General features: G+C 44.4%; 1 protein-coding gene across 2 annotated transcripts; it reads left to right on the top strand.

Annotated features, from left to right (window-relative positions):
• Positions 1 to 20,614: 20,614 nt before the first annotated feature.
• Positions 20,615 to 59,706, top strand: LOC147729905 (galectin-9-like). Of its 2 annotated transcripts, XM_086954817.1 has the most exons (10): positions 20,748 to 20,935; positions 25,426 to 25,606; positions 25,945 to 26,033; positions 34,632 to 34,839; positions 38,516 to 38,635; positions 42,550 to 42,603; positions 52,579 to 52,620; positions 55,313 to 55,401; positions 56,164 to 56,320; positions 58,220 to 59,706. In XM_086954817.1, the coding sequence occupies exons 2-10, from the start codon at positions 25,583 to 25,585 to the stop codon at positions 58,364 to 58,366; spliced, it is 930 nt and encodes a 309-aa protein (XP_086810943.1). In that variant the 5' UTR covers positions 20,748 to 20,935; positions 25,426 to 25,582; the 3' UTR covers positions 58,367 to 59,706. The 2 variants fall into 2 exon arrangements, with proteins under 2 accessions (XP_086810942.1, XP_086810943.1); XM_086954816.1 differs by lacking the exon at positions 25,426 to 25,606 and having other exon boundaries at positions 20,615 to 20,935.
• Positions 59,707 to 72,089: the final 12,383 nt, after the last annotated feature.

The raw sequence follows: 72,089 nt of genomic DNA, 5'->3' as shown, positions 1-72,089 counted from the left end.
GCCTTCAGGTCCCTATGCATGTGTTGAAGCAAACTCCTGACAAACAAACCAAGTAATTCTCACCCAGATGGATCAGGAGCATGTCCAGGCAGCCCCTCTGTGGGACCAGTTTCGTCAGCCATGGTAACAGATTACCCAAAAGCATTCCCACTTTACCCCACAAAAGAACCTTATGATGGCTGCTCCTCAGGCCCAGAATCCGTCCATACACCTGTTGATCTGCAAACTTCGCTGCCCAGTACACAAAGGAATGTCTGACAATCCAGGTTACCATCTTATTCCCTGAGTCGCTCACACATCCTGCAGAAGAAAAAAGGTGATTAGCTCAGAAACCTTATTCCACCCCCACCTCCCCTTAAAAACCCGCACTTATTTCCTCACATAACTCTTGAGGAACCGCGACCTCCACCTGCCAATCTGAATAATCCGTTCCCCAAGACCACACCAAATGTGCTGCAGCCGTTGCTGCGCCAATCCTGAAAGAATGTGTGCCAAAGCCAGCCAGGTCCCTACAAAGTCTGTGTAAGGCCATGCGCAACACCAACAACACTGGAAAGCAGTGACCCTATTGCCATCAGCATAACAAAAAATCCATGATTGTCCTCGACCAGGCCAATCCTGATAACCTCTCCATTCCAGCAATGGACAAACCGTCGACTACCTTCATCGAATTTCCATACCCATTTACCTCTGCCTGTCTGATCCGTCTTGGATTGACACAGCTAGGTGCCCATCCATTCCTGTTCCAAGCGCACCTCCTTATACAACACCCCCCCAGTTCGAGTGGTACCCAAAAGCTCTGAGACCTAAAAAAACATCCAGCCCATACATAGGCGAAACACCACAACCTCGAAATGATCATAACAACAAAAAGGCAAAACAGCCAACAAATCCTGTAACCGCTTAAATGTAATAGTGTCCTGCAATGCCACCCTCCTCACACTTATTTCCCTGCCCCACTCTTTCCACACCCAGCCCAGAATCTCATCCTTGGCAGATTCAAACCCCCAATACAGCTTGCCATAAAATGAGATCCCTGTCAACTTCTCCTCAATTGTCGTGGACGACAGACTTCTGTCAATAAAAGAAAAAACAAAATACAACACTCACTTTTCAGTTTCCTGTTGCTCCAGCATCATCACCTCCAATGAACGGCCGGTAAGCTCCCTAAACTCGTTCCATACCAGTTGATAACTTCTGCTGATGGACTCAGCCAGCAATCTTTTGACCAGCCCTACAACTCTCAATCCCCCATGCCCAGATGTTGGCGGACACCTGCGTCTTGAACTCCTCTGCTTCTGGCACCAATTGGCGAAAGCGCTGCCACTGCAAACGATACAATGAATCATCTACTCAACTTCCACCTGGAGAACAACAACGACCGCAACACCAGCACCCTGCTCGACAACCTCGCCAATCTTGGACTCAAGCAGCTGGTGTCCACCCCCACCCACCTCGCCGGACACACACTCGACGCAGTCTTCTCTTCCTGCACAGACATCGACTTCAGCCACGCCACAGAGCTTCAATGGACGGACCACAGCTGCATCCACTTCACCTTCAAGAGAGCAACGACCCACCACCACCAGCAACAGGCCGCCCGCAGAAGCTGGAACAAAATCACAGCAGACCAGCTCGCCACCTCCCTGAGCCAGCACCCTCCTGCCAGCTCAGCAAACCCCAGCCAGGCCGCCGACAACCTCACGAAGTGGATCAGCATCTGCACGGACGAGCTCGCCCCGCTGAGGACCCTGCCCAGCAGACCCGGCAGCAAGAAAGCCCCGTGGTTCACCGACGAACTCAAGAGCTCCAAGAAGACCTGCCGAGCCCTCGAGAAAGTCTGGAGAAGGGAACCTACACCGGACAACAGGACCACCTTCAAGCTGGCCACCCGGAAGCACCACCAGCTGATCCGCGCCGCCAAGAAAACTGCATTCAAGGACCGGCTGGACAACAACGCACACAACTGCAAGGAACTCTTCAACATCGTGAAAGAGCTATCCAACCCCAGCGCAGGAAACAACGACATCACCCCATCGCAAGACCTCTGCAACTCCCTCGCTTCATACTTCCACAACAAGATTGCGGACATTCACAACAGCTTCAACAACCAACCAACGCACACCAACACCGAACAACCACCACCACCCTCCACGCCTGGACCCCGATCAGCACCGAAGACACCATCCGCACGATGAACTCCATCCACTCCGGATCACCGACCGACCCCTGCCCTCACCACGTCTTCAACAAGGCCGACGCTGTCATCGCACCCCACCTGCGAGACATCATCAACACATCCTTCGACACCGCCACCTTCCCTGAGAGCTGGAAGCACGCCGAACTCAGAGCTCTACTCAAGAAACCCACAGCGGACCCTACCGAACTCAAGAATTACCGCCCCATCTCGCTCCTCCCGTTTCCAGCCAAAGTCATCGAGAAGACCGTCAACAAGCAGATGGCCGCCTTCCTCAAGACGAATGGATCCCTCGACCCCTCACAGTCCGGCTTCCGAGCCAATCACAGCACCGAGACCGCCCTCATCGCCGCCACCGATGACATCCGAGCCCTGATGGACAACGGAGAAACAGCGGCCCTCATCCTCCTAGACCTCTCCGCGGCATTCGACGCGGTCTGCCACCGCACCCTAGTACAGCGCCTCAGCAACGTCGGAATCCTGGACAAGGCGCTGGAATGGATCATCTCCTTCCTCGACGGAAGAACACAGAGAGTCCGCCTACCACCGTACAAGTCAGAAGCCACCGAAGTCATCTGCGGCGTCCCTCAAGGATCCTCACTGAGCCCCACCCTCTTCAACGTCTACATGAGCCCCCTCGCGGCCATCGCACGCCAACACAACCTCAACATAATCTCCTACGCCGAAGACACCCAGCTGATCCTCTCCCTGACCAACGACCCCACCGCCGCCAGAGCTAACCTGCACGAAGGGATGAAAGAGGTAGCCGAGTGGATGACGACCAGCTGCCTGAAACTGAACTCGGACAAGACGGAGGTCCTCATCCTGGGCTCTTCACCCTCCGCATGGGACGACTCCTGGTGGCCTCCCGCCCTGGGCACCGCACCCAAACCGACAGACCATGCACGCAACCTGGGCTTCATCCTGGACTCCTCCCTCTCGATGACCAGGCAAGTCAACAACGTCTCCTCGGCATGCTTCAACATCCTACGCATGCTACGGAAGATCTTCTGGTGGATCCCCACCGAGACCAGGAAGACCGTCACCCAGGCCCTCGTCACTAGCCGACTGGACTACGGCAACGCCCTCTACGCCGGTACCACCGCCAAGCTCCAGAAGAGACTCCAGCGGATCCAGAACGCCTCAGCCAGACTCATCCTCGACATCCCACGAACCAGCCACATCTCCGGACATCTGAGAGACCTTCACTGGCTCCCTGTCAACAAAAGAATCACCTTCCGACTCCTCACCCACGCACACAAAGCCCTACACGATCAAGGCCCGAGCTACCTCAACAACCGCATCAACTTCTACGCTCCCAAACGCCACCTCCGATCAGCCAACCACGTCCTCGCCGCCGTCCCCCGCATCCGAAGAGCGACTACAGGAGGAAGGTCCTTCTCCTGCCTGGCCGCCAAGACCTGGAACTCCCTCCCGACCGACCTGCGCCTGACCCAAGACCACCTCTCCTTCAGGAAGAAGCTGAAGACCTGGCTGTTCGAGCAGTAGCGGCACCCCCCCCCCCCCCCCCCCCCCCACCCCCAGCGCCTTGAGACCCTACGGGTATGTAGTGCGCTCTATAAATGTCATTGATTGATTGATTGATTGATCTATATCATTAGTGGCACCCGGAACATGTTTAGACCTTAGCACCACATTAAGTTGCAGGCACACCATCATGAATCTCCTCTACAGGCGTAACACCCTCAAATCCCTCACTCTCTGCCTGTTCACCAGATCCACCACTTTATGCTATCCACATGGAACACACCTGTCCTGTTCATCAATTCACCACTCCAAACTGCCAAAGCCACCAACAATGAGAAAACCTCAAGGAAAGCAAAGCTCCAACCTTGACTCAACCAATGCACTGGCCACTGCCCTGCACATCACCTCCCGTATCTGAAAAGACCAAAGCCCAAGGCCTCAGCCCATTTGAGAATGTCTGGACCTGCCACACTGTGTTTTCTTCCAAAAACCTCATAAACACACCATTGAAATCGTCCAGGAATATTTGTCAAATAGGAAGGTCAGCCCTGACTGCCAAAGAGATCCGCATTCTGTGGTTTGGCAGCACCACACCAGACATAGCCATGCCGAGACGTCTGCAGAATGACTGACCCGCTCTCAACATCCGACACGCAAAATTCAGGAAACCCAGCAACTTCTGCACTGCGGTCAGATCAATCATACTCTCCCAAATCACTTGAGACAGAAAACATTCTATTTCCACCACATTTGGCTGTGGCAACCACGCTACCCATTGCACGAATCCAGCTCAATACCCAGTAATGTGGAAACCTCACTAAGACCCTCTGTCTTCTCAGAGGCCAAAGGCACCCCAAACAACTGTGCTAAGGATTCAAATCGCCCAAGTGCCATACGAAAGTTCCCTAATGCTTGCTAACCCACAAACAAGAAATCGTCCAAATAATGAGACACTTCACTCTGGCCACTCATTTAAGTGAAAACCCACTGCAAAAAGCTGCTAAATAGTCCAAACAATGCACAGGAAATAGCAAACCCCATAGGCAAATCCTTGTCCACATAGATAGCACCCCTAAATTGCATGCCTAGCAAAGAAAGGTCAGCAGGATGTATGGGCAGCAACTGAAAGGCAGACTTGATATCAAACTTTGCCGGTTCAGCCCCCACCCATACTTCCTTACAAGGAGGATAACATCATCCACAGAGGCGTATAGCACCCTGATATCTACTTCCCCAATGAAGTCATTGATTGGTCCACCCTGCGGCCAAGATAAATGGTGAATCATCCTGAATTCCCTAACTCCTTTTTTGGGCACCATCCCCAGTGGTGAAATGATCAGAACCTGCAGGGGCCACTCAAAGAAAGGGACCTCCACTCGGCCCTCAGCTACTTCCTTTTCCAGTTTTGCCACTAACACCTGAGGGAGTTCCCTGACTGATGTCAAATTGTCTGCCACCTGTGCTGCCTAGGGCCTTGGTACCCCATCTGAAACCTCTCCCTGACTCCCCATTCTAAACATAGAGCTGTCTCCCTACAGGTACATGGAGAGCCAAGGTATCATGGCCTCCACCTTAATTGGGATAGGGATCCTTAGGTCCAGACTGCCCAGATTGCTCCCGGCCTGTAGAGGCCTTCCACTGGAAACACTAAGGGAGGGACAACGCAAGATTTTCAATAGATACATGTTACATATTGGAATGGAGGGGGGGGCTGAACTTATAATATTGTATCCATGATAGACGACTGTTTCTGATGCATGTAAGGCATGTAAAGTATGGGTAAGTGCCGTGTGAGAGGTTACTGTATTTGTTAAATATATAAAAAATCACAAAATTAAGTAAGCAAAAAAAACAAGCATTTGCTATGCAATCGATCTTGCATTTGTGAAAGTTAGAACTATATGTGTTAATAACACAACAATGCCCCTGCGCTATACATGTATATGAAACATTTCAGAAATTATATATATAGTAAATGAGCATCAGTTAGTATACATCCACACGTTTGGAGTTACTTTTTGAGAATCAATAAGTCCAGGTTCAGGTACAAGAGTTCCGAAAAAAGAAAGAGAAATGTTCTGTCCTTGGTGTTAAATCATTGGTTTATTGTTCCTTTGTTAATGCCAACACGTGTTTCATCGCAGGGAACATACTGCGAATCTTCAGGGCTGGACGAAAGACATAAAAAGGTGCATTTGCAAGAGGTTCTTATTGTAACTGTCGAAGGTTGGTGACTTAGCCAAAGTGGAAAAGTGGACATGCTTATGGTGACTAAGTGTAATCGTGACATGTTCAATATCAGAGTGAATTTTGTGAGTAATAAAGTGTGCGTGTGGTTAAGTGACTCTATAGTGACATGTCTTTAATATCTTTTAATGCTTTTTGGTGCAATTGTCTGACTGAACACTGGATTGTGGATATTGAGTAGGTGAAGTAAAGTAGATTTAAACATTTGCCGTAGAGAGAGTGTAGTGGTGTAGTGAAAAGAATGTGGCTGTGGTTGAAAGGGCGGTAATCCCATGTGACATCGGTATACATGCGCATAAACTCTAGGTTACATTTAAGGCAAAACACATATTCCTCTGTATGAAATCATAGTCGGACGTGTATCATATGTTGCCCTACTAGGGCATTGCCTCATAGTTGCTTCACTATGTAGAAACTGCAGGTTAGATAAGGAAGTGATCTGACTGGCGTGTTTTAAGGACCATTGTGACTTATCGTTAATATTGCTGCGAGCTATATTAAGAAAGCTTAGAGGAATAAGCGTTATGTGTTTGGTAGGTTAGAAGAAAAGACCTACATGTTGTGTGACGAGGGCAGCAAATGTCTAGCATTAGTGAGGAGGTTGGATATGTCTAAAGGGTTACAAAGGAGGACGAAAGAGGAAATAATATTCATTAGATATTGGTATAATTTTAGAAACATCGTTGTTTCTACCAGGCTCCAAAATACAGCTTTTTCTGAAAGCACTTAAACCAGTAAGTCACGCTTACCTTAGTGAGGAAAGTATGACAATTAATGTCAGATTAATCTGGCAAGTCCGTGTACGGACAAAAATTCCTGTGAGTTGATTCTAGTGAAACGGGGTCTGTAGCACGCTGCCTGCGTGATTAGGGGATCTGGGTGGGAACAAGCTTTGATTAGTTCTTGATTGACACCCACACGGCGAAAAAAAGAGAAGACAAAAGAACTCGTAATATACAAACATACACTTGTACCTTATTTAGTTAGGTGTATATCAAAACCCGGGAGGAGTTGATGAGAGAGTACGAGGTGTCTCGGTTTGAGATTAAAATTCCATGATAGGCGGGTGCACCTGAAAGAGAAGGATTGGGTGAAGGCGGGTGCAACCGGAGAAACACTCCAGTACTCATTTCGGTCGGACGCTAGGGTATGAGATCCTCTCGGGGCGGGGGAGAGCTGGCTTACCTTATCAGTGCTGGACTCCCTCTTGAGGTTCCCGGTGCCGTTTAACGATGACGGTCACGTGACGGGAAGTGCTCGCCGGCTATATACCGGCAGTCCGTCTTTCATTGATTAAAATAAACTAGAGCGTGTGTATCTATTCCGGAAGGGAACAAATATCGTCCTAGAACAGAAGAGTTACTGCAAATTACTTTAGATACGTGTGGAGAGTAGTGGGTAGTATTGCAGGCAGCGTTAACACTGGGGAAGCTCAATGCATATAAATGCGAGAAGAGCTAAGTGGTGGCAGTGTTTCAAGTTAGTGTAAATATCTTGTTTATTCAAATGTCGAGGAGCCATACGTGACAGTTCTTGATATGCGAACAATAACGTCTGAGTAAGGGGGTTATGAACAGGGATTGAGCTGTAGTGAATTGAACAGCTGTATATTGCTAAATTCTTTTCTGTGAGGCTGATGTGTCGAGCATGGACACTTTTTAGTGGGGCAAGGTGTGCCTGGTGTTATACAATATGAATCAGTGTTGTCAGATGGATTTCGCTATTAATGCAAAATTTGATACAGAGAGAACTGTTTACATTGTGTCTATGAATAGGTGTCGCTGGATGGGTTTCACTACTCATTCAGATTACAAAGGGAGAAAAACATAGGACAAGGAAATTCATTAGAGTCTGTTAGCCCAGGAAGTATTGCAACTCGGGATCATAGTTAAGCCCGAATTCGATGCTCCGGAGACGCATAATCCAGGTTGCTTCTTTCCGTCTTAGAGTCAGTTCACGGTTACCACCTCTGATATGGGCGGGCACTGTTTCGATTCCGTAGAAAGACACACCAAAGTCTTCCGTGTTGTCCTGACATTTGGCTACATGAAGGGCTACTGGATATCTTGGATCTTGTTTCTGAATAGCTCTCATGTGTTCCGACATTCTGTCTTTTAGCATCCTGATGGTACTTCCTACATATTTCTTACCACATCGACATTCTATTATGTAAATCGCATATTTTGTGGTACAATTGATGTTGACTCTGATTTCATAGTTTTCCAGTTTGGGTCCTTGGAAATGTTTGGTTTTGTGTTTGGCCCATTTGCACATTGTGCAGAAACCACATTTGAAAAACCCATTGCTGCGTTGGGTGAGCCAGTTGGGGGCCATGTCCGCCTGGGGGACAGTAGGGCTTAATCTGTTTCTCAACGTTCTCCCTTTGCGAAAAGTGATTTGTGGCGTGACTGGGATCAGTTCTCTCAGTACCACGTCTTCTTTAAGTAGATCCCAATGTTTGGTGATACTTTTTCTGACTAAATTGTGTAGACCATTGAACTCAGTGATCATTCTAATAGTAGAGTCTTTAGTCTGTTTGGGGTTAGTCATTTTGAGAATATCTGGTCTCTTTACTTTTACGAGTCTCTTTTTTGCTAATGATAGTGTGGTTTTTTGATATCCACGTTTCACAAATCTAGACTCCATATCCTTGACCGTTGTTTCAAGATCTGTGTCATCACTGCAATTGCGTCTGGCACGCAGAAATTCTCCGAAAGGTATTGCCTTGATCTGATGAGGAGGATGGAAACTGTCTGCACGGAGTATGGCGTTGCAGGAAGTGGGTTTCCTGTAGAGTTTGCTTTCTAATTTGTTGTTCTTAACATAGAGTTCCAGATCTAAGAATTCTATGTTGGTTTTGCTAGATTTCATGGTAAAACTAAGCTCCCAGTTGTTTTGATTGAGGTGATTGGCAAATTGTTGTAGTAGGTCGTCTGTCCCTGTCCACAACAAAATGCAGTCGTCTATATAACGACCCCAAAACAGAATAGAATCTGTGTAAATACTTCCATGGGTGCCCCAAATGTGATCAGCTTCAAATGCACCCATGAAAAGGTTGGCGAAAGAGGGAGAGAATTTAGAACCCATGGCTACTCCACGTTTCTGTTGGAACCATTGTTTGTGGAAAATAAAGTAGTTGTTCTCAAGGATCAATGTCATCATGGAAATCAGCATTTGAGTGTGTGCCCATAAGGATGCCGGTCTATTCGATAGCACACGGGTAATTTCTTTTAGGCCTAGGGTTGGATTAATGCTGGTGTAGAGTGCTACGACATCCATGGTTACTAGGGTAGTGTTGGGTTGCCATTCCAGGTCACTCAACAGGCTCAAAATGTGTTTTGAGTCCTGAATATAGGAGGGAAGATTTCTGACTAGTGGACCTAGAAACACGTCCACATACTCCGCCAGTCTTTCAGTAGGCCCCCCTATTCCAGAGACAATAGGTCTGCCTGGTGGGAAAGGGAGATCCTTGTGGATTTTTGGGAGAGTATATAGCCAAGGGTACGTGGGTTTATTAACTTTTAGGTAGAGAAATTCGTCATCATTTAGTAGACCTTCCTCTTTCCATTTGCGTAAGTGGTCGTTGATGGTCACAGTTAGTGGACCGATTGGGTTACATGCAAGTGGTTCATAGCAAGTGGGATCTGCTAATTGGCTTAATATTTCGTTATTATAGTCTTCAGTGTTCATAACCACGATATTTCCTCCTTTGTCTGCCTCACGAATAACAATGGTGGGAGTTTGTATGAGTGTTTTAAGTGCATAACGTTCTCCTTTGGTTAAATTATCCTTGAAGGTAAATGTCTCGTTCAGTTTGCTAGTGTTAATTTTGTTAAAATCTTCCAGAACCCGTTTGTAAAAGTTGTCAATGTTGTTCCCACCCGGTAAGGTGGGTATCCAGGTGGATTTGCTTTTGAGACCACTCACAGTCCCAAGTTCTGTGTCTATGTTGAGGTCCTGTAAAAGTTGCTCCATTTCTATGGGGCTATCCTCTCGTTCAGTGATAGACAACAGTAGATGAGTGGCTTGTACATCTTTTATTGTAAGTTCATCATGCAATACACAATCAGGAATATTCAAAACATTTTTGTTAGTGCTAGTCTTACCGGCAAAATGTTTTTTTATTTTAAGATTGCGGACAAATTTGAAGAGATCAATCTTAGTTTGGCAGATGTCTCCTGTGGAGTAAGGATTAAAGTTAAGACCTTTTGAGAGAAGTTTGTTCATGTCAGGGGATAGGGAGAAAGACGACAGGTTTATTACTTGTACATCATTGTTCACGCTGTCTATTTCCTCATCGTCCCTGATCTTAGTTTTCTGCGATAATCTTCGTTTGCCTCCTCTACTACCTCTATGGGTTTTTGATTTTGTATGACCCTTTGGGGTTGAGTCCTGCTCCCTTTGCGGATACGTTTCACTTCCACTAAAAAAGGGAGATTAATGGCATCAGGAGGGCCACCCAGTTCTTGGTCGGGTGCACTTGTCCCTGCACTGTTCAAAGATGTGTTACTAGATGAAACAGAGCTGGGGGCAGATATATTATCTCCGGATTTTTTGGAGTTGTCAGGATGGATCATCGCATCATACTTGCGGTCATAGGTGAAGATTCTACCGTTGCGGTAGTCTGCGTCGTCTCTCTTAATTTGCCTCGCTTTTCTAGTTTTAATTTCTTCCTGGTGTTTAAGTAGGACATCATCTAGAATAGTGTAGTTTTTACATGTGGGTTCCGGTAAGTTGAGATCCTTGATCTCTTGTTCTAGTGTAGCAATCTCTCCTAGTAGTTGGTTGGATTTGCGATCTGCGCTTTCTATCAGGATATCCATTAGGCAGAACGAGTTATTGGTTACAGAATCTTCCCATTTTTTTAGGAGGTCTATGTCAAGATCATCATATGTGGGGAAGATGTTGGAGCGCAAACCTCTAGGTATCTGTTTGACTCGCATATATTGTTTTAAGGTTCTAGCATCCCACCATCGGGAGTTTTCTAGTTTTTTTTAACTTTTCTAGTTTTTTGAATTTGTCTTTAAGGCCCTCTGTTCTGGGGGGACCAGCGTTGGCCGTGGCCGTATAGGTAGGTACGCCTTTAGCAAGATTCTCAAAGAGGTCCGTCGCTATCTTGTCTCTATCCATGTTAGTGGTAGAGGACGTGTGGGTGTACAGAGAGAGGTGATTGTCAGAGAGTTGTTATCTTGAAGAGAAATAAGGTTGTATTAGCGGGGGGCAGCCTACCCTGGAGTACAGTATATGTAAGCAACAAGGAGATTTTTCCAATTTAACCAGGGAAAAGGGGCGCACACCAGTGTATCCGCACGGTAGAGAGCACAGTAAAGTGGTAGGTACAGGCAAAAGGGCGGGCGGTAATCTCACAAAACCGTCCAAAGATGGACCAGGAGGATCCACACAAGTAACAATAACACAACAATGCCCCTGCGCTATACATGTATATGAAACATTTCAGAAATGATATATATAGTAAATGAGCATCAGTTAGTATACATCCACACGTTTGGAGTTACTTTTTGAGAATCAATAAGTCCAGGTTCAGGTACAAGAGTTCCGAAAAAAGAAAGAGAAATGTTCTGTCCTTGGTGTTAAATCATTGGTTTATTGTTCCTTTGTTAATGCCAACACGTGTTTCATCGCAGGGAACATACTGCGAATCTTCAGGGCTGGACGAAAGACATAAAAAGGTGCATTTGCAAGAGGTTCTTATTGTAACTGTCGAAGGTTGGTGACTTAGCCAAAGTGGAAAAGTGGACATGCTTATGGTGACTAAGTGTAATCGTGACATGTTCAATATCAGAGTGAATTTTGTGAGTAATAAAGTGTGCGTGTGGTTAAGTGACTCTATAGTGACATGTCTTTAATATCTTTTAATGCTTTTTGGTGCAATTGTCTGACTGAACACTGGATTGTGGATATTGAGTAGGTGAAGTAAAGTAGATTTAAACATTTGCCGTAGAGAGAGTGTAGTGGTGTAGTGAAAAGAATGTGGCTGTGGTTGAAAGGGCGGTAATCCCATGTGACATCGGTATACATGCGCATAAACTCTAGGTTACATTTAATGTCCAGGTTCAGGTACAAGAGTTCCGAAAAAAGAAAGAGAAATGTTCTGTCCTTGGTGTTAAATCATTGGTTTATTGTTCCTTTGTTAATGCCAACACGTGTTTCATCGCAGGGAACATACTGCGAATCTTCAGGGCTGGACGAAAGACATAAAAAGGTGCATTTGCAAGAGGTTCTTATTGTAACTGTCGAAGGTTGGTGACTTAGCCAAAGTGGAAAAGTGGACATGCTTATGGTGACTAAGTGTAATCGTGACATGTTCAATATCAGAGTGAATTTTGTGAGTAATAAAGTGTGCGTGTGGTTAAGTGACTCTATAGTGACATGTCTTTAATATCTTTTAATGCTTTTTGGTGCAATTGTCTGACTGAACACTGGATTGTGGATATTGAGTAGGTGAAGTAAAGTAGATTTAAACATTTGCCGTAGAGAGAGTGTAGTGGTGTAGTGAAAAGAATGTGGCTGTGGTTGAAAGGGCGGTAATCCCATGTGACATCGGTATACATGCGCATAAACTCTAGGTTACATTTAATGTCCAGGTTCAGGTACAAGAGTTCCGAAAAAAGAAAGAGAAATGTTCTGTCCTTGGTGTTAAATCATTGGTTTATTGTTCCTTTGTTAATGCCAACACGTGTTTCATCGCAGGGAACATACTGCGAATCTTCAGGGCTGGACGAAAGACATAAAAAGGTGCATTTGCAAGAGGTTCTTATTGTAACTGTCGAAGGTTGGTGACTTAGCCAAAGTGGAAAAGTGGACATGCTTATGGTGACTAAGTGTAATCGTGACATGTTCAATATCAGAGTGAATTTTGTGAGTAATAAAGTGTGCGTGTGGTTAAGTGACTCTATAGTGACATGTCTTTAATATCTTTTAATGCTTTTTGGTGCAATTGTCTGACTGAACACTGGATTGTGGATATTGAGTAGGTGAAGTAAAGTAGATTTAAACATTTGCCGTAGAGAGAGTGTAGTGGTGTAGTGAAAAGAATGTGGCTGTGGTTGAAAGGGCGGTAATCCCATGTGACATCGGTATACATGCGCATAAACTCTAGGTTACATTAAATGTAACCTAGAGTTTATGCGCATGTATACCGATGTCACATGGGATTACCGCCCTTTCAACCACAGCTACATTAAATGTAACCTAGAGTTTATGCGCATGTATACCGATGTCACATGGGATTACCGCCCTTTCAACCACAGCCACATTCTTTTCACTACACCACTACACTCTCTCTACGGCAAATGTTTAAATCTACTTTACTTCACCTACTCAATATCCACAATCCAGTGTTCAGTCAGACAATTGCACCAAAAAGCATTAAAAGATATTAAAGACATGTCACTATAGAGTCACTTAACCACACGCACACTTTATTACTCACAAAATTCACTCTGATATTGAACATGTCACGATTACACTTAGTCACCATAAGCATGTCCACTTTTCCACTTTGGCTAAGTCACCAACCTTCGACAGTTACAATAAGAACCTCTTGCAAATGCACCTTTTTATGTCTTTCGTCCAGCCCTGAAGATTCGCAGTATGTTCCCTGCGATGAAACACGTGTTGGCATTAACAAAGGAACAATAAACCAATGATTTAACACCAAGGACAGAACATTTCTCTTTCTTTTTTCGGAACTCTTGTACCTGAACCTGGACTTATTGATTCTCAAAAAGTAACTCCAAACGTGTGGATGTATACTAACTGATGCTCATTTACTATATATATCATTTCTGAAATGTTTCATATACATGTATAGCGCAGGGGCATTGTTGTGTTATTGTTACTTGTGTGGATCCTCCTGGTCCATCTTTGGACGGTTTTGTGAGATTACCGCCCGCCCTTTTGCCTGTACCTACCACTTTACTGTGCTCTCTACCGTGCGGATACACTGGTGTGCGCCCCTTTTCCCTGGTTAAATTGGAAAAATCTCCTTGTTGCTTACATAGAACTATATGTGTTGTTCCCTACATAAACAAGAAGAATAAATGTGATTTGCGTTAAAGTGCTTCAATTAATGCAATGGGAATGCACTTTTAGTTTGATTTAACCCAATATATAAAATGGAAACCTATAACTTCTTTCACGTTAAAGCGGATTATTAAGCATGCTGTGTACAAAATATTTATTGGCTCAATCCAGTTGAAGTTGAACTTGTGAATGTCGATGAGCAATATGTACTTAGATAACCACAGTCAAGAGACCTCTGTTCTTGGCGACAGACCCAGAAAGTGGAGTCCGGCAGAAGGGAGCAAGACTGGGAAGTAATCATGTTCTCTGCATCTCTGTTGATCGAGTCTGAATGCCACCATAGCACAGCATATAGTGCTGAATGGTAACTGCATTGTAGGAGAAATTATATCGGGGGCACAGCTGCAGTAGAAATACAAATCTAACATACGCAAGAGAGTAATGTACAATATTTATTTTTATTTATTTATTTTTTTAAGTTTTTTATAGCGCGAACAAGACCCTGAAGGGTATCAGAGCGCTTCACATTAATGGGAAGGGGAAACAAAGTAGGGGAACGTTGAGGTAAGGGAGATGTTAAGCTAGTGCGATTGTACATAAATGTGAGCAAAAATAAATAAATTAATACAAAACTGTAAGGCACAATGTTACATAATAGGTAAGGCAATGAATCAAAGACATTTATAATTGATAATATTTTTTTTTATTATTTAAAAATGGACACTTCGAAAACAGACGAACCATGGACAAATTAATGCAGGAACTTGTTCATTAGGATTGGTTTTAGCTTCCTGTTTAAATGCCACCGTGTAGGGGATTCTGCGAATTTCCGGTGGGAGAGAGTTCCAGATCTTGGGTGCTACGCCCAAGAACGCTCTGCGCCTCATTTTCTTTTTACGAAATGTCTGTGGTTTGAGTACCAATGAGGTAGCACTTCTGGAAGGTCTTCCACCCCCTGAAAGTTCACGTTTTTGTGCCAGATATCCGGGTGATTTGTGGTGAAGGGCCTGTGTGTGTCAGAACGGCAATCCTTAATTGTATTCTAGCTTCATAGGGTAGACACTTTAGAGATCTCATTTCTTTTAGTGTCGGTAATCAGTCTGGCCGGGGCATTCAGGGAGGCCCTAAGTGGGGCTAAGGAATATTTGGGGAGGCCACTGAGCATTGTACTTCCATAGTCTAGCCTAGGTAGGAAAAGTGCTTGTACCACCTGCTTTAAGTCTTCTTGAGGGAGGAATGGTTTTAGTATTTGGTGACTTGCACCCTTACACATTGTACTAATATTTTTCTTCATGTTCAAGTGTGAGTCCAGGGTGATTCCAAGAGATTTTGCTGAGTCGATGATAACTGTGGAGCAGTTGAAGGTGGTGAGGTGTTCCATCCAGGTGTCAATCTTGAGGGTGTGCTTAGGGGGGGAGATAAGAAGGAATTTAGTTTTGGAGATGTTCAGCAGAAGATGGTTTTCAGTTAGCTAGTTTTGGAAAATCGTCAATGATGAGTTGAGTGAGAAGAGGTCTTCAGATGAATTGATTTTCAGGAAGAGTTGCGTGTCGTCTGCATACATGTGGAAGAGCATGTTCTAGGAAGATAGAAGATTCGCTAGTGGTTCGAGGAAAAGATTAAAGAGTATAGGAGAAAGGGACGAACCTTGCGGGACCGCCATGGAAACTGCAGACGGGTGGGATAAGGTGTGGGTAAACTTAACTCTTTGGGATCTATTGTGAAGAAAGGAAGAGAACCATTGCAGTACGAAGCAGGAGAGGCCCATCCTATGTTTCAGAATAGCTAGAAGTTTATTGTGATTAACAGTGTCAAATGCAGAAGAGATATCAAGGAGGATTAGGAGGCAGGATTCATTATGATCTAGCATGATTTAGATATCATCAATGATGTGGAGAAGTGCAGATTCAGTAATGTGACCACTCCTGAAGTCAGATTGATATTGATCCAGGAGATTGAAGGTCTCGGTGTGCAAGCACAGTTGTGATTGGATGCATTTCTGTAATAGCTTAGCCAGAGTAGGGATGTTGGAGATTGGATGAAAGTTGCTGAGATCAGATCTGTCTGCACCAGGTTGTTTTAGAATAGGTGAGACCTGGGCAACTTTTAGGCATTCATGGATCTTACCTTGAGTTAAAGACGCGTTAACAATTTTAGTCCATAGGGGGATGAGGGCCTCCTTGATTTCTTTGAAGATAACTGATGGCAGAGGGACGCTAAACTGATTGGAGGGGTTAATGCTAAGCAGAGTTTTTTATAGAATGTAATGCCATAAAGTACGGGAACTCTGGCACGCAATAAAAAAATGTAAATGAAACCCGATGCAAACATTGTAACTCCCGACCCTACCAATAATATTTTCCAGCTTCTGCCACATGACAGCCTTTATTGTGCCTTGCTTGTAGACCTGTGAAGGGGGCTGATTGCACTATCGGTGGCATTTCTCCTTTCTGAATGGTGTCATGAAGCCGCCTCACACTGCGTCCAGTGTAGCCGAGGAGAGCCCATAATGGTGATAATTTGCCACACCTCCTTGCCCCGGTCCGCAAATCTCTGGCACAGGAAACTGAGTGAAATCGAAAGCCTCTGGTGAATGATCCCCCTTATTTTCCACCTTGTGTACCATGCTCAAGAAATGCACATAGCCTCCTCCATGGAACAGATTAGTTATCCCCGCCAGAAAGGAGAAAATGGGTTTTAGTAGGCAGCCTTTTGACGGAGCCATCACATGAGAGGTAGGGACAGTGGACTGCCTATCGAAAGGATCAGAAAGTCGAGCAGAAAGAAAGCCAGGGCAGGCTGAGCCAGTCTGGACCGAGGCCGGGAACGATAGAAACAAGCCCGGGACTGGTGCGTGTGCGCCCGCTGTAAGGAATGCAGCTGCCATAGAACCCTGATCTAGAACAGATGGCAGCCTGCGCGCTCCCGAGACCCCCAGACCATGGGAGTGCAATGTTTTGAAGAGAGGCGGGACAAGCACCTGTCTTTGGCCATTTGCGTGCTTTCAATTATTGATAGCCACATGCAAAGGCCAATGGGATGTCGGGAAGGAGGCACATCCACATGGAGAAGGCTCTTGGAAGTTTGAAGTGATTCCAAGAGCCCTCTCCTAGAAAAGCGCTTACGCGCGTTGCTCTAGGCGAGACCTAAAAAGAGCCAGTCATCTGGAACAGCTTTCCCTCAGCACTTTACCAGCCACCTCATACCTTACCTTCCAGAAGGGTTCTAGAATTCCTGTTAAACAGTCTGCTTTATTCAGCGAGAGGTAACCCGAGTTCACGCTCAATCAATGAAATCATCAACTAATACAATAATAAAATAAGATTTATTCAGGAACTCGCCTGCTGACCTGAGGAGCTCAGTGGCTGCCTGCCCAGTGGTGAGTTGTAGCGACGGGGCTGCCTGCCCAGTGGCGAGTTGTAGCGACGAGTCCCCTGCTGCTATCGTCCCTTATCCCGAGGACCTGGACAGAGCCCTGCAACCAGCACCTGATCTATGACTCTCCTCGAGTGTCCGGAGCTTTGCGGTGCCCCCCTCTCTCCTGCGGAGGGGCTGCAAATTACTGTCCGGTCTCCGGCACCGTTGGGCAACCCGCTCACTGCTCTTTGGTCTGGATTGGAACTCAGCTGTCCGGCAGTGATTGCCAGCTCGGATTGACCCGGGTATCCCAGATTCTCCATTCGGCCGGAGCCTGCCCCCGCAACCACCATTGCAAGGTTGGTTGCAGTTTTATTGAAGGTACCACTCTGAGTCACAACACCATAACACTGCCTTTCCGGTCTGGAGATCAGCTGCCCATCGCGGACTCACCTCGGAGCGTGAGTCTGGATGCCCTTGTCGCTCAGCCGGAGCATTCCCCTGGAACCAATATAGTGGCATCGGTTGGAATTTGAACTGCTGCACCATTTTGTATTGCAATGCCATTTTGCAGGATTGCTTTGCTGCCATGCTTTCCGGCAGAAGCTCGGCCGTCAGCTCTAACTACCTATCAGCCTTTTTGCTGCCTTACTTCAAAACCAATGATCTGCTCCACACTACAACCGATCCCGGGTTTGTGGCCTTCACATGGCGACCTCGGACCCTGGTCCGACCAAGTTCCTCTAATCGAGGAAGAGAACCAATCGGTGTCACTGCTGACCCCTCGGCCCTGCACCTACGATCGTGGCTGGCCTTTCCTTTTGTTTCCATGATCTCCAGCCCGCCTCCACCCTTGACACCCTGACTGCTTCCCCCTACCTGGACTTCCCGCGGATCCAATTATTCTGGTCTTAGGACTTGGAATGTTTGTATGCACCCCACCATTTTGGTTTACTTTTTTTTTTCAGTGCCCAGGACCCGGACCCGTCATTTTGGCTTCCTTTGTCCGTTCCTCCTTTCCTCTGAATCCCATCTGGATGACCTCAAATTCTGTCTCCTCCGTTGTACTGCTCCACCACAACTAGTTCAAGTTCAAGTTCTGGAATTTGTATAGCGCACTACTCACCCAGAGGGTCTCAAGGCGCTTGGGGTGACCCTTTCCTTTTACCCCCCCCCCCGAGGTCTTCTACTCTGCTTTCAACTTCTACTGTCTCCGTTTACTGGTTGTTGAGACCAATGGCCCCAACTCCCTACACCCCTCTCTCTCTCTTTCATCCCTCTCACCTATTTCTTGGGATACGATGACTATTGATCCTCTGCTGGTCACGTTTCTGTGCTGATCTGTTCCCCTTTCCCCCATTACTTGTCCTTCCCCCTTCCCTCTTTACCCCTTATGCTGCCGCCTATTCACCTCGCCCACTTCCCTCTATGCTACGGAGGACTGTTTCCATGTTTAGTTTTGCCTTGTCTTTGTTTTTGAACCTGATGTAATGTAGTAACTCTATATTGTTCCAGCACCCCCGGTGACTGTCCCTGTATTGGCCTGACCTTAAAATGTGATACTGTCAGTACCGGCTTGACCTTAAAATGGCGGCTGAACTCTCCTCCCAGGCCACTTCTTCCCTTTTCCTCCACAATCATTTGATCCCAATGTTCCTGCGATCTCCATACTCTGCCTACGCTATCTTTACCCTTTAATTCGCTTTTTACAGCTGGCCCTCCCTTTTTTGACCATTTGGATACTGATTTTGATTAGCTACGTTCTCTTTGCCGACTACTCACATTATTTTCTTGGCTTTTTCCTACTCTAGGGCAGTAGGCGTCTGTACCAGCGTACCTACTCTCTTTTCCCCCATTCTGCTGTATAGGTCCGCCCCTACCACTCAACTTTCCCTTAACGGCCTCCTTGATTATGCCCCTTGCCAAAGCACTCCCTATCCCCTTGTTGGGGAGGGATCCAGCATTTTTGCCCCGGAGTCTCAGATTCCCCTCTGAGAGACTCCACTGTGTTAAGGGATTCACACACAGCGTAAAAGAACCTTACCTTAAAAGGCCTCCTTTAATGTGCCCCTTGCCAAAGCACTCCTTCTCCCCTTTTTGGGGAGGGATCCAGCATTTTTGCCCCGGAGTCTCAGATTCCCCTCTGAGAGAGTCCACTGTGTTAAAGGATTCACACGCAGCGTAAAAGGGCCTTAAATGACCTCCTTTAATGTGCTCCTTGCCAAAGCACTCCTTCTCCCCTTTTTGGGGAGGGATCCCGCATTTATGCCCTGGAGTCTCAGATACCCCTCTGAGAGAGTCCACAGTGTTAAGGGTTCCACACATAGCAGAGGTTCGGGAATGTTCCCATTATCGCTGGAAACTCAGCGCCGTACACCGTTAAAGGCGCTCTCTTTGAAACCTTTTGGTGATCTCCCCTAGGCTGATACTTTAACCCCCTCATGTACTTCGGCGACCGAACATCCTTTGGCCGATGACCGATGGAGTTGCCCTACGCAGCTATTGAGGAGTTTGGCTCTGGTTCCCCCCTTGCCGTCACCTACCATCCGATGGTCAGACACTGTTTCTTTTCTCATTGCCCTGTGTTCCCTTCTCCCCCTCACCTCTTTCCTCCCTCACTCTTTATCTTCCTCTTCTATTCCTTCTCTCTCTCCCCCTGCCTGCTTTTTCTTCCCCATACATAAGCCATGCCTTTGTAACTCATGTATTCCAGTAACTGTTGTAACTGTATAACTATGTTTTGAAGCATTTGTACCTCCTCATGTAAAGCGCTCTGATATCTCTGGGTCTAACCAGCGCTATAAAAATCTTTTTTCAAATAAAAAATACTCAAACCCACCGTTTGATCCTGCTTTAATCGAAAACATATCCCCAAGCTGAAGAAACAGGGCTAAGAAAAATGCTATTCAAGTGTCACTGAGGAGGATTTCCTGTTTATTAACTGTACAGACTTCCAATTGCAAAGTATAATCGTTTGTACTGTCGGTACACTAATAAAATGTTTACCGATGTGTAAAGCTCCCTGAGGTAAAACTATTGCGCAAAAGACTTGGTAATCGATTACCCTCGGAGTGATGAAATGTGGAGTCCTCAAATCGAGATTGGATCATGTGAGCTTCAGCGTGAGTGCATAGCAAGGCAGCAGGCGCATTAGCCAGACAGACTAATGAAATGCATAAAGTGGGCTGTTTTGTAATCAAACCCAGTTTCCTGGCTCGTTCTTGGGAACTTTCCAGTAATTGTGTGTGACAACATGTGCTCGTGACCTTGCTGTCATTTGGTGTCGTGACCCAAAGCTGAGTGCCCCCGCAGTGACCTGCGAGCGCGAGCCCCGCCACCCACGTGGTGCTGTTTCAGCACGGGGTGAGATCAGCCTCTCCTGCCAGGCCCTTGCCCGCTCTTCCCTTTCACCTCTTCACGCTCGGACTCTCCTTAGAGGTGGAGCGGAAAAGGGAGGAGCGGGAAATAGCAGAAGTGACAGACAGCGCTGTGTACAAAAGGGAAGCGGCGCTGCTCCGGGCACCACATCCTCAGCACCCACGGAGCATCCAGGAAGCCAAGATGCAGGTCGGCCATCCCCACAACCAGTTCTACAGACCGGTGAGTGCCAGGCGACTTCCGGGTCGCTCGGGAGGGACCATCACCTGGAAATGGGAGCTGTGAGGATTGAACAATGATGCACTGTTGCTTCTTTCTTAAACTTACCTGACAGCCCGTGTCTCGAGGACACGAGTTCCAGTCGCCAGGCCTTAATTCACCTCATCGCTGCATTCTAGGGCTTGTACAGTTATGTTTAATATTTATGCAGTGCGGTTTATTATTATAAAGTTGTCTTAAAGTGCTGAAGTGCGGGGGAGTAAGGGGGCGAGGAAGAGGGAAACGTTTGAAGTTAATTGCGTTTTCACACCTCGACCAATTATTTGCAAAAGGAAAGCCCCGTCTTTGAAACGTCTTGTAATTGTGGGATTTTTTTTATTTTTGGAAGTTTTATTTAGCTTGACTCGAAGGTATCAGAGCGCTTTACATGTGCGTTACACAAGGACAAATTCATTTTTGTAAGGTATGTGGAGATTAGGTGATTTGCCCAGAATCACTGGATGTTGAGCGTCATTGCCGAGATTAGAGGTTGACAGCCCGAGCCTTTAGGCCAGATCCTCTCCCCACTGAGTCACAGGCAGGACTGATGGAATTATGCGATTCAACGCCTACTGCTTTTTCCGCATATTTATGGATATGCCGCATTTTACACATAATCCATCATCTGCTGCATAATCAGACCACTTAAAAATACAAAAAATGCGGTTATGTGTTGCTGTGCAGTGTAAGTTCCTATGGGAAAGTCCATTGGTTACCTTTCAAATGCCTGTTGCTGTATTTCAGTGCTAGACTTTTTCCTAATGAGGCGGAACCTTTGCCCAGATAGTGTTAATACATGTAAAGACGTAATAACGCAACAAGACTGTTAATGCATGTGCCGCATTACGCTGCATAATTTGCTTTTTCTGGTCACATGATTTAGTCAACCCTGCTGGATAATTTAGTCTTAATATTTCTGAGTCCTGGAATATTTGGGGAAAGTGCAACTTTCTCTAAAATGACAATGGAGCTTATTTACCATTCTTATTCCAATACTGGAATATATTAATTAAGTGGTAATTTTGCTTTGACCAAAGTGCTGCTGAGGGTACCGTAGAAAAACATGCCCAAATCCAGCCCCAACATTAGGGACTCGGTGAGAAACATGTGGGCTGAAAGGTAGTCATATCCACTTTCAGTTTGACTTTGTGAATAAAATGCCTTTCTACTGTGTACCAAACAATGTTTTTCCCCTATTAATTCAGACTGTACCACTGCCGGCTACAAGGAGGGCTGTGCCATTTGGAAAGCTTTAAACAAACGGTTTAAAAGGCAGGCTCTGTGAGACGTGTCTTTATTGCGACAGACACAGGTCAGGAGGAAGTAAAACAAACTGTTCGGATTTTGAGATCCTGGGTTTCTGCTGGAAGTCCATTGACTTCCCCTGGGGGTGGGACAATCCGTTACCATGGTGTAGGCTTTTGCAACCTGTATATTTTATTGCACATCGCTGTAAAGTTCAGTTGTAGTTCAACTTAACAAGGACAGCCGAGAGGAAGGTAGTCAGTTAGATGGAAGTCGTACACAGACAACAGATGTTGCCCAGCAGTTGTGCCAGCTCGATGCGGCACTCGTTTTACCGACATCAGAAGGATGATGGGCACCACGCCTCCATTCTATATACAGTTAAACCGATAGTTGTGTCATTGTTGAACGAAAGATTGACGGTATTAAAGGTTTACCAGGCCCAGCTAGTATAGCCCCCCACCCCCCTTGCCCTGCAAATTGTGAAACCATGTGCTGTAAAAAGCACCCGGCTGTATTTTCTCTACTATTCTCTAGAGGGTGTGGCCTAACGGCCAGAGCTGCCGACTTTGGAGCTAGGGATTCAGGTTCCATCTTCGGCGTCGGTTCAGCATCAGCATCCTGTGATTTGGGGCGAATCACGTACATTCCCCATGCCTACCAACAATGAATGTGTCCTGTGTAACATTACTGGTGCTCACATAAAGCCCGCCAGGACCTTCGGGTCTGTTTAATTCCCACTGCAGAAAAAGAGGGACCGTCCTTACAATTTCCAGGGGTTCCCGACTCTCTCAGCGTCAAGGGATACTGATGGGAACACACCGGCGTTGGTGGACGCGTGAAACGTCAGCCTTTGACTCTTGAGAACGCTGTACTCACTGGACGCCTAAAGTTCCATCCCGTTTCATAGAAGGGTTAAGACCCCTAAATCAAAAGGTGACGCAGAATTAGTTCTGAAGGAAACATCTGAAGGCGCCGTAAATATTAGTAGGGGAACTCAACAGGGGCGCCCTTTTTCCCGTAGATTTATTATTATTATTTTTAAACACTGTCTCGTGTTATTAGCAGTGCGGAGATTATGATAGCCAATACACAGATAATACCAGTGATCAAAATGTTATTATATGCGGATGATGCTTCTTGAATCTGAAAGGATATCTAAAACATTTGAAGTTAGAGCTGAATTTTCAAAAAATTCGAGGACAGAATTAATAAAACTATAAAAGACTAGAAGAGCGGTAGTGATGTTTAAATACATGTAATACTTAAGAATAGAGCTAAAACGACATATTGCTCCGATCTAGACGTTATGCAACACTATTAATTTTATTACTTCCAGCTTCGATGATCGTTAACTGAAAAGAAAGAAAAGCAGATGCGAAAGTTTGTAGAGTGCGCATGCGTGGTGCACACACCTTCAATATTGTATTGTATTGTAATTGCTTTTTATAGCGGTTACTACCCCTGATGAGGCGTCGAAGCACTTTTTTCGGCAAGTAGCATGCTACTCCGGGTCCCATAAGGATTAGTGTTCAATTAGTGTGGTGAAAACATGACATTAATTTCAGTGGTGGATATGTTAGTAAATTATTTGGATTGAGAAGAGTTGGGGAGGGGTAGAAAAGGGAAAAAAGGTTTGCATTTATTTAGCGCCTGTAACCCTGATAAAGTGTTGAAACGCTTTATTGGCGAGTAGCACACTACTCTGGAACCCATAAAGGATTAGTAGTGAGTTAGTATAGTGGAATATGGAATTATGATGCAGTTTAACCCACATGGATGCGGTGCAGTATGGCTAACACCTTTGGTTTTGCCATGCTTCTTTATTTCAGTGTCTTCCATATTAACCAGAAAAGTGTTTTTTTTTTAATTTAAATAAAGCGATAACTTAATTCGTGTGGGTAAAGAAATTCCCCAGAGTGGTTAGAACAGAGCTGAATGCTACCCGAAGCATTTGAGGGAAGGCTGTACCCTACGTTGAGTTATCTTTTTTAGCCTGCATTAATTTTACAAAACATACGAAAATTGGTATTCTTAAATGTGAAAGAGAAATATTTCATGAGTATTCTTCTCAATCAAATGTGTTAGGAGCATATCAAGAGGGGGGAGAGGTTTTTAAATATGTGCAGATTGAGTTATTTTAATTGCCAGCCGTAGGTTATCACCAGCTTGCTTGATGCTTTATTTCTCCCGTCATCCAGCAGATGGGTGTATCAATATCTAAGATTGATGGTAGTCAAGATCCTAGATTATGCCAAGCTTTGTGGACAGTGGTTGCAGGATGTAGGAACATCACTGACCCCAGAAATTTGGGAATAAATAAATAAAGTTGTGCATTGCCTTACATTTAGCTCAAATCTTAGATTCAGTGATCAATTTGAGCCGGTGGTTGCCGGTGGAGAACACCAGCATAATTTATTTAGACCGACACTTATTTTTCCTCTTCTGACATTTACCAAGCGCAAAAGAGGGAAAAATACACAAAGGGGAAAGAAGGAGGAAGAGAAAGATGGAAAAAGGAAGAGAACAACAGAGAAACTGTTATAAAGGAAGAAAGCAGAAACCTGGCAGAGTGCTATAAGGGGGCAGGGAGGGCCTAGTGGATGGATTACACAGGTATGAGGGAGATCCCAGGCTATGCAGCGTTAGTATTCATCGTGCCGAAATGTATTAGAACATTGGAATGTTGAGCACTCCATTGATGCCAATGGAGCGCTCCAGGCTTCTAATGGCCGGGAGAAGCCCGGAGCATCGGCATTCAAATGTTTGTTCACAGCTGTCTCTGTAAACAAAGGCCTCACGGAGCCCAAGGGGATTTCAATCTCCTCAAGCTATGTGAGGCCTTTGTTCACAGAACAGAGAGGCGGAATGTTCTAATAGCCTTAAAGCCCTCCTTAGCAGGCTCTACCAGCCCTTAAATGCCTGCTCCCTTCTTAAAGGCCTCACCTTCGGCTCGGGGCTTTAGCACTGAGCGGGTCTTTAATGGCCGGTAGAGCCCTCTATGTCGGGCTCTAAGGGTATAATAGTGCCAGGCGTGAGCTTTTGAGAAGAGAATACAATACCTTTGTATGTATGGTTTATATTACACACCATCTAGGCTCAATAAAATTATGGGACAGAAGGGTGGTTCAAGGGAGTCAGGTAGGACATATTAGGTCCTTGAATTTGCTGTAGCAGCCACAGTCTTTCTTCTCTTTCCTTTCTCACAGTAAAGAGCAAAAAAAGACACCAAGGGGACTACACTGAATATACAAATCAGGGTACCACAACCATCTAGAGCTGGGCTGTTGGTCAACGCTGAATCCTTATTGACTACAGATAACCCAGGGCCTGAGCAGTTTGTTACAGCATTACTGAGCCCCCAGCATGGGAAACAGTCACTGCTCGATGGTAAGTTATGAGTAACTATGGACTGACTTGTGGTGGTAGCGCTGAAATGATTGTACTAGTAGTGGCATACTCCAGCGATCTCAGGCTGTCCCATTTCAGGAGTAAGTAGCTCCCTAGTGGTGACTTCTGTTTGCATTTTCGGGCGCATAGTCTTTTAGGTATACATTGAAAAACAACATTGAGAACTCGCGGGACACCATTAGATTTTTGTTTGGAAGTATGGAAGGATACACCATATGATTGAGTACTGTAGCGTATCATGGTACAAAATGAACAAAATTCAACAGAATAGCCTGATTTTTTTTGCTAACTCATTAAGTCTCTCCTTTGGTTTGCAGTCGGTGCCCTTCACCCAAGGTATCTCCGGCAGCCTCAGCGATGGGACCGTGTTGGTGATCAGTGGTACTGTCAGTCATCATGGTGACACGTGAGTATTCTACATGGTGATAGAGTGCAATTGACGCTGAGGGCAAGAGCAGTTTGTCAGTGGCAAAAACGGCATGAGAGTATATACTCATTGTGTGCAACCAGCCATACACTGAAGTGCGTGTCAGTCACATACAGTGAAACCAGAAGTCGAGGGGTGCAAAAGAAAAGGGTAGACCTAACAGCAGACCCGTGCCTCTCAAATATCAATAAGATTGAGGCCACACCAGTGACTTGACACTTGGCTGACTCTGTCAAAGGCCTTTTTGATCCACTAGGTTATCATTAAGGTCTCGACCACCTCCCATGTGCCCTCCTTCCTATCATATTGCCCATCACGGTTGGTGAGAACCTAATATCACATAGATCATCCAGTGCCTTCAGCTGAGGCTGGTCCACCACTTTCCTTCTGCACAGCAGTAAAAGCAAGAGACAAACCTATGGAAAATACGGTGGCCAGGAACTTGCCATGGGGCGAAGGGAAGGGAGCAGGGATTTCCTTTAGATGTAATAGTTATAGTTAGTTATAGTTATTGATTTATATAGCGCTGAATCACCCATGAGGGTATCTCAGCGCTTAGGCTGTGGAACCCTTCCTGGCTCTCCCTGTGAGGGGCGGAGCCAGGCATCCCAGCGCTGGTGGGGCCGTTGTGGAGATTAAGCAAGCTATTGCCCAGAGTTGCAGCGTGGGGCCCATGATTAGAGAAGGCGCCGAAGCGAGAATTATCGAGTCTGTGGACATTGATCCTAGACCCTGCCGCGTCGGGAATTGAACCCTGGTCCCGGCCCTGATCTCTGCTTCAGGGTCTGCCGCCTCTAACCAGTGAGCCACACTCCTCCACTACAAAAGAGAGCACATACTACTTTCTGAAAGGAATGGCACTTTGCAATGTTGCACTCCAAGAGAACTTAGCACTTTGTCATGAAGATGCTAATAGTTTCTAACTCCAGACTTTAGCAAGCAATTGAACTAGCTGATGGTGTGATAATCTTGGGAAACACCACAGACTGTGTGAGAAACTTGGGGCAAAATGACAGAATGAGTGAGGAACTTGAGATACACAACCCGTGTCATAAGCTTAGGATGAGCCTGAGTAACACCTTTTACTTTGTGAGCTTGGGCACACCACTGACTGTAAAGAGTTAGAGGTGCATACACAGACTATGTGAATAGCTTGGTAAACACCACAGACTTTCTGAGGAGTTTTGGACACATAAACTGTATGAGAAACTTGGGGTACATGGAAATAGTACGTGAAGAGTTTGTGGCATGCGGACACACAGGCAGGGGAAGATGGAGGGACAGACTGTAACATAAGCTTGGAATCACTGGCAGGCTGTGTGAGGAACAGTGTACTCCGACTTTAATACCTTGGCACATTCTTGCAAAAGGGCACATTCCTCTCTCTAAGACGCTGTAGTTTTCTATTGACTGCACCTGGTCAAACTGTAACTTTTACAAGGAACCTTAGTCCCTTAAGCAATACATCAGCCCTAGCAACTCAAGGTTGCATCACTTTACTGCCTGCTAGTGATAGTGATATCTGAGTGATTGACAGACAGAAGAGCTACAGCTACACTTTAGGAACTGAAAGGCTCTGGAGTCCTTAAAATACACAAATGTATACAAGAGGGTTCCCTGTGTGATTGCGTGACCCCTGGGATTGGACACTAGACTGGCACAAACAGCTATGTAGTATAAACTGAGCGGTCTCTAGGATTTCACTTTGGTTGGCCGCATCACAGATATTACGATGCGAGTCAGTGCCTATTGACCTATGTTATGCCTCTGGACACAGATAACATAGTATGGAGGTAGGTCACTCATTCAGAGATGACCAATAGGACATAACGTACAGGACTTGTCCTGAAAGTGGACGTGTTATGTCTGTATTGTGTATTCTAGATACACATTACTGCAAAATAATGGGTTAAGGGGGTATTTTACAATGTTAACCGAAAATAATAGTCAACCTAGACTTCCATTCCAATCATTTACACCCAGTACAGGTCACAGCCAACTCTCTGGAATCCATTTTGCAGACTCTCTTAACCGGCTGACTATGTGCCTGTACTAAAGTCATTCCCTCAGATGACTTTCTCAGTCCCTTCTTAGATTCTGCTCCAATGTCCATTGAAACTGCCCTTGTCCTCCTCCTAAAAAGCCAGACCGTGACACAACCTTCCTTGAAGCACACTACCTTATATAGCAAATATTTCACTTACTTCCAATATATTGGAAGAAATCGTGGCCATCTAACTTCAGTAACATGTCGAAAATTGTCCAGCCCCCTACAATCAAATACCCCCCCTAAAAAAACAATATAATATTTAAATGGCTCTCGTTCCCAGAGGAATAATGCACTAGAAAACGCAGATTGAGACCTCTTGTGATGTTCCTTTCCATTATCTTACTGGAAACATTCAGTACTAGGTCAATTTTATTTGAGCTGAATGTTCGGCTCATCATCTTACAACATGTGTAGTCTTTCAGAGATAGCCAGAGGCAATGGATACATCTCGGTCCATGCGGCTAAGAATCAGCCTCATGCCCCTTTTGTGTGACCACAGCTTCTTCTATATGCCATTTTTAATATTCACATTAGACCTAGGCCTGGACGGCGAACTTCGCTCCGTCCGCGGAGTTTGCAGAGTTTTCTGCACTCCGAGGAGTTCGTGGAGTGCAGAAAACTCCGCTTCGCGATGTGCAGCAGAGTTTTTCCCCCGCTCGCAATCGCGAGCGCGAGCTGCTGCGAGGGCAGAAATACCAGCACAAACTGCAGTTTGAACTGCATTCCGGAGTGTTTTTTGTAACTTCGTGGAGTTTCACGTAACAAAACTCTGCGAACTACGCCCAGGCCATAGACCTCCTTCTATGGTTCTATAGAATCCTTAAGACTGTCATTAGAGTGACACAGCTGGAGTTCTGAATAGTCAGTATTGTTCATCAGGGGCTTGCAGACATAACTCGATGTTGTACAATAAATAAACCTTAAACCTTAAACCGATGTTGGAATATTAGACTGAGCTCAGGCTGCCACTTTAGGTCATGTTTGAACTCAAATCCAGGAATATTGACCATACATGTACTTCTTAGGGATTAAGGAATCCAACATGTGTGCCCTACATGCCAAACTCCACTTTAAAAGTTGGCTATGACTGACTATAGCAAAGCGTTTTTATGCAGACTGTTCACACTGTTTATAAATAAAACATCTGATTCCTGTTTTTCAGATAGTCACTGAGACTTACATGCATTTTTATATACGGACCAATGCAGATCCTAATGTAAAACTTTTAAAAAACATTGTCAAGTGGCCTTCTAGTTGCAAATTATGTGAGGCCTTCTGATGATATCATAACATCTAGATGCTTTACCTTAAGTTCTTACAAATTACAAGATCAAGTTAATGCCATTTGCTTTGGTCCAGGACTGTTTTGATTGGCTAATAAGTATCTGCGCCCATCTGCGCCCAGTCTTCCAGAGGATAACATTAGTCTATCATTGCTGCTGTTGATTTTTTGATTCCAATTTGACACAGTAAATCACCTTTTATATGCATAAATGTAATGTGTTATGTTAAGTATACTAATAGAATTGAATTCACCAAGCTGTCATCCTCCACTTCTATGTGGATGATATTGAAATATTTCTGAGTCAGTATTTGCGTCGAACATATTGAAACTTGGAAGGCGCAGATTGACCTAGAACAGAATAGGCACCAAACTAGAGTAATTCTACGTAGTTACTTAAGTTTCAGGTACCTGCAGAAGGTGTTTGGTGATTCATGCCCACAGCTACTTTCCTAAACTCTGAAAGATTTCGAAGTAATCTTTTATTATAATCATTACTAGGTTACTGTGTTTAATTAGCTACATTCTTCCATTGCCACTGTACTTATATATTGTATGTTATCACTACCTTGGCATAAAGTTATTTTATGTAGCTCCTAACATAAGTTTTAGGTGTGTTTCGAAGCACATCCACTTTTGGAGGAAAAGGAACTTCAGGTGGAGCTAAGTTTACAGCACGTGTCTTCTGTTGTGCAGAATGTAGATTAGACTCTCTGGACAGAGAAACATGAGCAACACCTTGTGATTTTTAGGTCTCGCACCTAGCGATGCAGCGCAAAGCGCTGTCGCCAGTGAGACCTATTGTTCCTGACTTGGCTCTCGAGGGAGACAGGAGATGGGCACATGCAGACTGCAGGCAGGACTGGAAATGTGAACGAGCGTGTTCAGCCACGCGGTGTGCACATCTCCTGTCCCCCTTCAGTCCACCAAGCCAGCTGCATGCAGTAACTGTGCCAAAACACACACGTGCCAAAAAAACCACACACACACACACACACACACCCCCACCTTACCAGTACACGCGTATTCGTCTTCCTCAACAACCAGCATGGCGTGCTTTCCCTGCCTCCGCCTTCTCTATGGCTTGTCTCCTACCGGCCCTGCAGCGCGGTTACCAGTACAATGATGCCCGAGATGCGTGTGCTGTGACTCCTCTGGGCCCTCAGCTGGGCCGGCATGTACTCCTGGAAAGGCCGGCTGGTCATCTTGGACAGCGACAACCGCTCCCCTCTGCTGAACTGCAGACGCGCCTGCTTCACCGAGTTGTACGCACCGCCACTGGGCACGAGCCGCAGGCCACGCCGATGTGCATGCTCACGGCGTGCCTTTAACGTGCGCATGTCGCTCTTTCACTTTCCCTGGTTTTAATTTGCTAAACCAGCAAACGCACACTTGGCCCGTTTTCTTGTCTTAGGGCATGGAATAGCCTTTTGCACCGGCGGGAAGCTGGCAGGCCGTTAACGTGTGAAGTAGAAGACGCCCTCTCGTGCACAGATGCTGAGCTCATCTCATTGCCCAGATCATTTCCGATTCTGAACTTCATACGGCCGCGGCACTAGGGCCCAGCTTTTTTCAACCTTTGTGGGAGTGGCCCCTGGTACACAGAAGTACAGTTCAGATGCTGTTTATCTGAAGCTGCCTTTCAGATAACTTGAGGTGTGAATTGAGACCGAGGAGTGCTTTTCCGATTACTCGAGGTGTGAATCGAGACTGGGGAGAATTGATTTCAGGTACTTGCCACTGCATATTGGAAAATCGATTTAAATCCACAATCCATTTAGGGATGAGCGCATATTTATTGTAAAGTTGATGTTAATTTATTGCTTGTATTTGCTACGTTGCATCGATGTCAAGTGGCACTTTTCGTTTGAAGCTTTCGGCTACTACTGCCTTTTTATCTATCGACACTTTGCATATTTTAGCTCTTCAGGTGTGAAACGTGGTACTACAAGCCGCAGAATACATTATGATGGTTAAAAACAGAATCACTGCCGCAAGGAGTCAGATTAGGTGCCTTCGCTTGGCAGCTATGAGTTGTTTTTAAATTGTGTGGTGTCTGTCGTCACAATACTTCTCAAAGACTACCTCATGGTGTCAAATTTAAATTTAAATTGTGAGTTGTATTGGCTTAGACAGGCACATAGTTTGGATTGGCTGGCTGCCACCACTCACTACAAACATTTTACTGAGGTCTCTTTTGGCTCGGTAAAAAAACTGAAACTCCTGGTATCCCACATTTAAGCAGAGAAACTTTCAAGCCAATAGCTGGTGAATGCGCTCACATTTAGGGTGAACTGATGACACCATGTCCCTGGGACCGAACTTTCTAGTTCCTGGTTTTGATTTAATATATCTGTGGAATCTGTGGGTTGTAGACTTGGTTCTTTTCAATTGTGTTCATTGAATCGACACACCTGATAATGATGATATGTAAAAGCAAAATCCAGGAATGGAAAAGTGGTGTCCCAGTATGCTTCAGTGTTTCCCACCCTCCATGAGAGGCAGACCATTCCTCTGCGATTTAACACTGACGCGTGCACTGGGTGTTCCTAAAGCAAGCCTGTATATGCCCGCCCACACTCGAATGGGCCTTAGGGCCAAGGAGTCTGCTTCTCATTCCGCTCAGGTAAACAGAGCACTTGTTTTGTCTCTCTTGATGCCCCTAAGTATTTTAACTCCTGCTTACTTGGCCTTGCACCCTCCCACCTCTGAATTACCACCCTAAAACCCATCCCTGCTTCTCAGTAGAGCAAAGATCAAGTCGGAGTCCAATGTAGCATACAAATGGATTCGGGGGAGAGGGGGATTCGACACTCAAAGGCCTGACCACTGCCAACACCCACCAGAAATGATTGCATGTCACTACCAAACTGTCCAGCACCACGCAATACATATACAACACGTCCACTAGAACAAACACACTTACCCTGTGTCAACATTCACTTCACTGACACTTTTCACAAGGCACACAACAACTATGTCTTAAATCAAACTTAAAAGCACTTATAAATACATATAGATATGTATATGTATAGGTAGATATATGTGTATACATGTATATATGTATATATGCATATATATATATATATATATATAGATATATATATATATAGATGAGAGAGAGAGAGAGATAGAGAGATAGAGAGAGAGAGAGAGAGAGAGAGAGAGAGAGAGAGAGAGAGAGAGAGAGAGAGAGAGAGAGAGAGAGAGAGAGAGAGAATACATAATGGGTAACTGTCTAATGCGGACCTATATTGAAATTGAAACCCATGGGTTCTAGTAACATTGGCAAACCACAAGGCCAAAGGTCGAATGGTTTATAAATGTCACATGAGCTCCACGATTTCAGTATAGAACCACACTACAGTTGTCGCTTGTTATGTATTTTTAATATTGCATGATTTAATTATTCACTTTCAAATTCTTAAAAATGATTTAGAACATTTGAGCATCGTACGTTTACTATTCCTTGTTTAACTGACACTGCTGATATGTTTGGCAATTGTTTTAGAAATGTGTGTTTTTGTTTGAGTATTTTGCTACTATTTAAAGTTTTTTTTTTTTTACCAGATTTTATTGGTGTATAACCACTTGGCTGCTAAGGCATTATTTTACTACTCATTTGTTTCCCATTGAAATCAATGGAAAGTCCATGACGAGTTACCCTTGTCATTAGCGGCGAAGAGGTTAAAGACAAATACATTACACCCATTCGATGTTCATCCTCCATGTCCCCTCTTGCATTGTTACCCATTTGTAATAGTGGTATCATCCTCTGGCTTGTTGAGATTAACAGTCCCATTAAACAAAACATCCCCCTCCCCCTAGAGTTACGTGTGATAGACAGTCCCATTCTGTGTGTGATGGTATGTTCGCATGGATCATTGGTCCATTTCAGCAGGTGTCAGTGTGCTTGGCGGCGCCCTCTTCAATGTTCCACTCATCCGTTCCCTTGTTCTGGTGCTGCGGGTTGCAGAGTGCTCGCCCCACTATCACTAGACTGCCTTCTAACTAGTAGCCCATTCAATAGTCCTTCCCACGCTTTGGCTCTATCTAGTTTGCCTCTCCCCCGGTGGGCTTCCCTAAGCATTAATCTGCCTTCTGCACCCGCCCAAGTATTTAAAGTGTGTTTTACGCAACAATGTGCATTATTATAAATCTAATTTTTAAATGGGAAGTGCATTGTAAGGAAATTAAAATTATTCTAAAATGTCCTTTCCTTTTGTAGTACATTGTAACTGTAGAGCAGTTTTAAAAAGACGTTATGTAAAGGAAAAAAAAAGTGTAATACATTCTCGTTTGCGGTGTTTTTGTCCCACACTTAGATGGATTGCATGGTAGATGTTTGTAATAATACCGGAACTGCAAGCAGTACCATCATTGTGAAAGTATTTTTTCTACTAGCACTGAAATAAAAATAAAATGCAGTGTGTAACTTTGTATTTGTCTAGGTAAGCTAAATGTTCTGCAAATTAATTCAGCACTGCGAATTAATGAAGTAATAGTTTTTATTGTAGTTTAACCCCTCCCCCTTAACCACCCCTAAACCCTAAATGCACCTCTACCCATTACTACTACCCCTCCCTAAACCCTATATACTCCTTACTATCCCTTACCACTACCCATCGCTGCATACTAAAACCCTTTACTACTCATACCACTACCCATCCATGAACCTTATACATCGCTTACTACCCATTACCACTACCCACTCCTGAATCCTACAAAAAACCCTGTAAACTCCACCAACCAACATCCACCCACACGCCAATAAATCCTTAATTGCTGCATAAATGTAATGCATTGCAACTTACGTTATTGGAACTTACTGTGTTGTAGAGGTAAATGTGTTGTAGCGTTCGTAATGTTGTGGTCCCTTACTGTACTAGATGTGTTGTAAAGATGGGCTTCCAATCAATGGGCCACAACTCATCAGCAGCTAAGAGCACGCATGTTCCCAAAACAACTATAACACACTTTTCCAAACAAGCATAACACCTACAAACCAGCACCATAAGCCAGGCTACTAAAATCTAACCACACACATTTTTCCAGCTGGAAGTGTGTTATAAATGGCTTAATTCATGTTTGTATTCTTCCTGAGGGGCCCTTATATGGTCTAAAGGTTGCACATCGACTCCGCGTGAAGTAAGTCTGCTCTCGACTAGGGCGTAATGCAGGGCAGTGATGGCTGTTTCTACCTGGGTGTAATCTAGGGATATGTCCTCTTTGTTGTCCCCAATAGGTTTTCTGTAAACTTGCAGTGTGATCATTGCGCGCCATCTGAGAACATCGCTTTCCACTTCAACCCGCGCTTTTCGGAAGGCGGTGTCGTTGTTTGCAACACCAAGGAGAGGAACCAATGGGGAAAAGAGGAGAGAAAGCATGAGATGCCGTTTCACAAGGGCCACCATTTTGAAATCCGGATCCTTGTGAACCATCACTGTTATATGGTAAGTCTTGTCGTGTTTTACAGTTCAAGGTCTGGCATGGAGCAAAGTCATCTGTGTTTTTATGGTACACATCGATTCCTACGAACAAGCTCGTTTTAAAATGGCCTCACTCCAGAGAATAACAACGTAGCATTGAAGGAGGTCTCTTGCACTTCCTCCATGTTGTTTCCTTCTATTCTCATATTTCTTCCTCCTCATCTCCACGTAAAACCTTTTCTGCCTTGCTCTGTGATTCCTCTCTTCAAGCCCTGATTTTTGATTAGTGAAGGGTACCTCAGCTGTGCAGGACTGCAGGTTTATATCTAATGTCACTTTGGGGTAAATGTTAATTAGGAAAGAGAAGAATAAACTGAATAGGATTGTGCCTAACTCCCTTTCCTGGTGTATGAAATGCACCAGATGTGTTATCCCTTATGCGTTTAGAATTAGGCAACACACACAATCAGTGTGATTGTGATATTTTGGATCATGCACCGAAAACATCTGCTTTTTCAATGAATGTTCTAAATTTCTGTCACTAAAGAGAGCCTCCCCTGTATGTCTAAGTTGTTAGACAAGGCTGTCGGAGGTAATTTACTCATTTATATAGAAAGTCAGCAACCTAGTAGACCCCTGTGAAGAGTATTTCAGTCTGGGAGAAGTACCAAGCAAGTCCTGCCAGTGATCCCTGTTTTAGATGAGCACCTCAGACTTTTGGATAGAGCTGTTGACGCTTTACAGGCCTGTTTTTCAACCGGATCAGATAAAACCCAATGCGTTGGCCATTTTACTATTTACAATCGCACCAAAGACGATCATGTGCAAACGTTTCTCATTCATGACCTATGCAAAGGACAATGAAATCTCAATACAGCCTAATCTCAATTACTCAGCTAACTGCTTGCTCTGGGGAGATGGGTGGTTGAGTACCCCTTATGTGAACCGTCCAACACAGATCTTTTTATCCTTGTTGCACCAGCGTAGAACTTGCAGGATCATCTGGTATTTGACTTTTTTTTCAAATCCAGGTCACTGTTTTTGAAAACAATGGAACTTTCTCACCACTTTAAATCTTTTTAAAGATTGTTTCCTTCCTTAGACCAGCCCTTGTGGTTACAATCCATTAATCCTTGTTTGCTTGACTTGCTGCCCAGAAAGAGTGCAGTACTTACAGAACATACCTACCTACTGTCTGGAGCCCATAATAAGCCCACATCACACCAGTTGCAACAGTAGTTGATTTCCATGAACAGAATGGTGAAGTTCAAAGTGTTGTGCATTGCACACACATTGGGCCATCTACCCTCCTTTGCTGACCTACTCTTCCTTAACAAACCTTCTCATTGCTTTGATCTTCAAATGCCAAGCTTGTTTGAGAATCTACTTACCATTGCCCCCCTTGGACAGAGTTTCATTTTCCCACCAGGCAATTCGCCGTTCGAATAGCCCAACCATAGGGATCAGATGTATTGAGGATAGACCACTTTTCCACAATGAACTGAAATCCTAGTCCTTCGCTCTGTAGCATTTGATTATACTTAGCACCTCCCTCAGCTTAACCATTAATACCAAGAAAACAGTAGTGATGTAAGCAACAAACAGAGTATTGAGTACAAATTGAAATGCTGGCAGCCGAATAGCTTTTTGGGAATCAAAGCATACATTTAAACTCTAATTCACATTCACACGAGCCCAGGTAGCTGCCACAAAGTCAACAAATATGTACTTGACATCTGCTGCAAATGCAGAAGGGAGAGAAAAGTGAGGACCTGAGCTGTATGGGAATGCAGAATATTTTTATTTTGCTAAAAGTAGGTTCATCTCTGTCTCATGAGCTGCCATCTGAAAGGGAATCTCATCCAGATGCCAGCAACCACAACAATGTTTGTGCCCGCTGGGCCCGAGCCCTCCATGTAAATTGGCTAGCAGTATTCTATTCAGGGATGAAGAATTATTTTCTTCTCTTTTTGGAGAGGAATGATGAGCTGAGCTACCAGTGCCAAGAAGGACCCTTAGCTACTGGTGCCAAGAAAGAGTTAGTCAAAAACATGTATGTGCCGGGCGGCATCCTTTTAAAAAAAAATCAATTTTGTTTCTCTATCTCAAGGTGGTTAACCTGACTTATAGAGGTACCCTTAAAGGCTTCTGATGTTCATCAATGCCAAAGCTGTATTTTGTATATAAGTGTGGCATTCTGTGGGCTCACAAACTAAATACTCTTGGAGAATTGACTAAACCTTGGCATGTCGTGGCTGGTAGATTTCAGAAAAAAAGTCTAGCTTTTCTCCAGATCAGGTTGGCTGAGCTAGTTCCACTGAGAAGCAGCACTGGAGAATGCTTCTCCATTTATCTAGATAAAAGTGAGCAAGAGTGATTGGTAAACACTTTCCAAGACAACAGGAGGCCAAGAGCTCGATGGGTGGACACTGATGACTGTTCCTACTGAAATTGATATTATTGTGCCTATGGTTGTTTCCTCTAGTTGTCCTTTAGTTCAAAATGAGGCACAAATTCAGAAGATTGATGAATCTATATAGCCCCAATTTTTGCCGAATATCCAGTTTCTGCCCTAATCTAAATGCTTTCATTTGTCACTTGTCATACATTTTCTTTACAACTGATTGATAAAATTTTGTTTTCTAGTGTTTTCTAGGAATTTAATCCTAAATCCTTATGAGATAGTTATATATATTTGAACTGTCTTGAGATAGCCTTGTTTTATCTGTGCCAAGCACATTTTCTATTCTTTTTGGAGTTTCTTTTTCATTATATTCAATTTCTCATTGTTATAAATTATTTCACACTGTATCTTGGACCTCATTCTTTGTCCTGCAGCTTTTATGCTTTGAGCTCAAGCAGGCTACCAAAGAGAAAGCTGTTGATTATTTTAAGGAGAGGGGTTGCTGTCCATTGGCGTAACAGAAAATGATGGGACGCCCTTTTTGAGTGTGGTGCGGGACCACTAAGACTCCCATATCTCACCGATATTCATAGGCCTTGTGCTCAATGGTTGCCCCTTGAAGGGTTGGGGCCCCTGAAGTACTAATGACAAACTGCACCACAGGGGCTGCAGGGACCTGTTTTACCCTCCGTCGATGCCTGTGAATAGGTTCTGTCCCTGTCGTTTAATAACTTTTCCAAACTTTGCCACCTTCGCCTTTATACATCTTTCCTCTTTTTTCCTTCTACCTGATACAGATGTTTAAGAATAAAGTCAACACTAAGGAGGGGTGTACACAGCACCGAGTGGGCTGAGAGCTTCCTTTAAGAAAACTTGTGTTGGACCACGATTAGCCCAAGGCTGGGAATAATCAATTGCTGATATCTCAAGGCGTCATGCTAGATGTCTAACTTTGTTCCTCCTTCTGCTCTCCTAAAATACACTCTGTCCACTCACACATTTCTCCAACGCTCTCTTTTTTCTAGTCCCCAATGGCATTTCAATGTCATTTCATTTACTGTTCCTCCTGGAAGAAAATCTGAGGTTATACTTTACTTCTACCCTCTTTTCCTAGTTTCACTGACCTCTTGCGTTTACATGCCAGCACCGTTATTTCTGCCCGGATGTTGTTTCTAGACATTATTTGATATTTGCCCCATTCTTTGCAGACATGTTTGTTTGATTTTAACACACACAAGAACTGATGTTGCAGGTGACTTCCGTCCCAGTAATGGTGTATTTATTTTTGCCTTCTAGGTGTCAGTCAACGGAAAACATTTCGTGGAGTACAAGCACCGGATTCCGCTCCATAGAGTTAACGCCGTGCACATAACTGGAAATGTGGAATTGGAAAATGTGTCTTTTCAGGGTCCTGGGGTAAGTGGGATACATTGTTGCTCACTCTAATGCTTCTACATGAGAAGCTTATTCACCTAGTGGTGTTCTTTTGGATGTAGAAGGACATTCCATTCAAATATTGTATTACATGTTTTGTGTGTGGTATTTATATAGTGCAACTATAACCTAAAGGCAACTGAGCACTGTTGAGGGACAAAGGCAAAGAGACAGTCAATACGCGATTGAAGAGGTAGCGGGGTTCTGAGGGGTTGATTCCACATGTCCATCCTCAACTTTTCTGTTTGTCCTGATTCAGGGAACTGACCATTGAGTTGCTACCTGCCAGGCTCACTGATGCAGATAATTGCCATGTACACATCATATCCTGTCTAAGAACATGCATTACAATTGCCTTCTTGATCTCCAACCTCTCAAAAATATCTGTTAGATGGCCTCACTGATATTTAGACACCAAGGTAGCACATTTTCCTACGTCTCTTTACCTTTTTAACAAGGAGAAGATTTCCTCAGAGCAAAATTATATTATTTGCTGGAACAATGACTGCCATGTTTTTTGCAGAAACTCCACAAGCCCCTTTAAAAAATATATGCCCCCCCCCTCCTTGTCATACAAGCGAGCTGGACAGATGCTGATTTGTCACACACGTAAGGCCAGCTCCACTCTCTGTCTTAGGACTGGCAGGTGACTAAGGAATTGTCGATCTGCCTGCAACCCAAGTACTCCATCATGTAGAAGAAAAATACAGGGTGATTTAATTTAGTATAGTTGTAGATAAGGTTTGTAAAACCTACAGAGTAAGTTCATTTTTCTGCTGAAAAATAAGGCTATTAGTATTTCCCAACATATACTGACATTGACAAATAAAATGTCCTACACAGCACAAAACATGATGGATGAAACGCGTGATTTAATTTCAACTGCTGGTAATTACTCTGGGCCGCATACCATTCCATCGTCTTTTAGCTCTCCTGTGTCATTACAGGCAGGGACCAACCTCAAGCAAGTAAGTCTTGGCTCTGCTGCTCCAGTTACATCTATACCAAAGTGCAAGGCCAGGTCCTCTCTAAATGAGAGCCATAGCAAGGCCAAGCAGAGTTGATGTTTTGGGTCCCTAAACCGAGCTGCACACAGTTCACTATCGTTAAAGGTTTCAAAATGTGTTTGCATTTTGTGTGTAGAACAGTTAGGGTCATATAACCTGCTTGAACCAAAAGTATGCATCGAATTGGATCCTCTACCCGTTTCTATTCACGGTATGGTACGCTGAATAGGATGTGCAAAAATAATCAACACATTTTGTGCACTGAAAACCTCTTTGATGCCATTGTAGCCAATATCTGACTAGTTTATTGTCAAATTTGTAAAACAATCTTACTCGGGTACTAAATGCAGACCCATTTTTCTGACCAGCAGACAATATGTTCAGCACAGCCCACTACCCGAGGTATTTTGTCCCACTAATAACATGAACAGCTGCCAGTTTTCGGGGGCGCACAGCCAATGATAATGGGACCACTTTCGCTTTTAAGCCCTCCCATCATTTGAGAAAATTCAACTCATAAGTAATGTATAAGAGATTGATCTTTACCACCTATGGACCACCACGGTGAAAACACTCGCCCCTATCGATAATATAGTATTGACAAATCTTGCTGAACTTGCTATACAGCAAGGCAGACCATTGTGTCAGGTATAGTAAAAGTTAACGCTGATCTGATGATGCCAAAATAACACTGCACAAACAGAGTAACCAGCGGGCCTATCTCTGTGCAATTGTGGCTTAGCAGTGGCGTAGTAAGGTCCAGTGGTACCCAGTGCGGAAAATTTCTTGTCACCCCAGCCCACATTGAACTTATTAAAATAAGGAAAAGAAATAGTTACACATATATTTGTCATTTTGTCACCCCCCTCAGTGCCATTTTGACCCCCCCCCCCCACCTCCCTCAGAGATGAGAGCCGGGGCTGCCCTCATCCACCGCACCCCCCCTTCCTACGCCACTGTGTATTAGTCTAGCAGAATTTCAATGATTGATTTGTTTGGCACCCTGGACATTGCTAGAAAGGTTGTTGATGAGCAGAGGCCAGCCTTGAATTAAGATAGTCCTACTAGTTTCACATCACAGAATAAGGTGAGGCCTCTTCAATAAAACGCTCAATCAATGGAAATTAGCAGAAATTGTTGCGGTCGCCTTATCGGGCCACTAAGCCTGTACACCTCTCCCCAGATGGGCAGATAACATTGCTGTGCCTTACATGCAGATGCTGACGGCCAAGGGCAGTCCAAACAGCTAGCAGGAGGGGGATGACTTGTCATCGTTCTCTGTTTGGGGTCACCAGGAAGGAATAAGGAGAAGGTTCATGAAGTTTGCCATAGCTGAGATTGCTTCTAGTGGCCTAGAATAGAGGAAAAGTGGAGATACCTGGCAATCTGGACAATGTGAAATTAGGGAAATGACTGACCTGTCATAAACATAACAAATACTAACGTATGCATCCAACCCATTGACATTACTCCCCCATAGAAACTGAGGGCTGTTTGGGATCCAGTCTTGCACTACATTGAGATGTTTAAATTCAGTAGGATGGAAATGTTTGCCAATGACTCTATGGCATCGCTTTTTATAAGTGGCGCTCATAAATATCATCTTGCCTATGTTGGCCGACCTTTCTCCCTATCTGCCCCCTCAGATTCCACACGGCTCATTGGAACCCCCACAGCACATATGATGTTGTCCATCGGATCCATCACCGTCCTCTGCACCCCCCTACACACAATCTGTGCTCCATTAGAATCAAGACCTCTCATCATTGTGAGGCTCTTATGATGCAGGATATTTAATCTAACTTGGTCCAAATCGATAGATCTGTTTTAGGTAGTCTCTTCCTTTGCCGTCAGGTGAATCCAGATACAAGTTTTTTTCATTCGTATGATAAACTGAAACAGCAATAAAAAAAAGTTAAAAAAAAGAGTCTATCATTCTCCATCGTTGGAGTAGCAGTGCTTAATTTGTAGAAGCATGAATGATGTTGCCCAAACCTCTGCCCAGAAGCTCAGGGCCTCTGCTATTAAATAGTGGTGAACTACAAACCTAGGCTGCATAGTCTTGTATCCACCTCATGCCTCTTTAACCCCTTCGCTGCGGATGACGAGCTCAGCTCGTCATGTAAAGCTGCTTTTCATAATTTGCCGCACACAGCGGGAAAAGCCGCCGCAGCGATGCGGTTAATCGGCTACCAGACACTCCCTGCCCATTAATCTCACTTTTGCAGGTCATTGCATTACCCATTTGTGATGGTTGTTCCATCTATCTCTTCCTCATTCTGTCCCCTTTGTATCAACAATATAAGTTACGTCACCAAAAATGAGTGCCAATGGGCACCACTGGCAACCATCAGCTCAAGTTAAGCACTTGGGGTTGGGAATAGGGGGCAGTTTTAACTGGTTCTGCAAGCCAGCCAAGCAATCCAGCACTGATGGAAGCTGAAGATCATGTGAATAGGATCAGTTGCAAAGACAATGATTTCTTATTACTGAGAGGCTGTCACTGCAAAGAGGAACTCGCCTTTATCGCTGGCCTGTGTGTACTGGGCTGTAGTCCTCTGCTGCTGCAGTAATTGCACTACAGACATGGAAGGGGCATTCTTGTAGTATTCTTTCTGTCCTTCTACATCAGTTAGTTGTGTCCATAGATTTCCAGCTAGAGGGCATCTGGGCTTACATCTACTGTCCAACGCTCTTCCACACTGTGTATGGAATGTGCTTTTCATGCCTAGGTATAGGCAACCTTGTCTCTGTGACTATGGGATGGGTGCTTTGGGAAGCAGTACCTTGCCCTGCCTCAACCAGCTAGATCTGGGAGAGCCTCAGAAACCACCAATACCAACGATTTGGAGTGTATTAAACTGATCTTCCTTTTTGTTTCCTTCACAGGGGTTCCCTCCGTCTTTCCCACCTTCTACGTGCCCTCCCGGAGGATCGTTCAATGTAAGTTCCAGTTATAAATTAATATTTTAGTATTCTAGGATTTGTTGAAATGCTAAAAACGTACTTCCACGAAATTCTTTCCTTAAAGAGCACACTTCAGTTTTCAGAGAATGCTGCCATGTTGGAGAAATATATGCGTAGCAGCATCTCCAACCCTCACCTGCTTTCTTAGAGTTAGCATGTTATTTAGGTTTCATTACTAGCATGTGTTTACGTTTTGTGTTGGATGAGTTTAGTAGTGTTTTTGCTCTAGTTTACAAAGTCAGCTTGAGCGATATAGTTTGTGCATTAACGCTGCCCTCAGAGATAAATTCATCCAATAGTTTACGCACAAAAGTTTATTGCTGAGCGTAGGGTGTTATTTGTAAATGTAAATGTAAAGGGCACTTTTATAGCGCACCTATCACTCCAAGGAGTATCTTGGCGCTCAGACAACCAGATTACAAGGTTGAGGGAAAGAAATCAATTCAATGGAGAATGCTTTACACTTTACACCAATGCTCTGCAGGCCACATCTGGAAGAGAAAACACCCAAGTTTTTAAAGCTTTCCTAAACTGAGTTTCGTGGGACAATGACCTAAGGTAAGGTGGACGCTTATTCCAAGCCCTAGCACCCAGGACGAACAGAGATTTTCCTCCTTTGGTAGCCAGTCTGAATCTGGGGATTATTAGTAGGTTCTGACGAGCAGACCTCAGGCAACGGGTGAGATGGTACCGTTTAAAACCGTTACATAGATATTTGGGCCCTTGCTGTTGAAAAGCTCTAAATGTGATCAGCAAGATCTTAAATAGGATCCTTTTGCCAATTGATAGCCAATGCAGCGCTTTAAGCGCAGCTGACGCAGATGACGTACGGGGCCAGCGTAGCACCAGCCGGGCAGCAGCATGTTGGACCATCTGTAGCCTATGGAGTACAGACTTATTGACTCCAGCATATAGGCTATTACAGTAATCCATCCTCGAAGTTATTAAGGCAACTGTGACTGATTTTCTGGCTGACAGAGGAAGAAGGTCAAAAAACTTCCTCAGAGATTTAATTATGTGGAAACACATACCAGCTACAGCCACCGCTTGCTGTTTAAAGCACAATTGGTCATCAAATTTAATGCCAAAGTTTCGAGCAGATAAGATGGTATCAGGGGGGGGCTTCAGCACTGTCCGGCCACCAGTTTTTCGGGGAAAACAGATTTTGATTTCCGTAAGGCAAGATCTCCGTCTTGCCGGAATTGCATTTGAGGTGGTTCTCAGTCATCCATTTAAATGTGGCTGTTAGGCATTTTTTCAGGTTTTCCTCCGCCCCAGGCAGTTCCCCATCCAGTGCCAGGATATTCCAGGCAGATGTGTACCATAACTTTAACCTTTTATGCAATCATAGTGAAGAGAGAAAGGACACACAACTATATTGTATCTCACTGTAAGAAAAGTGACTGGTTCGTGTTTTGTTGCATAATAGATCTACAGCACAAAATCTTCCACACCTCATTTATGGGGTTTTGCAGTAGGATAGCACAGCAGGCCTTGCTGCTGCGCTGCACAATGGCAAAAGAATTATTAGATACGGTGCATATTCCTGTCCTTTTCCCTTGCGTCAGTGCAAAATGGGATGCCGTGCACCAGCGCAGGCACCTTTGCACCATTGTGCCAGGGTGCCTGCGTTGCGGGATGATTATTTTTTTGCAGCCAGGAAGGGAAACCTTCTTGCACAAAAACAATCACAAGAGGCTTTGGAAAGCCGCGTAATGTGGCTTTACATGGCCTTATAAATATGCCAGTGGCACATTGTGCCACTGGAACGTCAAGTGATGTCCTGATGGCGCAAAAAGTATCTATCTTGCTAAACGTAGACAACAAACCACAAATAAATTGCTGAACTTCTGTGAGATACACACTTGTAGCACATGCTGAACAAGGTGTATTACACAAAATGGCTTCTTTGGAGATGATGATGTGGGGTTATAAATATTTTTGATCATTCTTTTTTTTTAAAAATAATAACCAAATCACTGCCCCAGTAGCACTCTCATAGTTTTATACACATTGCTACATTACCTTAATCTCCCAGAAATGTGTCCCTCCACTCCCCACCCTCCAAAATGCAAACAATAAATCAGAGACATTGATCAAGCCAAGCATCCCATATTTTGTGAAATTTTTTAAACATCCCCATGTTGCCTACATAGTTTTTCAGCTGCATTGCAGAGATCCGTACTCTGGAGCCACCCCATAACTGTGGATACTTCAGCCACAATCCACGGCGTGTAAAAATCCTGCATTGCCACTGAGAAGTGAATTGTCGCCTTGGTCCGAATCCCACAGGATTTTCCCTTCTCAATCTCAGTTCCCAAATTTGCATGTTAGTATTGGGTTCTAATGCACAACTAGTTATGTCACTTATTTTTTTATATACCTTTGCTCAGTAATGAGTGATTACTAGGAGGCTGATACCATATGAAAGAATTCCTCTTTGTCTGCGTAGCAACGCGGGTTCTGCCTTTTCCCAATGTGCCTGCGTTTGGTGGGGCCATAGTATGTTTTATAGGAATATTTCAATTGTTTTAGCATCAGTTTGGCAGAGATAGTGAGACATCTCACAACAAACTGGACCTCAGACCACTCCTCATCCTCGAGGTCACCTGCATCTTCTTGCCATGAGGCCCCCAGGTGTGTCAGCGGGTCTGTGGAGTTCACCACCCGGGCTCAGTGTGTGTGGGATATACCTTTTGTGTTCAGCTATTTCACCATAATCTTATTTTCTAAGGGGCTAAATTATTGAACCAACTTCAGGACGTGGGTGTGTTGTAGGAGTGCATGGCTGAGCTGCAGACAGTGAAGAAATAGAGAACTGTACAAGGAGAACTCATCAGTTACTTGTGCATATGTTTTAATGTGGCCACCTGGCCCAGACATCCCCAACTCTCGAGATATCAATCAGATTCCATGCTCTGAAACCTGCTAGCCCTGAGACATAAGAGAGTCATGTGACCTGCTAGAGGGCGGTTTACCCTGCAATAGTTGTAAACCACCCAATATGCTTCAAAGCACTATGCCAGCAAAGAAGGGGGTTATTGATCGTTTGTTCTTAGGGAATTAATGTCAGAAAACAAGCTCGCTGGAAGTTTGTATGGATAGTTTTAATGCAAGTAAAGACATCTCAGGAGAGACACTTTCTTCAATAGGGCTCCTCTGGTTATTATTGATAAGGGCAACTTCTCCAAAGACATCATCTCCCTCCTGGTTTGGACTAGCAGAGGGACAATGTTGAGGTCCTAGCATTGTTTTGGGTCTCTGGATATGTGTGCATCAAATATATATATATATAGTGCTAGCTGGAACATGCAAGTGCCACCCACTCCGGGAAGTCAGGACCCTGCAGCTCGTTTTTACCACCACTTTCACTTTACTCTGCTGCCCTCACCACCCCTAGGTCATCTATTTGATATTTAGTATACCTCTCTCAAGAAACATCCCTGAGCCCCTACCTTGCAGAAAGGAGGTTGTAGCCTGTACCATGACTAGGCATCAAGGTACGAGGAGGTTCCCAAGGATGAAGCATGCCACCCATGCTGGGTGTGGGAAATCATGCTTTAAAAGGGATACTCATTACTGCTAGATCTCCAGTTTGACAGTAGCTTTTTTACACCCAAGGGTTTCTTTTTGTGCCTTATATTTTGATAGGGGTCAACCTTTGTAGGTGTTTAAATCTCTTATGGCCCTCTTGTGCGATATCGTTGCTTTTTCCTCCACCCAGTTCCAGGCCACCTCAGCGTTGTCAAAAGAGTTATGTCTTCTGATATAGGGCCTGATTTAGATCTTGGCGGACGGGTCACTCTGTCACAACAGTGACGGATATCACGTCTACCAAAATATAAATTCAAAAGGATGTAATGGGATTTATATTTCGGTGGACAGGATATCCGTCACAGTTGTGACAGAGTAACCCGTCCGCTAAGATCTAAATCAGGCCCGTAGTCTTCATTTAAGCTGTAAAGAGTGGAATATATTTAATCTGTCAAGTTAAGTCTTGACATTAGTAAATATTTTCCTCTACTGTTGCACAAGTGTGGTGTAATCCAGTCACCCCATGATTTTTACATAGTCCAAGGGAACCGTTTGCCAGACGCGAGCCACCCTGATGATAGCGTGCCTGTCCAAATAATTAAATAGTTTAAGGAATATGTGGCCAGGAGGAAAACACATTGGGCCATTCTTGATATCCTCATTCTATCATGAAGCAGGATGAGAGTTCTTGTTCTAAGACCCAGGTATTAAACCATTGTCAAACAGTTGTTCAGAATGTGCACCTTCTGCGTCCTCGGAGACATCCTCCAAGCATAGAAAATTGTGTCTAGATCTGCCTTCAGCATCTTCTGCTCACCTTTTCAGTTGCACTGTTTGCTCCTGAAGTCTAGTGATGTCCAAATTGAGAGATCCTGGGTCGTCCTCTCTTAACAAACTCTGGGTCTCAAACTCTGACCTGTCCTCTTGTACATTACATGGATCTTGGCGCACAAGGATACCTCTATGCCTACTTTGTTGATTCTCCCTTCTAGGATCTCATGGAAGTCTCAAATTGCTTGTAGTACTGCAGTCGAGGGTGCCAGTTCATCCTCTTGCATTTGCGGATCTGTCCCAGATCTGCTGGGCTGGTTTGCTTGCTCTCCTGTCACTAGTTTTGCAAAGTAATCGATATTGCCCTGTGTGGGGGCCCCCACTCCTCTGCCCTTTACCATACTGTCGGGTTGAGCACCCCCTGCGTGGTCCATTCCAGCTGTTTCTTCTGGCAGGGATGCTGTGTCACTAGATCCCCCCGGCACAACCAGCTCTGCTTGCAGCTGGGTGGGGGTTTCTTCTCATGGCTCACGTCACTGCTTCTCGCATGAGTAGGCTGAACAAAGATTCAGTAAAACGCAGGATGATGGACGGAATGTTGCACAATGGCAAAACATTCACCCCCAGTCACAGATCTGGGTTTAATCCATCGTTATTTTGCTCACCAAGCCACCCCAGTTCAGACATGGCCATATGCAAATCAGTCTTGACCCTGTTCCTCATGGGAACAGTCCAGCCCGAACTGCCAAGCCATGTCTTCCCAGGACAGGAATCAAGCATCCTAGGACCAGTTTCTGGGTATCAGCCTTCTTCAGCCAGGATAGCTGACTCCAGTGGCTTAGTGAGCACGGGACCCACGTCTGGGCATACCCTTCCCACATAGGGTGAACAGCAAAACACACAAGATGATGGACAGAATGTTGCACAATGGCAAAACATTCACCCCAGTCACAGATCTGGGTTTAATCCATCGTTATTTTGCTCACCAAGCCACCCCAGTTCAGACATGGCCGCAGATCAGTCTTGACCCTGTTCCTCATGGGAACAGTCCAGCCCGAACTGCCAAGCCATGTCTTCCCTGGACCCGAATCAAGCATCCTAGGACCGGTTTCTGGCTATCAACCGTCTTCAGCCAGGATAGCTTGACTCCAGTGGCTTAGTGAGCACGGGACCCACGTCTGGGCATACCCTTCCCACATAGGGTGAACAGCAAAACACAAAAGATGATGGACGGAATGTTGCACAATGGCAAAAAATTCACCCCCAGTCACAGATCTGGGTTTAATCCATCGTTATTTTGCTCACCTAGCCAGTTCGGGCTCGACTGTTCCCATGAGGCACAGGGTCAGACTGATTTGCATATGGCCATGTCTGAACTGTGGTGGCAGAGTGAGCTATCAAATGGTGATGGATAAAACCCAGATCAGTTGACTGGGGGTGAGTGTTTGATTTGCTCAAACGCTCCGTCCATCATCCCTTTTGCATCGCTTGGTTCGCCCTAAGTTGGCAGGGTATGCTCAGACGTGAGTCCCTTGCTCACTTTGCCACTGGATTCAAGATAGCCTGGCTGATGAGGGTTATGAACCCGAAACCGGTCCAAGCATGCTTGTTTCTGGTCCAGGGAAGACATGGCTTGGCAGTTCAGGCTGGACTGTTCCCATGAGGCACAGGGTCAGACTGATTTGCATATGGCCATGTCTGAACTGGGGTGGCGGAGTGAGCTAAAGAATGGTGATGGATTAAATCCAGATCAGTTGACTGGGGGTCTTTGATTTGCTCAAATGCTCTGTCCATCATCCCCTTTTGTATCGAACAAAGATTCAGTGGCGCACTCCTGTGAGGCCTTCTTACCAGCATTTCAGGGGTGGGGGAGGGGGTGGGCAATGATTGGGAACGGAGACGGAGGCTCAGTAGAAATGAGTCAAGTCATCTGCGCCCGTTTCAGGCTGGGCCCAAAGCTCCCTTTCAATGTGTGGAGCATTTTGTGCATGAAGAAATAAATCCGCACGCAGGGTGAGGAGGGTGAAGCTCCCCTAAGGCCCAGGGGCTATGCTTTTCTGTGTACCACTGTATGCCGGTTGATGTAAGTCCAAACGGGGACAAGGATTTATGCCCTTTCCTAATGTATGCAACTCTTTTGAGTTTTATTAGCGATTACTACTGGATCACAAATAGACCTACGTCATGAATATTAATGAGGTAGGTGACAATGTGCGGCCTATTAGGAATCGCAGTCATCACAGGGATGGTGGCCTGGTGAGGTAAGCAGACACCATTTACGGGATTGCTTTTTAAGAAAGAAATCTTTTTTAAAAGCAATGCATCCCATTTTCCTTAAATGTGTTTAAAACAAAAAAAATTTACTTTGCTGTTTAATTTTTTAAGAGTAGACAGTGGTCTGTGGGACCATTTGCCAGCTCTTAAAAAGTATTTGTTTTACATTCTCAAAAGGGAAGGGGTCCTCTGGCTGACCCATCTCATTTGAGATAGGGTTGTCACTAAGTATGGGTGAATTTTTCGGATCTATGGTCCGCGAATTTGCGCGAAATCACAAAAAAATCAGCGGATTTTCCTGCGAAATCGCAGATTTTTTTGCGATTTGCACCATACTTAACTGGAGTACTTTCTACTGGCTAATCAGTAAGTGCTACCTCGTTGGGTAAATGTACAGTGCTTTTCCTACACTGCAGCTGCGTAAAGGGCCAGATGACTTGTCCCCAGTGAACATGTGTGCCTGTAAGTTTGCCACCGCGCCAAAAGGCACCAAGGTCCCTTGAGTGAGCTGTCCATCATAGTTGGGAAAGGGCGGGAAAAACGTTTGATACTGCTAGTGTGTGGTGCGGGGCTTCTATGCGTGTGCACATGCCTCTTGTGTAAAGGGTCAGAGAGCGAGAAGGGCAACAGGTGAGGAGAAAGCAGCCTCCTGGCTACAGGAACTACAAGGGGATCGCGCTCGAGAAACTCATGGATGCAAAGACCTCCCTCGAGTATTACAGCTAATTTTCGACGGCAGATATGGGGTTAAAGCACACTTGCCCAGCCTTGACCGTGCTCACTAATGTTTTGGGCTGATTAAAAACGTTACTGAATTTGAACTTCAACTCAGGCACCAGCTATATCTGTAAGTGCTTCCTGTTGAGGTTTATTTTTTTGTGACAGGAGCCTCGTGCCAGAATGAATCCTGCCCTGCATAGTTATCCACAAAGATGCCACCCTTTTGTGCAATACCTCTACTCAACTGGAGTACTGGCTAATCAGTAAGTGCTACCTCGTTGTGTAAATGTATAGTTTTTTTCCTACACTGCAGCTGAGCTGCGTAAAGGGCCAGAAGATTTGTCTCCACTGACCATGTGTGCCTGTAAGTTTTCCACTGCGCCAAAAGGAGCCGAGGTCCCTTGAGTGAGCTGTCCATCATAGTTGGGAAAGGGCGGGAAAAACGTTTGATACTGCTAGTGTGTGGTGCGGGGCTTCTATGCGTGTGCAACTACAAGGGGATCACGCTCGAGAAACTCATGGATGCAAAGACCTCCCTCGAGTATTACAGCTACCTTCCGACGGCCGGGATGGGGTTAAAGTGCACTTGCCCAGCCTCGACCGTGCTCACTAATGTTTTGGGCTGATTAAAACATTACTGAATTTGAGCTTCAACTCGGGCACCTGCTTTATTTATCTGTAGGTGCTTCCTGTTGAGGTTTAATTTTTGTGACAGGAGACTTGTGCCATACTTGTAACTATTCTCTGACCCTGCTTCGAGGGTCAGAGAAGGGTCAGAGAATAGTTGTAAGTAGGAAACGAGGCGCCGAGGTCCCTTGAGTGAGCTGTCCATCATAGTTGGGAAAGGGCGGGAAAAACGTTTGATACTGCTAGTGTGTGGTGCGGGGCTTCTATGCGTGTGCACATGCCTCTTGTGTAAAGGGTCAGAGAGCGAGCAGGGCAGCAGGTGAGGAGAAAGCAGCCTCCTGGCCACAGGAACTACAAGGGGATCGCGCTCGAGAAACTCATGGATGCAAAGACCTCCCTCGAGTATTACAGCTACCTTCCAACTGCCGGGATGGGGTTAAAGTGCACTTGCCCAGCCTCGACCGTGCTCACTAATGTTTTGGGCTGAATAAAACGTTACTGAATTTGAGCTTCAACTCGGGCACCTGCTTTATTTATCTGTAGGTGCTTCCTGTTGAGGTTTAATTTTTGTGTCAGGAGACTCGTGCCATACTTGTAACTATTCTCTGACCCGGCTTCGAGGGTCAGAGCAGGGTCAGAGAATAGTTGTAAGTAGGAAACGAGGCGCCGCTCAGGAAGCACTTACAGCGTTACAGCAGGTGCCCAAGTTGAAGTTAATTTCTTTGTAACCATTTTGTAAATGATTACAAAGAAATTATCTTCAACTTGGGCACCTGCTGTAACCCTGTAAGTGATTCCAGGAAAAAATGTGTCCCGCTCGCGGATTCGCGTATTTTTCCGCAATTTTGCAAGATTCGCGGATCGCGAAATTGCAGAAAATCCGCCAGCGGAACTAATTTTCGGCCCATAGTTAGTTGCTACCTCCTTCAAGGAGTCAGTAAAAAACAAATGTTTTGCGACCATAATTTGGTCTCAAAACATTCATACATCCCATTCTGATTCGGTATTTGGAAAGGACACCCTAAAGACGCCCCTTAAAAATACAGAGTAACAAACACAAATTGTGGTTCGGTAATGTGTTACCGAATCGCAATTTGTGTTTTTATGCATATGTAAAAGCATTTTTGGGGTCGGTAAAGGCCAGATCGTCTGCTTCCGACCGCAGAAATGCTTCGTACATGTAGCTCATGATGCCATCCTGGCGAAAGAAAGGTAAAAAATCTCTGTTCTTTTATTTTCTTTTTTTATTCTGTTCTACAGCCTGTAAAGGAAAAGCAGTTAGAAATTCTTTACAAATAATTTAGATTCATTAGGTAATTTCATGGCTAAAGCATGGTCTTCTTTTGGTGGGCATAGTGTTCAGCGCTGAGATGAATTTGTAGCCCTTACGCTACAAAGCATCCTTAAACCAGATTTTAAAGTATCCTACTTTAATCACAGAAATGTGGTCTATGATTAGGGGGAATGGTATGCTTGTAAGTAAGCTTGGAAAGTAAAAATGGTCTGGGCGGGGCGTAAGGGGGGACTCAATAGTTTTACATAGATGTGTTAAGGTAGGTGGCTGAAAACATTTATAGAACTGTTGGTTAGAGCAGGGAGGTTGTCTGTATTATCATGCAGTATATATTTTCTCTATGTGTCCCCAATTAGGCTGTCTCCCACTTTAGTCTCTTGATTATGAGTTATTCGTACCACCATTAAAATCAAAGGCTCTCACATTTACATCACATGCTGAACCTGGCTGTAAAGCTCATCAATTTGTGGAACAACAAAGTATAAAAAATCTGCACACACTCAAATTATTGCTTACGTGTGGCAGAACGGAGTGTCAGCAAGTTGTAAATAGCTCTGGTGTATGTTTTCCAGTATATAAGTGAATACTTATTGTCGCTGCAACATAGTGCATTCCAGCCAAAACCTTCTGATTTCGAAAAGTGTATGTTGATTTCATACAGTAACCTTGATGCAGTACTCTGTCATACATAAAAACTAACATTTGTTTCTTTTATTTTTTACCTCTTATAGCCATATCCAACTCCACAATTTCCACCGCATGGCCAACAATACGTAAGAACCTTACATTTATTTGAAAGGTCATTGCCTCTTTTCATGTGGGCTGACCACCATGTTTTTGCTTCTATCTTTTGAGAAGAGATCAGACTTTACACTACCATTCTAGTCATGACAATAATTATTTGTCTAATTTTCATCAAGCTTATTTGAAGCTTGTCAGTGTTTGGTGTTTGTATATAATAACCAAAAACACAGGTGTGACAAAAAACATAATGTAAAAATATGACTTCCTCATTGTTCCCAGAAGTGCTCCATCGTAAAAATACAAATTGCAGTGGTCAATATATTTTTATGATATTTCAGGTTTGCTATGTCCTTAGTAACAAAACTGCTCCCAAACACAAGCTCATCCTTAAAGTAGTTGCCCACATCCAAGCGACGTTCAAATGAAACATTTGATCTAAAAACTAACACCTTGGGGGCCATTTACGATGATGTCGGAAAAGGCTCCGACCGTTGGTCAGAGCCTTTCTGAATACATCGTAATATGCCGGTCGGATTCCTTTCCGACCCATTACAATGGAGGCAGCCAGAAAGGAATCTGAACAGTTATTACAGCTGGCTTCCGGCAGGCTCGGAGCACCCGTCCGCCAGTTGGAATGCGGCCAGTAATCCCAAGGGCGGCTCTTTCCGCCCATCGGAGTATGATGTCGGTTTCAGTAGCTTTTCTGTGTTATCCTTTCTGACAGAAAGGCTGTCGGAACTTGACTTTGGGGGCCCCCAGGATGGCCCCCTTGGGTGCATGACCTCCGGTTGGAGGCAGAGTGGGCACCTATGGTGCACCCCTGTTGATCCCTGCACCCCGTGCCTACAACAGGCTGCAGGGATCAACTGCACCTCCAATTTTACAATGGGAGCATGCATTCTGGCAGGTTTACGGCTGGAATGCATGCTGCCATTGTAAAATATAGGAATGTAACCAAACAGTTGGTTGCATCCTAATGGGCCGGTCGGGACCGCCGACCAGGTGTTGGTCGGTCCCATGACCACGATGATGCTGGGTGGAGGCAATTCTACCCGACATTGTAATCAGCCCCTTAGTAGACATTTTCCTTTCATTTAAAGTTTCCAGTACTTTTAGTATTAGTAGTGTGGAGGATGTACTTTTAATAAATTGAAAACAAAATGAAATGAGCATTGGAAATGCCAATATGCCTGGGTTTAATGTGCTAACCTATGCTTTGTTAGCACATTAGAGTCAACCACACTGGTGGGAGGGAGCCATCAAGCAGGGACAGAGAGGGCTATCGTTGTAAAATAGTTCCTCATGAGGTTTAATGCCAGCACTAAAGTAGAGTTGGAAGGGTACACCCAAATAGCTAGCAGCATTAGATGAGAGATGAACACTCTCATCCTGTGATTAACAAAGTCTCAAACCAGTGACCGAAAGAGGCAGGTTCGACAGAGCCAATGGACCCAAAGACCACTCGCTATATATGGTTAGCAACAGGTCTGTTTGACCACTTTACTGTCACAACCCAGACCTATAAGTCATGTACCACAGAGCAGTCTCCTGCCATTTGGAAGACAGAAGTTCTAGAAAGGAGGCAAGATGTCAAGGAAGGAGCACCTGAAGTAGTCTGTCTGTATGCAATTAACTATTTTGCAACTAACTACAAAAGTAACCTTTTTATATACTTTTCTTCCTGTGTTTATAAGTTGAGTATCCATTTAAAACATTGACATTAAGAATTATGGGAGAGTCTTAACAGGGAGACTCGACAACAAAATAATGACACGTGAAGCACACTAACGTTAGCCTTTCCACAGTTTGCCTCCGTACTGTATTGACTGTAGCGGTCCTGTATATATGTCAGCAGCTTTCATTTTGCAATTCTATATTAACAATGCAATTGAAATAATCAACTTTGACTTCAAGCTGGTCAGAAGATTGACTATTCCTATAAAGAGACCTGCTGAGCAAGTAGATCTAGAGTGATAATTTAGTTATTGTTACAGTACCTAATTCAATACCCAAAGCATGAGTTTTACAAATAATGATGAGACTGCAGAGCTTCCAATATCAATTATTGCTTGGCCTAAAAAGAATCAGACTCCATACCTTTCATTCTAAACATTCATTCTGAATTTCAATGATGCAGTGCATACCATCATTAGTTGCAACTCATGAGATCAGAGATTCACTGGTTTGCCTTTGGGCATCAAGGCTCTGCCTACAACTACTAGCTAAAGGAAGGAAACTGCAAGAGACTGAGGGGCAGGGATGACTGGCATACAGTGGTGCACACACTGCTCTAGCTACTAAAACAGGAAAATAACCTACCCAAAATTCAGAAAACAATATTGCTTGGTTACGAGGCAGTGTAGGCAAATACTCATTTTCTACTGTCCTGTGGAGCAAGGTTTCTGGTACAGACATACTCCTATGAAAATAAATAAGTTCAAGTTCAAGAACTTGAACTTAAAATAAATAATATAAGTGGCTAACCAAGTAATAGTAGGACAGCCATGCTAAGCTTTAGAGCCATAAAATTAACCGGATTAAATCAAATTGAACAATTATTTAATATTTGCTATATTTGTGTTTATTTTTGTGATTAATATGTATTTGATTGGTTGACAGCAAAATGAACATCTCACATGGTTTAACTATTAATTCTTCTGGATCTGCATGAATTATATCAGTCTTCTCTTTGTTTCATTGTTTCCCCTCTGTTTTTTGCAGCCCGTGCCGTACCACTCACACCTTCATGGAGGTTGCTACCCTTCTAAAGTAATCACAATTTCTGGCACCATTCCGCACCATGCTAAGAGGTAAACAAGCCCTGTGGATCCTTACACAGAAAACTATGCACACAGTCACTTTGAAACATGTTGTTACATTTCAGATGCCCCAGAATTATTTTAATATCTGTGAACAATGATGTACTTTTTGTTTCAGTGAAATAAGATTTACGGATTTTCAAAATATCAAAGTAGATGTGCTTTTCTGGGATACTTCACTTTAAACAGTGCTAGCCCTTCAGCGATGATGTCATAAATAATGTCTTATGTGAGTCAATGTGTGATACCAAGTGCATTGGATTAGTGGTGGGGGAGTTAAGGTCGAGCTGCTGCTAGAAGGGCATTTTTGGTATTGCATTCTATCAATATCGTGTTGGCTGTGGTCTACATATTTGGCATTTCCTGTTGCACTTATAGTAGTAGTGCTAAATTCTTAATAAAAAAACTGCAGTTAGAGTGACATATTTCCAGTGAATTTCCCTATTTTGCTTTTCTTAATTGTTTTTGTACGAGCAATGTATTCTACTACATGAAGAAAATTTATATTTCATGTTGATAGGGGTTCATGTTCATTAAGTTGGTACACCTTAAGGTTATGCAACATTTGCTTTGAAAAGAACAGTCAAGTAGACTATGCTCATTATGCACAGCTATCTGCAGTCAAGGCCCTGTGATACGAGAGAAGTTTGGCATCCGGGGTAGTGGGACTCATTGCGGCGTGTTAGTTCACTGCAAAGTAGAAAACTTCCCACCGTAAAACAATGCTTAACCAATGGTCTGATTGTATTGTAGGTTTACTGTCAACCTGAAGTTCCATGGCGGCATTGCCTTCCATCTGAACCCGCGCTTTGATGAGAACGCGATTGTTCGAAACAGTCAACTGAACAACAACTGGGGATCAGAGGAGCGTGGAGGAGCAATGCCCTTTTGTAAAGGCCAGGGCTTTATGGTGAGATAAATGTGGAAGAATAACAATATCTTAAGGTCGTAGCGCAATATACATGTATTAAATAACAATCAGCACACCTAATGTGGCTAAATGAGGAAGTGGGCGGACAAGAAAATATAGGATGTTGGTAGGAGGATCTAAGCACACAATCTAGTACTCTAGTAGCTGTGCTTTAGGAGGACTGTCCAGCACACTCTCCACTAGCCCTAATCAGCCTAATACAATTCACATTTCTTTGGCTTTTGAGGCCCTCATGGTTTTTGTTGAGCAGCTATACATCGGTTCTTCCCCTGTACACTTCCTCCCTTACTTCCATCTATCACTTTTCCATATTCAGATCTTTGCTTCCATTCCACCATAGGTAATGTGGTTGAGGAAGATTGATGGAAGTAAAAGAGTTATGTGTTCTGAGATGAGATAAACTGATGCTGGATCTGGAGTGGTCAATAACTTTAGCACAATGCTAAGGGCCCCACCACTGAGACCTAACATCATTACCAACTCACTGTTCTTTGCAGGGTCTCTTGCAAACATTGCTTGGTGATACTAGTTTAGTTTCTACAAGGCATATTCTTGAAACCTTGAGCCAGTGGCGTACCAATAGCCTGGGGTGCAGGGGGTCCACAGCTCCAGTGGCCCCCTCGGCACTGTACATGAGCGGGCCTGAGAGCTCTTGACTGGGTCCAGACCATACGGTGCCCCCTCCATGAACTTTGCAGATGGGCCCCTCTAGTATCGTCACACCACTGAATTGAGCAAGTGAGCGCAGGGTAAATGACATTAATTTGCCTCTTTCTGTAATGCCTATAAGATGAAGCCATTAAAATACACAATCCTTTCCCTGTGCACTTCTCTCAACTATGTCCATCTTGTCTTCTTTTTTTTAATATCTTTATTTATATTTTCATAACAAACTAAATGTGGGCAGTATAGTGCATGCCCAGTAAACATTACCAACTTGACAATATTTACAATCTACAAAATAGCCCCATCCCCAAGAGTCCTGGAATTATGGTCAAACATGGAGGCATACCATCAAACCATATCGCAGAACTTTCGTACAGCAGTGTAGCATGGACAACTAAAAGCACAACAGTGCACACATTGATGTAAATCCTTTTCCTTTGCTCTTCCTACACATTTTCCAGTCTATTCTTGAATCTCTACTTCCCTCTACCTATCTTTGCTTCGATGTGCGCCTGTGTTTCTGCTCTCAATTATTTACTTTTTTTTCAACCCTGTATTTACTTTGAATTATTCTCCCCTTAACATATCTTCTTCTTTCCCGTCTTGGCTTAGTGTGTCCTTCTTGGCTCTCTTTCTTGCCCCATCTTTGCTTTATAATACCTCTTTCTACTGTAGTTAATGTATTTCTTCCTTTTACTCTATACAGAATACCAAAGATAAATGTTGGAATACTTACACAATGTAGCTTTAGAGCCTGCAATAGCGGGCTCTACCAGCCATTAAAGACCCGCTCCAGCGTTACAGGCCCAAGCTGCTTGCTCATTTAATTGTCTTCAATGGAGAGCTCAACAATTCAATGTTTTAATAGCAGATAGGCACAGGAATTGAGCCTGCTATTCCATTTTGCAGCCTGCACCTATTACACATTCACTATTGTACATTAGTCTACCACTAGTGGTTGCGTCGCAAAAATCAAATATTGTGGAAAAAAAACATTTTCGTTTTGAACATCAAACATAGGTGAAGTCTGTAAGACTTAACATGATGAAGTTGACCAATAGGCCACAGTGCCCATCTGCCATCTCCAGTGTCTGTTTTCCACTGTCATAATTGAATAACTTTCTTCTTCTTACATTTAGGGCATTCTAAAGCAGGAGTGAGTAATGGTCTTGATTATGAGTAAACCCTCATAGATTTTTCTTTCTGTTGCAGATTGTAATCTTATGTGAACACCATTGCTTCACCGTGACTGTCAATGGCCAGCACCTCTTCAACTACAACCACCGAGTGCCCCATTTCCAGCAGATCGACCAGCTGGAGGTGGACGGCGATGTTGTACTGCAATATGTGCAAGCGTAAAGGAAGTGCCCTTATTGTACCTAGTTAATAAGGAAAGGGTGCAGCAATCATGACAGCTAGTTATTGGTTGATAAATATTTGAAGGGGACCTGAACTGGGAGTTTGAATGGTTGAATTAATAAAGAAACAACAGATTAAAATGTGAAAACTTTGGGTATAACTGAATCATGGTCTGTTGTCTGTAAAACATTCCAAATGATCTCCGTTTCTAAATCCTTATTATTAGTGATGCGTGAGTGAGTTATGTGACATAGAAAAGGGTGTGGATGGGCATCTCTGTAAGTTTCTCTTTTTTCAGATTCTGTGAACCAAACTGATTTTGACCCTAATTGTGTAAAATGAAAAGGAAAATACACATTTATTTTAAATTCATATACAAACCTGGACCTTCTTAGTGACTATGAGGGTGTAGGCACCGGGGAAGACATGTTGAGGTATCAGAATGTGTATAGTTTGCATCTGACATTAATATGGTCCTGTGGCATTGTGTGCTATCTAGAGAATATTTCCACACAGTGGCATTCAATATATGAATATGTTTTATAGCTGGCCTTGCTAATTAACTCCCTCACCCCATGTACCTATTCCCTGCATTGCACCCAGTCACAAATGTGTGCAAGTAATCTTACAAAAATTCCACCCCATGTATGTACACTGACTCTTTTGGTTTACATGTGTTAGGTCAGTTCAGGGCTTGGGCAAACATTCTTGCTGCCTCAGATGATGCCTTCCTAGGGGGTATCACGTATGGCAGACTTTTGCTACTAGTTGTTGGAGCTATCTGGTGCCGCCTTGTAGAGCTGGCCCTGGTGGCATGACATAAACAAGACGCATTGAATATACATGGGAGTCATTTACATAGTCAGTGGTTATCCTGAAAATCCAGCATATCTTTAGCTTTGTGAACCATCTGTCACGCCGGCTCTAGCTATTCCCTAATAAAACATCGAAGCAAACCTGCAATCATCACCCAACAGCCTGGTGACTCTATGACCTGAATAGAACACGGATGCATGTTTCCAGATCTGTCTTCCCTAAGATTTTCTCTGTGTTTTTGAAGCCCTACTTTGTGTGCAGTTTATTTTTCATGTATTCTATTATTATTAAAGTTAAAATTATATTGGAACTTAAACTTAAAAACTTTTATTTTTCCATTTTGTACACTGCCTCGTTTTTAAGGCTATTCGGTCCATACTTACTGCACAAATGTCATTTCATTGTGAACTGATTCGATAAATATTTAAAAGAGGTTTTTAGTGAACACTGAAGTTACCTTTACACCACAAAGTTGCTTATGTTTTGTAAACCCTGCTGTTAATAATAAAGTATAGTTTTCAAGATTTCTGATCCCTGCTGTCTTCATTTTTTAAATTCAAACGTGAACTTCTAACATGGGGGTTCTAATGCAAATTTGATACATTATGGAAGAGTGGAACGCTCCTTTCCCTCGAGTCCCTTAGCCTTCCCCGGCCAGACACCCGCATGCCATCACAGCAACCCCCTTTGCCCCTCTCCCCCTCCGGGGAACCCTTTAACACCTGTTCTGAGCAGGTGGTAAGTGCAACCAGAAACGTGTCTGGAATCAGAGATAACCATGCAGGAAAGGACCAGGCAATAGTTCTTTACTGCGTGACTACATCATGTATTGGGAGGAAGTAACATACCGAGTCAGCACTCCATACCCCAGTAATTCCTTGACTCCATTCACTGGGACATTCTGAATCAGGCACTGTGAGGTGGGGTTCCCTCACCCCACCGTTCACACAATGTAGCATCGATTGAAGAGAGCACTGTGTCCATCTGGTTGTCTCTTGTTTAGGGTGAGTCTGTGTGCAGTGCAGTGGTGCCCTCACTCTAGCCAGATGGATCTGAGGTTGGAGATATGCAGATCCCAGCATGGGGGGTTAGATGTCTTCAAGGAGATAAGAGGCACTGACCCTCAGTGGTCTGCTCTGAATATAATCTCAATCTCTAGAAGCATCTTGGGAGAGGCTGGGTGCAGTCTGACTGATGACCTACAAAGCAGCAGCTACTTGCCCTTTCTTAAATTGTATAGGGTAATTCTGTGTCTTTCCTTCCTCCAGGGGGCACATAGCCCTGAAGAAGGTCCAGCACCAATTTGGTTTGGGCATGTTAAGTACTGAAACATGTTGGCCCTAGGGTCCTAGGACCATTATACTCCAAATAACCCTATTGTTCATTTAATTTTAATATTCCTGCCAGACCCAAGACTAAAGGGATACTGGGGTCTGCCAGTAAATTTTTAATATTTATACCCCAGGCCAGAAATATTATCTAAGTGCTCCCTGAAATATTGGTTGAGCCCACCACGACTTTTAAGGGTCGTGGTGTCCCGATGATGAAGCATGACACCACTTGGGTGTGTGAGGGACAATAAATAAAAGGAATGTCTTTTCCTACACCACTTAAGGAGTGGCCGCTTCACATAGGGACTCTCTAACTGTTCTCCCTCTATAATTAAACAGCTCCAATGTGTAAGACCAATAGAGGAGTACCTTAACGTGTACTAGTACCTATGTTAAACCTACGCTCAAAACCAATCCGTAGCTGGTGCTTTGAAGCAGTCCTGAGGCCGCTGGAGTACTAAACAGAAACTACAGATATAGATAATGTAAGTGTTCAAGGTAGCGCAAAACAAGATCAGACACTACTGAAGTCAAATTCAAGAATGAAGTGTTCCAGAGTCTTATATGATAAAAACAAATGTAACACCTCAGAAACCAGAGGACCTTGTAATAACTGGAAATTGAAAACGCAAGGAGGCTATTTTATTTACATACAATTAGGAGTTTGGGTAGTGTTAGACCTGGCATCATTGGCGTGAGTCTCCCTTCCATTTTGACGGATTGCCTCCTCTGTTTTGATGTGTTTTTGCTGGTTTTATGCTTTGGGCACCGTGCCACTGCTAATCAGTGCCACAGTGCAAGTGCTCCTTAAATTAAATTTATGTACTAATTGGTTATTCCATGATTGGGTTATTTGGTGTATCTGTCAGCCCCTAGTACAGTGCACCATGTGTGCCCAGGGCTTGTGAATCAAATGCTGCTGGTGGGCCTGCAGCACTAGTTGTGCCACCCACAAAAGTAGCATGTAAAGTGTGTCTCAGGCATGCCATTGCAAGGCCTATGTGCAGTATAGCACTGCCATGTTGACTTGGCCAAGTGCACCCACTTTCCAATCCCTAAACCTTCCCTTTGCTTCATATTAGACACCACTATGGTAGGCCCAGGGGCAGGGTGCATTGTAAGTATAAGGACGGACCTGCTCTGATGTGTGTTGCATGTTCTAATAGTGAATCACAGCCATTTTTCGTTTTTCACTATTGAAGGCTATCTGTTCTCCATGGGCCGGAATGGGCAGTTCGATTATTACATTCCTATAATCCTAACTGACTCAGGGAACATGGTAGAAATTCGAATTTAGTATGCCTGAACTCAGAATAATAGAATACATATTTTAGTAAAGTTGGTTTTAATATTCTGTGTTTGAAAATAACACTTTTAGAAAGTAGGTATTTTCTTGCCTAACTATCCAGGCCTGCCTTTGCTGGGTTGTGTATTCCTTGTCTGGGTTTGTGAGTGACAGGGCTGGGGGATTCCAGGAGACAGGCTTGGGCATCCCAGTGGTGAATAGAGAGATCTGCATCTAGATGGGAGGGAGGAGTTGCATCTGGGACCTGAATAGGGCTGGGCCTTCCCTCTACAATGCTGGCTCCACCTCCTGTGGCTTGTCTGGTGTCTCTGCCCTGCACTGTGGAAGGAGTGAAGGAATCTTGTCAACAGAGTGCTCCAGAGCTGTATCTTCCCTCCCCTGTGCTGGCTCCACCTCACGTGGGGTGGCTGATGTCTCTGCCCTGCACAGTGAAAGGAAGAAGAGAGTCATGTAAACAAAGTGCTTAGGAACTGGTTTGGACTAGGCAGAGGCCTCTCTGCCTTCGGAGAACAAAGGATTTTGGGGTATAAATATTGGGCCCCTGACCCCAAGAGATTAGATCACTTCTGGACAAGAAACCTTTCTGCCAAGGAGAAGAACCAAGGAAGCTGCAGGAGTTGTACTGCCCCTCTGCCAGTGTGCTGTTTGCTGGATTGGCCTGCAGTGGTTGCTTTATTGCCAAGGGAAAGGAGAAGGAACTTTGTAAGGACTTTCATCTACAGAATATTCTCCAAGGGCTTGAACTGTGCTTGCCTCCTGCTGAAGTCTCAGGGACAAAAGACTTCACCTCTTGAATGTCCTTGCTGGGAATTCTGACTCCGGACACTTGCGTGCCGCTGGGAGCTGGAAGCGCGACGCATGGAGAAGCATGTTGCTGCGGCAGCTGAAATCGTCGCATCGCCGGAGAAGCGGGCCTTCACCGCATCTCCCTGGAAGCGTGCGTTCATCAAAGCCGTCTGCTGTCGCATCACCGGAGAAGCGTGACGCCATCGTGAGAGTCGCCATCGCATCACCGGAGAAGCGTGTCGCAGGGCCTGTCGTGGCTCCAGTACAGAGTCGTCGCAAGGCTGCCCGGGCGTCATCGCATCGTCATTGCATCGCCGCATCAAGGGCGCCATCTTCTCGCATCGCACCCGGATCATCGCATTGCATCAAGGCGCCATCTTACGCACTGCAACGGGCCCGAAGGCCGAGAATCTACGCATCACCTCCGCACCGGTAAGGCTCACGACGAGTCCTCCACTCTGCGCAAGCATTGAGGCAGGACACAACCGTTCCCCGGGTCACGGAACCAACGCATCTCCCTTTTTGCGAGCCTTTTGTATACTTTGCGTTACGCATCCAGGTACTTTGTTGAGAACTTTGTCGCAATTACCATCAACTTGAACTAAGAGACTTTAATAATCTTTTAAGTAATTTTAAATGTGTATTGTGGATTTTTGTCATTTATGGTCTTGTGTTTAAGTCTATATAAAGAATACTTATTTTTATAAAACCTGTGTTGTGTCCATCTGTAGTGTTTTCTCTTTATTGCTGTGTATATTCACAAATGCTTAACACACTGCCTCTGAGATAAGCCTGTCTGCTCATGCCAAGCTACCAAGGGGGTGAAAAGGGGTTATTAAGGAATGTAATCCCCTTATCCTGACTTAGAAGTAAGGGTCCCTATTTGGACAAAGGTGAATACCATTGCCAACTAGAGACCCCCAGATCTAACAGGTAGACTCCTGTAGAAACAATGGCCATAAATCTGGGATCAAGACAAAATCTAATGACCTCAGTTTTGATTGAATAAAGGTCTGACCAGTTATGTGGCACTTTTACAGAGCAGAGTTGTCCTTTCACCATGCATGTTTCATTCATCATTGTAAAAAGAAATGAAATGGAATGTTGACCTGTGAACAACAGACACATTCATGAGAACTGACTTTAACTTTACACATTTACTCATTTTTAGATCAACTTTGCTCCTGCCTGCTGTTTACGTTAGGTTCAGTTCACTATCACTCTTCTTTGCTGCTACCCAACTGGTTCACGCATCAATAGGTCAATTCCGTTTTTCAGAGAGCACCACCTGCCAAGTACAGTTTCCCTATGCTTTGATTCTTTCTTTTTTTGTGAATCTGTTTTATTGATTTTTTCGTATAAGTACAGTATGACATTGATAAATGCAAGCACTGTTGGGCATTTCAGTTGTTACACGAGGAATAGTACTTTTTCACTTGCATATTCTCATCACATGTTCAGGGCAGTATAAAAGGCTGTCTGCAACAAGACTTGTAAGTGCATTTGCAATTTTTCACCAACAGGCAGGTGAGGGAGGAAAAGGAGAATGGGAGGGAGGACAAGAAGACATGATAGTTGCACCATAGTTTACATTCTTAAGTGTCTTCCGGGGCATAGAAGATGCTGTTACTTGTCCATTACTGCACATTCTTGTGCGCACAGACTTAAAAATCAAACAGTTACACTGGTTTTCATATACAGTTAAGTGTCAATAATAGATTCACAGGTAGTCAAAAGGAAGGCAGAACTTTGCATACATCAACCATTCCTTATGCTTTGTTTCTTTATCAGTTATTTGGGAGAACTCTTTTTTTATTGTTTCCTGTGAACGCGACACTGCACTCGGTGCCCCTTCTCCCCCTTGTGATTGTAGGGCTGACAACACAGGCTGAGAGCTCGTTATTTGGTTATCGCTTGCGCAGCTGATTGGTAGACAACAAACTGAAAACATTCTTTATTTCAAAAAGCATTCTGACGCATTCCCAAGCCCTTCTTTCCAAAGCAGAGGTGGCCAGTAGATGTATTTAATAATTACTGTAACACTTGTAGTAGGCACGTAGGTTCTCTTGCTGCCTACATTTCCCTGCAAAAGGCTTTGTGGTGTGTGCATAAAAAAAGTCAAATGGTGTCTTCTTTTTGCATCTTGCAGCTGCCAATTACAGTGTGTTGTACTCAGAGAAGAAAGCAGCACTTGAGGTGCTTTTCCTCACCTTATGCCTCTGCCAGTACTTGATGTCTTGCACAATGTTGCCTGGCCGTCATGGGGTCCGAGTAAACCCATCACATAAACATTTTGGGGTATATTTACAAGCCCCTATCACAACTAGAAAGTCACTTTTTTGACGTTGTGATGGTGATACAGGCTTCGCCTTATTTGCAAGGCAGCGTTAAGCTACTTTATGTGGTTTAATGCTGTCTTGTAAATAAGACACCCTTTCACTCTATAGTTAGTGTGAAAGGGGTAAGCAATGGGTGTTGCGGGGGCGTTCCGCCGCAACGCCTATTGATTTTGACACTGCTCCATATTTACAAGAGTGGCCTAAATGTGGGGCAGCTCCAAAATTAAAACCAGGGAAAACCTGGTCTAAACAGGGTGCACAGAGGAGAAATGCTTTAATTCTCCTTGTTTTTTTTGCTGTTTGGGTCTCGGCCTGCCTAGGCTGTGCTTGCCCAGTCTCGCCGGCGAGATTTTATGTTTTTCAGTGTGGGGCTTGAACCCGCCCCTCTTCTCCATTGGCTGGCTTCCTAAACAGAGGCCAGCCATTGGAGGAGAGGGGCGTATGTCCATTTAAGCCCCGTGTTTTTGGGATTGAGGGGCGTGCTTTTTTAGGTTCTTTCTCTCCTCTTCCCATTGGCTGGAATTTTACATTCCAGCCAGTGGGAAGAGGAGATAAAGAAAAACACGCCCCTCAATCCCGAAAATGACGTGCGTTTCTCCGAGGCATTTCTGCATGACCTCGTAGAAAGATGGTGGTGATCAGCCGGAGCTCGCTTGTTAAGCAATGGTTGAGAAGGTTGTGAGCAATTTTCTTGTACTATTCTTTATGAACGCATTTCCGTGAGACACGAAGAATTCACTGCAAATTTAGAAAAGACACACATTTGCCTACAGAAAGCCTAGCACCACCTCTCATCAGATCCATAAAATATGTGACAGCTCTCAGTGTGTTTTCTCGCGCATTTGTTAAACTGTTTATCAATCGAGTCTTTCTTTTCTTACCCTCACAGCAATGTTGAAACTACAATACCCATAGTCCCTTGCTCAGAGGGGAGGTCCTAATGTATAATTAAATGAAAAGTTGAGCTTGAACCGACATATTTAATTATTTATTTAGATGTGGGACTAGAGTTTCTACTCGATCCACCATTCCGTTTGTATAGTTCCACTTAAACCCCTGTCGGGTTCTGGAAACCGCGGATGTGAAGACAGGCATTATTGGGGCAGCTTCTGCGTAGGCCCCCGGTTGCCTCTTGTGATTCTGCGAAGACCGTGGCCGTGTAGGAAATCAACAGCGGCAGCCATGGCTCCCACCATTCAAACCCAGGCGCAGCGTGAAGATGGGCACAGGTGAGGCCAGCGATCGTTTAATTACCCTACAATTAAGGCAATATGAGGCCCGCAGATTGCGTTACAGGCCAATACGTTATGGGAAGCTGCATTTCAAAGCTCGCCATACACTGCCCCTCATGACGTCAAGGCGATTGCGTCATAGCAGAAGTGCGACTAAAGAACATAGGCATCGTTTTCACAGTGCTCTGTCTCTAGGCATTTAATATGCTCAGCTCTTTTGTGCTTACGCTTTTGAAAGAACACTTTTGGTGTGAATGTATGCGCCCGATTGGATAGCATCCTGGTTGAACTAGCATTGGTAGCCTTTAGTACGATTTCCTGGGAATTTTATATCCCTAGTTGTTTGATTTGTTATCAACTTTATATTGTTTGCCTTTTTAGGGTTAAAAGCCAGTGTTAGAGGCTGGCACTTCTCCAAACTGAATCGAAGGTTGTGATGAGTGCATTACTCTGGGTGGGAGCCCTCCCCCCACCCGATCAAGAGATAGCATAGTGACCCCGCCCCCCTCCCTGGTCAAGAGATAGCATAGTTTACAAGGGTCCTAACAAACCATGACAGTAGTACATCTGTGAATAGTTTCAGGTGGGATGACGACCTAAAAGGGTGACTGAATGAAAATCTTTTACAGGTTTAGTCACCATCAGCCCCTGTGAGAGATGTATTCACACCTAAAATTCCACCAAACCAATCCCACGAGGTCATTCGTATACCGTGAATCCGGAACAGGAGTTTGTTCTCCGAAATACTTGTGCCAGTCTACGGTTGCCATAAAAAGGATCCTTACCATGCGATATCCTGGGCGCCTCAGAGCTCTTTTCAAGATAACGGAGTCATTTGCACTGCCCTTATCAAAACCAGTCCTTTCAGCGCAATTGTAAAACCTGCAATTATTACATACCACTGTGTGCAATAAAAACGATGCGGTTGTATAATATTTGGTACAATGGCATTGATCTATTCACTCGTGCGAAGGCCACAGTAGAGGCCAAATCCAAGTGTTTATTGCTGCTCCTTAGCTTATTCCTGGACTCGCATCTCTGACGCACAGTTTTTCCTGCTAACAATAAAAGGTCTTCCCTTGATTCGGTTTATGCTGTGCTGGAACATCCATAATTTTAGTGGGCTCCGAGTCGGGTTTAACATCTGAGTTTAGTTATATGGAGCAAGGAAAGGCATTCTTGTTTTAGCAACTCTGTCCATTGCATCCTGTTTGGGCATTGCTGGGGCGAAAAATAACTGTGTGTTTTGAGTAACATTCACTTGCAGTGAGTGAGTGACCGAAGGAAGTGAAACTTCTTAAGGTTTAGTGCTGCCCCTTAAGCCCATATTAAGGCTTCTCGAGATGGTAAACGGTCCCCACGATGAATTGTATTAAAGGCTACAGAGAATTGTGATAAGACCAGCAGGAAGGCCCCCACCCAAATCCATTACGCAGAGGGCATCATCAGTCATCTAAAAAGTCGTATAAAGTGGGATTGTTTCTCGAGCATGCATTAGAAACTATTCTACCTTACAAACGTGATAGTGCGAATATCGGGGTATTGACAAATCAAGAGTTTAGTAATGGTAATAAGAATGTTTCTGTCAGTAGACTATAGACACTCAAAAAGGAAAATTTGCCACACATTTATTTTATATCACGATTGCATGGTTTGTTGTTTAAAACCTTTCCATTTCGCCATCCACCACCACCATCCACCACAACCACATCCACCACATCCACCCCACCACATCCACCCCACCACATCCACCGCCACATCCACCACCACCACATCCACCCCCACATCCACCACCACCACATCCACCACCACATCCACTTCCACCACATCCACCACATCCACATCCACCACCACATCCACGACCACATCCACCACCACCACCACACCCACCACCACATCCACCACCACTATCCACCACAACCACATCCACCACCACATCCACCACATCCAACACATCCACCACATCCACCCCACCACATCCACCGCCACATCCACCACCACCACATCCACCGCCACATCCACCACCACCACATCCACTTCCACCACATCCACCACCACCCCACCACCACAACCATCACCACATCCACGACTACATCCACGACCACATCCACCACCACCACCACACCCACCACCACATCCACCACAACATCCACCACCACCACAACCACCACCACCACATCCACCACCACCTCATCCACCACCACATCCACTTCCACCACATCCACCACCACCCCACCACCACATCCATCACCACATCCACGACCACATCCACGAGCACATCCACCACCACCACCACACCCACCGCCACATCCACCACAACATCCACCACCACCACAACCACCACCACCACATCCACCACCACCACATCCACCACCACCACCACCACATCCACCACCACCACATCCACCACCACCACCACCACATCCACTACCTCCACATCCACCACATCCGCCAAATCCACCACCACCACATCCATCACATCTATGTTTGTGTGTGTATGGCTCTGTGTGTGTGTGTGGCTGTGTGTGTGTGTGTGTGTGTGTGTGCAAATGCAATAGGTCTCGCATTTGCGAGAGATTAAGCTATTGGCTTTGTAAATGACAATGCCATTTATTTATCTGTTTTCAAAGCCAACACATAAATAAAAAAATTGTCATTTACAATGCCAATAGCTCTAACTTTTGCGAAGGCGAGACCGTTGCATTGTAAATGCTTGTTTTATGTGTGTGCTGTTTTTATGTGTGCTGCATGTGCAGCACACGTAAAAACAGCACAATGCCATGCATGATTGTTTATGTGCATGAAGGTGCACCTTCCTGCACATAAATGTGCATGTGCAGGAAGGTGCACCTTCCTGCACATAAACAATCATTTTAAAAATGACGAGTTGGAACTTCTATGTGTGCTGCACACAAACGGTGCAGCCCTGCGTTTCAGGAGTGGCGGAGTACGGTGTTAAGCCAAGAGTCACTTGTGGGTAATTGTGCCCCTTCCTTTTTAATATTTTTTTCGTTAGTGCAGCCTACACAACATACTTCTACTTCGTCTATCGTTTTTTTAAAGTTCTCTATGTGTGTCTCATTTGTGCTATTTTTAAAATCACAGCACGTTATGGAGGTGGCAGCAGCTCCAGATGTGCATCACTCACCCTGTGCCTGGGCTGCTAAATGGATTCCCCAGCTGTTCTTTCACTGTCCTTCTTCATCCCATACTCTTGTGGGCTTGAACAGACAAACTACACGTTTATATTTTTTCCCTTGGCTCTATTTCGTGCACTGATAAGATAACGATCTTTACTACGAGCCTAATTTGCACTTTATTATCCCGTTGCTGTCTCCTTTCCCAACACTCAAGAAACTATACAAACCTATCACACTAGTCCAGACTACTTTCGCATCCTCCCTTCTTTTTCTGGTAAACAAGTATGAATACATTACAATTAGCTTGCAGTATAAAGGGAGCCTAAAGACAATGTTACCCTTAGTGATAATTTAAAACAACTATGGACAAAATGGTGTTGCTTTATGTATTTTTTTCGAGCTTGCGTTCATACATTTAAGAAATATATGTTTATACTTTACGGGTGTGGAAAATAAAGGAGGGAGTGTGGCGTAATGCAAAGGTGCCGACTTCGTATGTCGGGGTCATCTCAACATCTTGGGGCATATTATCAAGAACGGAGTTAAGATTATCGCCACTTTAGGGGCGCTTTAATGGGCTTGATAATATGCCGTAGAGAATTACAATAGAAGCCCATGATCACACCAGAACACGGGCTTCTATGGGAATTCACAAGGGCATATTATCAAGCCCATTGTCGCTGCTTTAGCAGCAGTTTCCTGCCGCTAAAGTGGCGATAATCTTAACTCCGTTTCTTGATAATATACCTCCTTGTTATTCTGGACAAATGACTTAATCTCCCTCCCCTACCAAAGACTAATGTGACTTTGTGTAATGTTACTGATGCTCATGTGAAGCACTGCAATACCTTCGGGTTGAGTTTGCTTTGCATAAAAAAACTGCTTAAAAACAAGGAATCACTCCTTTCAATCTTTATATTTGACAGTACTGCTATATCAAAGGCAGCAAGAGCCCTTTTCCTCTTCCATGTTTCTTCTTGTTTCTTTGTTTGTACCTAACAATATATCTTCTTGAAAGAAAGTGCTCCTGCATTAACCCGTTTAGCGCGTCGAACATTCCGCCCCAGTGCGGACGTTCGATCGCGCTAACGGGATTCGGACGTCCAACGGTCGTGCGCAGCACCAGCGAGGTAGTGCACGCGACGACCGTTGGACGTTCGCAGCACGGAAAGGGTTAAAGGGCACGTAAAATAGCTACAAACAAAGCCCTGTTTCACATATAAAGTACCCGCACCGTTTCAGATAGAAAGTAACTCTGTGAAAAGAAATTGTTTTGAATTTGCTTTTACACATTTTAGGAATATAGGGGTATATTATCAAGGACCAGTGTTAAAATTATCGCTGTTTTATCGGCAGTTTCCTGCCGATAAAACGGCGATAATGGGCTTGATAATACCCCCTTGTTAATTCCCATAGGAGCCCATGTCAAAACCAGAACATGGGCTTCTATGGGAATTAACAAGGGCGTATTATAAAGCCCATTATCGCCGTTTTATCGACAGTTTCCTGACACCAGTCCTTGATAATATGCCCCATATTTTTTAATGCTTACTTTATTTTACTTATATACTTTACTACAAAGAAAAGCCAGTTATCCTTCTTAATGATATATTTAGTGTTAAATAGTGCTTGATTATATTTGAAAGGCAGCATGTTTTATAAAGTTATTTATTTATTTGAAGGTGCAATGATTATTTAACATGGGAACGAAGCGCATTAAAGTGCCAATAAGTATTTTAGGTGATAATCCGCCATATTACACTCCTCGCCACAGTATTCACATCTGAGAAGGGGGTAAGCAACCCCTCATCGCTACTTTTTTGTGGACTAAACATAATACAGGTAGAGCAGGATGGGTGGCGTTGTAGTAAAATGAAATGTTGTCTCTTGCTGTCACTTATCTAGTTCTTCATCTAGTGCATATATTTATAGTCACCCTTATTGTTTGTTCATTTCATATATGTATTTCATGCTAAAAGACTTTATATTTTAAATGAAGTGTGTACACAAATTGTTTCAGTACTTTTCAAATATGTGTTTTCCTGTTGACCTCAACTCATATTCGCTGAGTGCACACTTTGGACGAGTAGATATTTTTGCATTAATTAGTGGTTGCTTTTGCTTTTGGATAGTTTATTGGGATTTGCTGCCCTAATCCTACTCTGCCAAAGTTTTGTTAATTTAGTCCGTAGCCTCCTTTTTTGCAATTTCCCCGTAATGTGAGAGACGCCCATACGATTCCACAACAAACAATTCCAATACAACACATCTCTCCCTGATACTTCCACCAACACTATCATCTCTTGCCAATAGACCTACTACCCCTCTCCTCTCTCCCTCATACTCCCTCTACCCCCTCTCATCTCACAATATCACTGCACCCACCCTGTAATCAGGCCCGGACTGGCCGTTGCGGGCACCGGGCAATCCCCCGGTGCGCCGCAAGGGTGGGGGGCGGTTTTGGGCTCAGGGGGCCGTTTTTGTTACAGGGCCGTTAGCTGCAAAAGCGGCCCTGTAACAAAATCGGCCGAAAACCGGCCCGACAAAGAGCTCGGTTGCACCCCCAGGGGGCCAGCCGAGCCCTTTGCCAGGGCCGGTTTTGGTTCTCAGTCCGGCCCTGCCTGTAATCTCTCCCTGACACTTTCTATCCCTATCTATAATTCATGCTCACACATGCTACCTTCCGGTACCTCCTTGCGCTGTGCACGGCTACACCTCTTGCCTCCTTTCTCCCCTAAGTGCCCCTTTCACTTGTCCCACTCTCTCTCTCTCT

The sequence above is a fragment of the Lissotriton vulgaris genome, chromosome 2_1, assembly GCF_964263255.1.
Source record: "Lissotriton vulgaris chromosome 2_1, aLisVul1.2, whole genome shotgun sequence".
Lineage (NCBI taxonomy): Eukaryota > Metazoa > Chordata > Amphibia > Caudata > Salamandridae > Lissotriton > Lissotriton vulgaris.
The sequence above is the reverse complement of the archived record's forward strand: the minus strand, read 5'-3'. Positions and strand labels throughout refer to the sequence as shown.

What these genes read in the sequence shown, in the direction of transcription:
- LOC147729905 (XM_086954816.1), top strand. Translation starts at nt 20,897, where the DNA reads ATGCAGGTCGGCCATCCCCACAACCAGTTCTACAGACCG. An exon ending in TGTCTTTTCAGGGTCCTGGG is followed by an intron (nt 38,636 to 42,549) that starts GTAAGTGGGATA and finishes TTTCCTTCACAG; the next exon opens with GGGTTCCCTCCGTCTTTCCC. An exon ending in ATTCCGCACCATGCTAAGAG is followed by an intron (nt 55,402 to 56,163) that starts GTAAACAAGCCC and finishes ATTGTATTGTAG; the next exon opens with GTTTACTGTCAACCTGAAGT.